Raw genomic sequence first — 72,089 nt, 5'->3', positions numbered from 1 at the left:
TGGTTATGGACTAAATGTTGACCTACTACCATAGTTAAGCCTTTGATTATACATATAAGTCAATCTAGACTCTATTCGATTCGATATTCTGGAACCTAATGTGTCTATTCTCTCAATACCGTTGTCATTTCCTAAATTTCTTAGCCTAACTTCAAATATTTTCTTCCATATCACTGCTTACTCTATAACAATCTCTTTGATATCTGAGGACCTAAGTAGTCATGTGACATCCTACGACCTAGTGGGAAGCAGTATCCAATGCAGAGCAAATAAGACTGTAAATATGTAAGTATAATGTGGAAGTTCATTCATCCCATACAAAATTAATAGCGTAGATTACACTTCTAAGGCAAATAAGTTAGCTAACAAAATAATCACAGACATAGTTTTAGCCACTTTTTAATTACAAAAAAAATAGAAATCTTCCATAGTGATGCATACATTCGCACTCAATAAGATGCGAATCCACAAATGGATCTAAACAAGCATCAAGGGGGTAGGTCAATAGATAGATCCTCTTCTTCTACATTATCTGGGAGGTGAATAGATTGAAATGAGTTCTATAAAACTTAGTATGGAAAAGCAACATTATAATCTTACTCATAATGTTTGAAAAGTTATTAAGACAGATAAGTGAAAATACATTTACCATCTATACGACATACTTGAGTTTTTTAGATTACTGAAAACTTTATAGTAAAAGTACTAATACATTTTTTCTTTAAAATAACATCCGCTGGTCCATCCCTAACTACATAATCAGATGCATGACAATCAATCATTTACAGCAACTTACAACTTATTAATGACTTGACTAATAGACAAACTAAGCTATTCTAACACAAGTGATTCATTTGGATTCCAATGGTTCAAATACTTGCGCGAAACCATTTAGTCTTATATCAATGAAAGGTAAAGAAGGTCCTCAACTACCACTGTGAATGGGAGTAATAGTTCAATTCAGAAAACAGTAACACATAAGTTCTATGATCACTTCATTACTTCGCCACTGTGACCCCTACAGTTGGTCGTGATCCATTCTCATAAGAGAAAATGCCAATATAGTATCTATTCACAATGAGTGGTTCACCAACAGTCCCTTCCATGATGATGGGTAAACGAATTTAGGGTTTCAAGGGTGACATCCATTCTTATTTTAGACCAATAACTATCTTAAATAAAACCCTAATCAAGTTATATCATTACAAATATTCTAAGAATTTCTCATTGTTTTGCCAACTAGACCCACCAATGCACTTTCTGATCATTTTCGGTTGGTGAGACCCATCTATCATGTCCACGGCCCATTGGGCCTACTATAACTTAATCTTAACCGGGTTGAAATCGACAAAAATCATTCTAGCCCATTTAGCTCTTAAAACTCAATTTTGGACCTTATGGGAGTCCATTTCAAATTTTTAGGCTTAGTTATGACTAATGACAAACTTGGGCCTAGCAGAGGCCTATCGGTCATGTTATAGGCTTTTTAAAGCCTTCTAAACAACACATGTCCATTTAAGGCCCATTATCTGTTCCAAAGTCAATAAGGAAAAATCCCTCGCTGCACCTGCGAAATAAGCTAGGCAAGGGGAAGCTGTGAGGCCCTCTCGACACACGGGTGCACCTAACAGGGTCACACAGTCCAGTGAACTGTGCATTTTCGCATGCATGGGCTGATAGGCTGAACACAATGGGCGTGTCGGGGACTGGCCCTTGTGCGCGATAGCATAAGTTGCCTTGTGCGAGGCATCACACCGCACTCGCGCAGCATGGGGTGTCCATATGTGCTCGCGATACAGTGTACGTATTAGTCTCCTTCGCACAGCACAGTGTATTTATACACGCTAGGCACTAGGCGAAGCACACAATCAATCACGTGCGTTGTGAATGCCCGGGGGCTGGCTTCCGCATTAAAGGTGTGCCAAAGTAGTCCCCGGGCAGGCACGCATATGGCATTTGCAAACTCCCTTATCTGGCGCACATGAGCAGCACGGCATGCCTGCACGCACTTGCGATGCAGTATGCGTCTCGGTCTCTTTAGCGCGACACAGTGTGCTTGTGTGCACGATTGCCCTCACGCTGGGTGCTTAATGAAGTGCACAATCGCACGCATGTAATGCATGTTGGGGGTTGGCTTCTGCACTAAGGGTGTGGCAAAGCAGTCCCCGCTCAGGCACGCGAATGGCATCCATGGGTTCCCTCAGTGCACATGTGTACTTGACGAAGCCCGGATAAGAGTGCGCTACTTTGCACGCACATTACATGTGTGGGGTCCTATCCTGGCAACCATATGAGCCTGAACAGTGTCCCTTGCACGTCTGGCATGCCATGGTGCTCGTGCTGTAATTCTTCTCGGCACCTTGGTACCCATTTAAACTCCCACTAAAACCACCCACTAAACAAGCTTACAAAACATGCAAATAATAAACTGAAGCAAAATAAAATTCATTAAACATTTGACAAAAACCATTTCCATTTAAATTAGCTCTTGCATGCATATTTAAGGGTCTCTAAACAAGATAGAAATTTTATTAGAAGTATAAAAACATGACTGTAATCCTTACCAATAGTTAAACAGAGTCTGGTCTCCAAAAAAGGGAATGGGAAGGTGTGGTTTCGAGGAAGAAAGCTTACTGCAGCGGCCAATTTTGCAGAATCTGTCTGTAATAATCACAGAGAAGGAAAATGGAGTTTAGGGGATGTATTGTTTCAAGAAGAAAAGAAGGATAATGTAAGTGAAAGGCTTATCTCTCAAAGAAGGGAGGAGCAGCTCGATGACAAGCTTGTTGCAGTAGAGCGGCTCGCTTTTCTCTTTTTTCGCTCTCGAGTTTCCTCTCTCTATCTCTCTCAAAGTTTTTTTTTTCTTTCAAATGGTAAAATGGAAGAATGAAGAAATAGAAGAGAATGAAGGTTTAAATATGGAGAAGGAGGATAAACGTGATCCATCGGATTACATACAAGCATGCATGACCTGAAGCTACCAAGTGTCTATCAGTTGCAGTAGACATGAAAGCAACCTGGTCCAACAGTGGTTAGTCGGGTGAGTGGATGTTTCTATCTGTGTGTACGCAGGTTCTATCACAGGGGTGGGGATTTTGCTGTCGGGCATGTATATGCCACGAGGCATTCCCGCAGGCTTGTCTGCAAGATGCTTTTCTTTCCATTTTTTTAAAAAAATTGATTTTAATTCCAAATTTAAAATATAAACTTGGGAATGTCACAAGTCATATTTTAAATATTTAACTATTCGCTTTATGAATTCCCTGGACAGTGTTTTGGGATAATTTTGATCACTTTCTTTCTAACGATCTATAGTCTCCCTTGACCGTTAGCCTTCTTCTCTTCTCTTCCTTTTTTTCTTCATAAATTTACTTGGCACTCTTTTTTATTCTTTCTCTTCCATGATTCTCCCTCTATTTTCCCATCCCCTATTTATAGAATTTGGGGAGTTGCCACCCTTTTATCGTTTCACTTCACCCGAAAGGTTCCCACTATTGCATCATGCCTCTTTATCTGAAAAGTTATCACCCTTTCTTCATGTCTCTTCATACTCTTCCAACTGCTTTCTCATCCTTATCCATCCTTTAGTTGCTTGCTAACTAAATTTAGGCTCAAATGGAGCCTATTAGAATCCCTTAGGCCCGCCTAAACCCATGAGGCCCATTATAAGCTTCTCTACAAGCCTTTTGGTTTTTCCTTGGTTCTCTCCCAAATTTTTTTGCTACAAAATTTTTTTTTCACTTCTCAAAAGTACTTTTTATACTCCTAAGACTTTGTTGTCGCCTCGAAACTCATTCCTTGGCCGAAAAACTTGATTTTCCTCATTGAGAGAATATTCTCACTCTTAAGGGGCCTAATATTATTATTTCCTTTCCATTTGTTGTTAAAATGAGTTCTTATCCTTACTACATCTCCTTAAATACACTTACACGCTTAATCAACCATTTAAAATATGAAAGTCATATCGGAGAAAATCTGAATTATTACATAACATCTTAAATAGTTTTGATATTATTTTGTAAACTAATACAAATTAAATTTAATTTATGGAGTTTAAATATTTTAAAGAGACTGACTTATGTCACATTTCTCACCATATTTGTGTTATACTTTTTCACTTAATCTAATCTAATTGGTTTATTATTTTTGTTGGTTTCTTTAATTAAATTTTTATAGGCAGCATTAACATGTAAGTTATATTACTTTATATTTGTAACTTAAATTTTTTATAAAAAAAAACCAAGTCATTCAATGTTACTTATTCTACATCCAATATATGTTAAAGCCTAAAAATAAATGTATGTTTTGTGGTTCTTAAAAATTATTTGTTTATTAGTTTATTTTATATTGTAGTTTAGATGATTCTATTTTCAAATAATTGAGTAATCATATTACAGTTTCTCGCTATAATAATAAATTTTATGAGCGTTTAAAGTAATTGTAACTTGTTATATAAACTTTTAAAATACTATTAAAATAGTTATTAATTAAATATTTTTAGTTAAAAAATTAATTAATATTTAATAAAAAAATTATAGAAATTGCTCTCACTGTACAAAATTTAGAATTAATAATTAACTTTATAGTAGTATTGAGAACAATTAATTAATTTGTTTTAATTGGAGTAGGTGGATCATAATAACAAACATTTACGAGATAGAAGAATATGATTACAATATTTATACTGATTTGCATTAAATCAAAATCTTATATTTTTGAAATCTTTTCTTTTTTGTCATTCAAACAAAGCAAAAGAAAAAAATTCATCAATTTATTCTTATAAATGTATACATATACATATACATATTCATATATATGTACATATATGACACCTTTAGATAGTTGGCACAATAAAGTTATTAAGTTCACCCTTCCTAATTGTATTTATTATATTAATTTAAAAATAAAAATAAAAAAACAGGCCACGTTTGTTAGATGCAGCTGTCTTCTGCCATGTTCTCTCAAAACCTAATTACGATCCAATTAAATTATCTATTTTTGGTATATAAAATGTTTGTTTTATTGTTAATATATTTTTATTTATAGTAAAAAAAAATTATCTATTTCACATCAAAATTCTTAAATCAACTTTTAACACAATTCTTATAAGTCATTTTATGAATATTTTTATGTATTAATTTTATTATTAGTATTTATATTTTTTTAAAAAAAAATCTGTTTTATATCAATAAATTTTAATTATTTTTTTTAACAAACTTCTTATCAGTGTTTTTAAGAACATTCTAACGTATTAATGTATTATAATCAATATATATATATATATATCTATTCATCTAAAACCATCAAACTAATTTCATGGTTATAATCATCTAAGTATCTGAGAATTTACTAAAGTTAAATTTGAGATATTCAAGAATTATAACTTTCTTAAAAAAGTATATACAATTAAAAGTGTAAGTTGGAAATATATACGTACAACAACAAAATGTTAACAAACCCACATGCTTTTTGTTGACTATATAAAACTATACTTACATTCTTTCAATAGAGTTTAGAGATTATAAGCTCCCAAATGGACAAAAAGCCCACGATTTCTGCAGGCCAACTAAATTGTTTTTGTATGCGTTTTGCAGTGGAGTGGGTCTCTCCATCTCCGTTTTTCATCTTCCATTTCCCACCACATTCTTTCATTAGCTTCAATGAAATCAAAATAGGCTTTTTAGGCGTATCATCAAGTACACACACACACACACATATATATATATGTCCACCATGCTTTACCCATAAATTATTCGACATAAGCACACGTGGGTATCTAATTTCCATCTCAACTTTTCAAGACATTGATAACCTAGTAACTTCGAATACCAAAATTATATTTGCCATTACTTTCATACTAACATAATGACTATAGGATGTAGCATTGTGAATAATATATTTTATTACTTTAATTTGAAAAATATAATCAAATACACTTGGTAGTCCATGCTAAAAAAAAAAATAACATTATTTATTTATTTCAATGGAGTTTACTTACAAGTTTATATTCCTCTTTCTTGGTATTGTGGAGCATGATGTCTATAATTTTTACCATTACTTGAAGTTGAGATTACTACTTCACTTAGGCTTAGGCTTGTAGAGATTATGGATTTTAGAATAAGGAAATTATTTGTTTTAAATTAGATTATTTGTTTCAAAATTTTGACTTATGACATCTTCAAAATAATTTTTTTTTTTTCATTTACTTTTAATATTTATCTCATTTTCTTAATATATATAAATAATACACATGAAATAGATAATTAAATAGTATTTAAAGAATTGTGCGACATCCTTTCAATCTTCTATTTCTCTATATTTAATAATTTGATATTTAATTTTGATTATTAAAACAGAAAATTATTTAATAACTAAAAGATAACAAATATGTGTCTCTGTATTGTTTGTTTAATGAAATTATTTATTTTATTCAACAAATTAATATGAAACAAAACGAGTTATATACGAATAATACATAACATAAAGCAAAACAATAGTGAAAAAAATAAAATATCATATTTAATTTTTTATACTTAAGTCAGTTTATTATTGACTCAAATCTCTCGTATCAATATAAATAGTACGTGACAAAAACCAACCTCTTATTAATAAATATTTATTTTTTAATTATTTCTTGTTGTAATTAAGAGAAATGGATTTATTGGAATTTTCATTACAAAAAAATAATAATAATAAATTGTGAAAATATTAACTATGAGAGTAAAAGTGGGTAAATTTTAATTGTTATAATAAAAGCAGCATTTATATCTTATAAAATTTATCAATCAAATTCTAAGTCTTTTAAGATATCTAAAAAATCCTATTTAATATTTTTACTTTGATATTATTTTTGAGGAAAAAGAATTAGTTCCAACCTTCCTAATTAATATAAAAAAAAATGTGACATAATCCTAAATTAATTTAATAATTAAGTAAAAATCAAATCAAATCAAACAAACAATAATTACTAATTAAACTCATTTTTTAGTGTCACCGAAAGATACACACCCTCCAATTTACAACTATTTCGAGTAATTACATTTCTTATCATTCAATATTATTGTATTATTGTGAAATTTTGAATTTGCGTCTAGTGCACGCGCGACGATCATTACAGCCGTTATCTCCATTTCTTAATTCAAATTCAATCCGTATCCCCCTTCTTCCCTTTGACTCTTCTTCTCCATTTGGACTTGGCATGGAGTCTCGTACCTATATACATACTTATCTCTATCTATGTAAATGGTGTCTTTATATACATTTGTAAAATTACCGGGTATGTCTCTCTCAAACTTTTCCCTTCGAATCGCCAACAACGCCATCATGGCTTACTTTCAACTCAAGCAAGCATAACACGGACCCCATTACGATTCTCTCTCTGTCTCTGTGCCACCTAAAACACACGCACAGAGAGGAAGAAGAAGAAGAAAGAGCAGCACGCAAGATACACCCACTTCATCTTAATTGTTTTTCTTTTTTGTCTAAAATAAAAAAGGAAAAAGGAAAGAAATAGTGGAAAAGAGGAAAGTGGAAAAGTAAAAGCATGTCCCATATATTCAGAGACAAACCTAAAGAAGACTCCAAGAGACACAATCAATCCAACCGCGCTATGACGGTTTATCCAGATGAATCCTTGCCTTCTCCCCTTGGTAATCCGGCCCCTGCCCTTTCGGATTCGGAGCTCCGAGAGACTGCCTACGAGATCCTCGTCGCCGCCTGCCGGAGTTCCGGGGCCAGGCCATTGACTTACATCTCGCAGTCCGAGATGTCTCAAAGGAATCCAGGTCAGCCGGTGGCTGCGGTGGCGCCGCCTTCTCTGCAAAGGTCGCTGACGTCCACTGCCACGAGCAAGGTCAAGAAGGCGCTGGGGATGAAGTCCGGAAAGAGGAGAGATAGCGAGTCGGTCAGTCAAGGTGGCCGAGTCAAGAGAGCTGTGACGGCTGGCGAACTGGTTCGCGTACAGATGAGGGTATCCGAGCAGACGGACTCCAGGATTAGGAGAGCGCTGCTCAGAATTGCTGCTGGTCAGGTAAGCTTTCTGTTTGGTTTCTGGGAAAATTGAATTATTGGTCTTTTTTATGTGATTATTGACATTGAGTTACATAACGGCATAGGATTCATCAGAAAAATGACTGAAACTAATTGGTTTTAAAACCGCCATGCCATGTGTTTTGTTGTCGGAGGGTAAACTGTTAAAATTGCAAATAATTTTGTGTAGATAAAGAAGAAGTTTGTATAAACTGATTGGCTGCTGTCTTCATTTGCAATCTTTCCGAGTGATATCATGAATTCATGGTTATTGCGCTCGATAAACATTAATCTAATTAGTATATCATTGCATGAGAATTTGGATACAAGTTTGGTCTTGTGGTTAATGATTTCTGCTGCTTAAAGGGTCATTTAGTGAAGTCTGATTAGTTATCTTCATGTGTTTCATCAGCTTGGAAGGCGCATAGAATCAATTATTCTACCCCTTGAGTTATTGCATCAACTCAAACCTTCAGATTTCCCCAGTCATCAGGAATATGAAGCTTGGCAGAGAAGGAATTTGAAACTTCTTGAAGCTGGTTTGCTTTTGTATCCTCACCTACCACTAGACAAAAATAATACTGCTGCGAGGCAACTTCGACAGATTATTCAGGATGCCCTGGAGACACCTTCCGATACTGGGAGAAGCTTTGAAGCCCTTCGTAGTGCTGTTATGCCTCTTGCTTGCAGAACCTTTGATGGATCAGTTTCTGATATTCGTCATTGGGCAGATGGAATACCACTGAATCTTAGACTCTACCAAGTGCTCTTGGAAGCTTGTTTTGATGTCAATGATGAATGGGATGTTATTGAAGAGGTTGACGAGATTCTAGAACTTATAAAGAAGACGTGGATTATCCTTGGACTAAATCAAATGCTTCATAATGTTTGTTTCCTGTGGATATTATTTCAACGCTATGTTTCAACTGGTCAAGTGGAAACTGACTTACTCTTTGCAGCCAATAATCTGCTATTGGAAGTTGAAAAGGACGCAAAGGAAACGAAGAATCCATCTTATTCAAAGATATTGAGTTCTGTATTGAGTTCGATTTTGGGTTGGTCGGAGAAAAGGCTTGTTTTGTACCATGATACATTCCACAGTGATAATGTTGATTTAATGGAAAGCATCGTTTCTCTTAATGTTTCTACAGCGAAAATATTGGTGGAAGATATTTCTCATGAGTACCAAAAGAAGAGAAAAGAAGTTGACGAGACCTCGGCCTGTGACAGGGTTGACAGTTACATAAGATCTTCACTGCGTGCTGCTTTTGCTCAGGCAAGTTTATGTCATTTCAGCACATTGTCTGTACACATGGATAGCCATTAGAAAATGGAAGACATCTCCCCAACTTTATGATCCTGACGTATGTCCCAACTTATTACACAGGATTTATCACATCCTTTCTGTGTTTGTGTTTGGAATTTTTATTTTTAAAGACACAAAAGTTATAAAAAAAACTAATACATATAAGATATTTTCCGTACAAATTAACTTATTGAAGTCTTTTATCCTCCTTTTCTTAATTTATTACTATTACTTTTCAGAAAACTTCTGTGGCACCTTATTTTCTTTTACTCAATTGATTTTTACTGTTTGTTAGCTCTTAAAAGGTCTCTTTATCCCGGTGTTTGTATTGTCCAATGTTGACATGGTATTTCCTCAAATAATTGCCACTGTTGCTAAAATGCGGACAGAGAAGTAAGCATGTATAACTTTTGCTAGAAGCTTTTTAGTTGGTCACATTGTGATGCACTTAATATATGGTTTATCTTTAACTGATTGATGCGTTGAGTGAGGTCAGAGGCAGGACTTTGAGTGCAGGTTTATCTTTCAGATGTTTGTAGTCGTGAGTCTGTTTGTAGTCGTGACTCTCAACGGTGCTTGCCTGCTAATTTTAAAAAACCATAACTCATGATTATATTTCATTTGTGTCAACAGATACTGAAGAAGGTGGACTCTAGCAAGCGTTCTGACAAAAACCAGCGCAGTCATCCTCTTCTTTCTATCCTTGCAGAAAATACTGGCCAGCTAGCTTTCAATGAGAAGGCGATGTTCAGTCCAATACTAAAGAGATGGCTCCCTCATGCCGCCGGTGTAGCTGTAGCTACCCTTCATTCTTGTTATGGGAATGAGCTGAAGCAATTTATTTCAGGCCTTACTGAATTAACGCCCGATGCCATACAAGTGCTAAAAGCTGCTGATAAATTAGAGAAAGATCTTGTGCAAATTGCTGTTGAAGATTCAGTTGACAGTGAGGACGGTGGGAAGTCAATAATAAGAGAGATGCCTCCTTATGAGGCTGAAGCTGTAATTGCCAATCTTGTGAAGTCATGGATAAAGACAAGAGTAGACAGACTGAAGGAATGGGTCGACAGAAATTTGCAACAAGAGGTAAGCTGTTTTCCAGCTTGGAGATTGAAATGCTTTTGATAATGTAGTTTCTGCTATTTTCTTCATTCTCATGCTCTAGATTTAACTGCACCGTCCTATATGGCCCTAATGTTACTCTTTCGCTTAACCAATAGGGTAGATGTTATGATACTTGTCTTACATACTGTATAAGAGCTGGAGATGCGAGCTGTTCGCATGGACTTCTGGTTGGTTCTAGTTGGAAAAGCATGGAGTTTATTTTCTTACTTTTAATTTTCTGTTCTTGGTATTTGATTGATAGTTTATGTTGATGCTTTTGGTAAAAAGTTAGAAAATATGAAATTCTTATAGCATTTTGTTCATTTAGTTGCTGTATTACAAAGATTAGTTCCTCTCTTGCAACTTCTCATTTGTCATCTGCTGTAGGACTCATTTCTAGGTAAATGTATTTGTTCATTATCTTTCTATAGCCTAAACTAGTGAACTTCTTCCCTCCAGGTATGGAATCCGCGGGCAAATAGAGAGCGGTTTGCTCCTTCTGCCGTTGAGGTTTTACGAATTGTAGATGAAACAGTAGAAGCATTCTTTCTGTTACCAATACCCATGCATCCAGGTTTATTGCCTGAATTGATGTCTGCACTTGATGGATGTCTTCAACACTATGTAGTGAAGGCAAAGTCTGGATGTGGTATGTAATTGATGTCTGCATAATACCAATATACTACTTTCAAAGCTATTAGTCTTGACATAACTAACCTTCCTCTGTCATGATTTGTAGGGTCTCGAAGTACATTTGTTCCTGCCTTGCCCGCTCTTACTAGATGTTCAACTGGGTCAAAATTTCATGGTGTATTCAAAAAAAAAGAGAAGCTACACATAGCACAGAGAAGTAAACCACAGATCGGAAGCACAAATGGGGATCCATTTGGAATACCCCAGCTATGTTGTCGAATTAATACTTTACAGCATGTTCACACAGAGTTAGAGATTATTGGAAAGAGACCAATCAACCATCTTATAAATTCTGAATCTTCTCATGCAGACAACAATGCAAATGGAATAGGTAAGACTTTTGAACTTTCAACAAGTTCTTGCAGGGAAGGGATAAAACAATTATGTGAAGCTACAGCATACCGAATCATCTTCCGAGACCTAAGTCATGTTCTTTGGGATGGCCTTTACATTGGAGAAGTTTCATCTTCCCGGATTGAACCTTTTCTTCAGGAGCTTGAGCATTATTTGGAAATTATTTCATCAACAGTACATGACAGAATCAGGACACGAGTTATTACTGATTTGATGAAAGCCTCTTTTGATGGATTCTTGCTGGTTTTGCTTGCTGGAGGTCCATCTCATGCTTTCACGCGGCAAGACTCAAAAATGATAGAAGAGGATTTTAAGTTCCTCACAGAACTTTTCTGGTCCAATGGTGATGGACTTCCTGCAGATATAATAGAGAAGTACTCGGTTGTAGTTAAAGGTGTCCTTCCCTTGTTTCGTACAGACACCGAGAGCCTTATTGAGCGATTCAGAGCTGCAACTCTTGAGAGCTACACTTCTGCTGCTAAATCTAGGCCTCCACTGCCTCCTACTTCTGGTCAGTGGAGTCCAACTGAGGCAAACACACTCTTGCGTGTTTTGTGCTATCGAAGTGATGAGATGGCTGCAAAATTCCTTAAGAAGACCTACAACTTGCCAAAGAAACTGTAATACTTATGAGAGTGGAAAGGACAAAATGGTGAGTGAAGGACAATTGGAAGGACATTCTTGGTGCTTTGCCAGTATTTATTGCTAATTATTACGTTAAAAGCGCTCATGACATGCTTCCACTAGGCGAGCTTAGGGCCTGTGGCAGAGGTTTGTATCCATTGATGGAAATTCACCTTGTGTACAGTAACTTATTGGTTGGCACAGTTTGTTTGAAGCATTGACATGTTATTTTAAGTAACTTCAAAGGAGATGGATGCCCCCCTCAACTAAGACAGGTGGTTTTTATGGTTCTTGAAGAGTTGGGAAATCAGTTTGTCAAACGTGCTTAGAATCAGCTGCTTCACGATGAGTGGAAACAAACGACCTCAGTCATTAAAGAACCTCAGAAGGAGATAGACATACTCCTTGATGTTGAGACTAGTAAGAATGCAAATTATGGCTCTCAAGCAATAGGAATTTGTTTGTCAGATATCCGGAGAATCTGTTGCTTACTCCCACCAAGCGAAGACACACAAAGCTCAGATGGACATGCTGAGTTTTGTAGGTACCTGCTTTTGCTTTCTTTTTGTAGGTTCTTAATATCTCTGCTGCTAGAGAAAGTGGATATTAGGATCATATACAGATAGTCCAGTAACTTATAATAGATAATTCAAAGGCATTTGTATCTAATTTTTTTGCCAAATGACTTAAGGTTTTCCTGTGTGCAGATTGTTTCAAAGAAATGTAAATCTAAAGTTGTGTTCTTTTCTGCAGTATTTCAGTTTCTTGCCGCCTGTGATTTTTTATTGTAAAAACTTGTTATTTCCAGAATTAGGTTATGCTGTAATTTGGTTATTACAATGTTATCCACTACCCTCTTAAGACTTAAGACTAGAATCAGATCATGGGTTATATGCATTGAGCTGGGGGAAAAAAAAAAAGAACAAAAAAAACTTTTTAGATAAAACTCTCCCTAAAATAGAGGATACATGAAATCATTAGGATATGTAGGAAACAAATTTAAAACTTTTGTTTAATTTATCCGTAAATTCGCATTTATTTTTAACTTAAGATTGATAAAATTCTCTTAGGTTAATGTAGTATTATATGAAATTCTACCTAGAAGGAAAATAATACATCTTAAAGCAGTTTCAATAAAAATTGAAATGCATTATTCAATTTGCACAAAATTTTTTATATAGCTTTCTTTGAGACAAATTCACTTATGTTTAGAGTTTGTTTGGCAATCTATATTTTTTTTAATTGTGAAGAATAAAAATTTTATTAGAAGCAAAAAAATTGAGTTCATGAGTTCACATGAAATTTTATGTGAAACTGAACTAAGCAGGTAAATAGAAGTTTCATTTTCGATATCTTGAGCATTATGATCAAAGGCTACTACTAAGCTGGTAGACTTCACAACACGTATCACGTCCACGACATCAAAGGACTTCAATATTGTCAAAGGTTCGAGATTTCCGTAGCTCAAAGTTTTAACAAAAATTAATGTCAGAATTGAGCTCAACTAAAATGACAAAACTACTTGGCGATCCATGAAGAGCCTGGGTCAAGAAAGTCTGGTTCTCTTACAAGCATGGAACAGAATCATGCAAGAACTTCAATGTATTTGACGAGGAGAAAGAAAAATAGTTGCTAAGGGATTTTATACGAATATTAATCGAAACTACATTGTAGCTCCATGCAAGTTCGCAAAAACTTTCAGTTCACCATGTCTTATCATTGAAGGACCTTTTAAAAGTCACTTTGATCAACTGACTTGGAATATCACCCCAACTTGTGTATTTGTGCACGGATTCTCTCTTCAAAAGAAAGAAAACTTCAATTGATGGTTATCAATGTGCCTACCATGTAAGTAAAATCTATAACAATAATTTCTTGGCCATACCATAATGCTAACTTTTATTTACACATTATTCTATACCACTTTGCAAGTTCATGCATACAAGTACATCAATCCAATTGGAAATGTTAATGGTAAGTGGCTGCTGACACATTTCCTTATGTAAAAGAATGAATATAAAGTAGAGAATATTACTCAATCTGCAAGAATATTATACATAAATTATTACACAATCTAACTGTTGACTATAATATTTTATTGTTTAATTAGTTGAGATGATGTAATTATAATTTTATTAGAATAGTAATAATGCAGAACTTAAGATCAGCTACCGTGATTAAAAAATTCTATATGTAATATTTATATTCAAAATCATAAAATTCTCAACAAACTTTTTTTACCTGACCTATATTTAACCCATGAATATCAACCAAGGTAATTGGGATAAGGATTTGAATTGATTAAATGCCGCAAGATGGAACCGCAATAAATAAAATTAATTTAAGAGGGATTGATAAAATACCAAAAGACCAGGGTTCTATGGTCGGTCCGCGACCCCTGGATACCGAAGGCGTCCTTGGGGTGATCTCGAATACTTTATTGAATTACAAAGGGGTGGTGGCATCCTTATATAAATTTTCATTCACTTATTCTACTAGAAAACAAATTAAATAATTCTAACCAAACTCTTAATTCTACTTAGATTAGAATTACACTTAAATAATAATAAAAGACTTAATTAAAAGAAATCTAATGCAATTAGAAAATCAAGACTTATTTTAAGACTCAATATGATCTAATCTAGGACTTACATTAAAATAATAATTAAAATAAATAGACTTTTATTAAAATAATTACTTTTCTCTCTTGGGTGGCATGATGAATCCCATTTGATCTTGAATTATCTATGTTGTAGTCGGATTGGACTCTTAAATATTTAATTAATTTGTTGTAAGAGTTGGTGTTAAAGATGTTTAAAGAATCCTCCTTCTGTAAATAAAAACCAAAGTCCTTCTCCAAGTATAATCAAATTCCTTCTTTAAATAGAAATCAAAGTCCTTCTTTAAATAGAAGTCGAATTCCTTCTTTAAGTAAAATTCCAATGAGGACTTCGAATAGGAGAAAAAATCCTACTCCCTTGATGTTTCTTTTTTCTCTTGTAATTCTTGTACCATAAAATCCAAAGAAGATTTAGTGTAAAACTCAAATTCTTCTTCTCTTTCTCTTAGCTACACATCCTTCTTGAATCTTGAATCTTGAATCTTGGATCTTGAATCTTAAATCTTGATTTGGTGTTGAACCGGTGGAGGAATGAGTCTTTGGCCAAAATTCTAATCTTTATTGAAGTTGGACTTGCGAGCATCCTTGCGGGAAAAGGAATCCTTATTCTTGTGGGATTGAGACTGCTTGTGGGTGTGAGAATACTCTTCCACATTGTCTTTATGTGTGCGCACTAGGCAGGTGCAAGCTATCTCCGTGCATGTGAACATCTTCTTTTGGGATTCCGTTTGGACTTCAAAGACTACTTTTAGCCTAGCCGTGTTCACATCGTGTAATCTCATGTAATTATAATTCTATTAGAATAGTAATTTTCTTATCTACAAGTTAAGAATTCTATGCATGCTCCTAGGTAACAACATAAAGTATATCATAAATTAAAATTAATATTTTTTTTTGAAATATTCATGGTATCATAGATAAATAAAGTAATTTTAGGGTTTAATTTTAGGATTTTTTTCAAACCTTAAAATAACATAATTAACTGAGTTGGTACCCATGTATCAAAGATTTATTCCCACCACCATTTGTCTGCCTCACCGCCAACTTGTCACACCTACTCATATAGTTTTTTTCGAACATGTGAGTCACATGTGCCATTGAATAGGGAAGCACGTGAGCCACACATACTGTTAGAGATCTTCTCCTTTGGCTCAAATCAGCCTTCTGGTGTGCGCATGGGGACCGAATTTACAAATCCAATGCATATTCCCCTCTATCGCGCAAACACAATCCCACCAGGACAAATTTTGCGATCTAACACAGATCAACTTCCTCCGTGCGTGACTCGTTTCTAGTTTTGTGATCCGGCACTAATCTGGCTCCTCCATGTGCGTCCACCTTCGGTTTTGTGATACCGGCACCTATCCGATTCCTCCATGCACAAGTTGTTTATGGTTTTGTGAATCCATAGCCAATCTAGTTACTCCACGTGCGAGCCATTCCGACTGACTGATGCGAAACCCGGGATAGCAAGGCAATCCAAAATTTCGCATATACATCAATAATCAAAAACTCAAAACCGTAAGTAAACCTTCATTACTTGACCTGCAATCAATAAGAGAGTGAAAACCAATGTAATTATGAAAGAGTCAAAGAACTAGAATTAAGAAGATACCACGAGACTTACCTCGATAAATGATTCTAATTCCTAGCACAAGAAGTCAGTTGAAGACCCACTCACTCACTCTTGAAAAGCTTAGAAATTTAAAACAAAAAATATTTGAATTTCATTAATAAGTTGAAAATTTTTGAATAAATTACAACTCTGAATTTAGGGTCTATTTATAGTATATACAATGTGAATAATAATAAAAATAATCTCTTAATTAATGGTAAAAATTACTTAAGAAATTAAATCTAAACTAAAATAAAAAACTAGCAAAACTTAGAATATTATAACTAAAATATGATAGATATGATTTTCCTATGAAGAAACTTTTTTTAATAGAGAATATCTTAATTAATTATGGCTGATTTAGGAGAAAAAATTCTGACAAAATATTTTCCTAATTCTCAAGAGTTTTCCTTTTCCATAGGATTTGGCAATTAAGGAATTTTTCTCTTTCTTAAGATAGCTTGCAATTTAGGAGCAATTTTGTAACATCCCAGATACTTGGTAAGGTAAAAGTGAGTCTGATAATAGAAACACATATGAGTGCAAATAATAATATATTTATGCAGCGAAAAATAGAATCCCTTAAAACGAAATCAAGGATTAATTTATACACTTGAGGCCAAGAAGTTGGTTACCAAAATATGAATATACAAAAAAGTCATTTCAATCATTACAAAAGGTTTCATCAGAGTGTCAATAAAATAGAACACTCATAATCATCCTAAAGATCCACGAAGGGATCCAAATAAGCTTCAATGGGCAATTCAGCGAGCAAATCATCACTTCCATCATCTGGAGGGGGCATGGATTAAGGTGAGTTCCATATAACCTAGTTTACAAAGGTGATTAACTTTTAATTTAAAACGCATTCTCAAATAAATAACTTACCTTAGAAGTTTGTTGCAGGATTAGCTTATTTCAAATATTTTTTTAAAAAAAACTTTTATCTTTCTTAAGAAAACTATTTGAACACTATTAACATAATAAACAATTACGGCACAAAGGAAAGATAATCAAGTCATAATCAAGTATTGAAATTGAAAAACTAGTTGAATTAACTAAGAGCAAAACAATGTCATAAAATAGAAGAACCATCATACAAAATTACCATACAGTATCAACAATTATCCTAGTCATATTTGTGTTTTAATAATGTCTTTTGGTGACCTCCGTGCGAAGCCGTTCCAACATATATCTACTGAGGGCAGAGGGAATCCTCAACTATCACTATGAATGACCAATCAGTTCCATTTTCATATTGGGTATAATCTAATGATCATGGTCATACTTCACCACTATAGCCTTACATATCAAATAATGGATCCACTCTCGTTAGGGGGAATACTAATCTTATTCACAGAGAGCGGTTTACCAACATTTCAAATATAGAGAAGGAAGAAACAAAAACTCCTAAGAGTTAAATGGATTTTTCATTCTTTTTTCTTTCTTAATCCTGTGTTCATTCATGACGGTCACATGTTTAGAATCCGGTGGTGATCTAATTACACATTTAGCCCAAGGTCCTATTTTAACCATACTTAACCATTAGATCATCCTCTTGAGCCAAGGCCCCTTAGAATGACCATCTTCACCATTACCAAAGGTAAGGCAAAGGGCCAAACCCGCATGTACTTCGGATTATCATGTTTCGTATCCACCATATTTATCACATATATTTATTTTCAAATAAATCAACAATCAACTATAATAGAAATTCATACATCAAAATCATTCAACATTTCAATTTAACTTTTCTAGAAAAACTCACTTAGAAATGTACGAGAAAATACAAAAAATAATCCATTACCGAAACCATAGTTTGATTTGTCTTTTGCAAGGGAAAGTATAAGTTTTTAGTGATCCTTGAGCGAAGCTTGAGAACTCCTACTCCTTTTTCTTCTTGCGATCTTTCTCTCTTTAAATCATTTTTTCTCTCTCTAGACTTCTGTGACATCCCAAATACTAATTAAGGTATATGGGTGTCAGTTATAGAAATAGAATAACGAGTACATGATAAAATTTATATGCAGCGGAACAAATTAATACAAATCTCTTACATATATATATAAGTTCTAATTATATACATGTAACTGAGGTTAGAAGTGGCTGTAAAATAAAAGTCAAAATACAAAAGAGAACCACTTTTTTCACTATGCTATTAGACTCATCAGAGTGCATGAACAATCATGTACTCAAGTTTTATGGATCCACGGGATTCCTCATAAACTTCAACAAGTAGGTCAGCTGGCGGTTCCTCATTTTCTTCCTCATCGTGTGGGGTGGGGGTGGGAAGAGTATGGAAAGAGTGAATTCTATATATTCAGTAAGAAAAATAGTATTTAAATAATATCGTAAGGTTTCAAATGTGAATTATTCAAACGTTAATATTTACTATTTGGCTACTTCTTAGACTTATCTTACATTTTGAAAACAATTTATTTATTAGAGAAAAATGTCACGTTAATATAAATAAAACAAACACACGTCATACTAGATAATAGAGAAAATAAAATAAATCATGAAATGCTCATATTTTTATATCATGCTTCACGAAGTCGTTATGACTTCCGTCTCTAAAGGCATATACAGATTTCTAACTATCCATGTGGAATAACTAAATCAGATATAGATAATGGTAATTTACTCAGGCACATTTTTAGCTTGCCAAACCATGGTACGATCTATGACTATGACTGTACCAACCATAGTGATTCCATCAAATATTCTATAGTCACGACAGTATTTAGCCAAGAGGGACCCCTAACAGATATTCGTGTCACCACTTTCGTCAGAGGCTATACCGTCATCCATAGGGGAGCGATCATCTTACGTCTTTCCAGACCAGATAGGGAGGGAAAAGTAGATATCCCGAATGGGGTTAACGGAACAGATATTCCTCAGAGATAAAAAGTCTAACAAGATACTTGATGCATTATGCATGTCAATACAGATACATACTCGGACTATTCATATTTCATTCCACATTTCTCTCTCTCTTTTTTTGTTTCTTTTATCTTTCAAATAACCTTACCGATTTTATATTATTTTAATTACATGCAAATCATCATGTGTCTATAAATCACATATCATGTTTGAAATTAAGGATAATTTAACCTATTAAACCTATAAACACAAAAGCATGCAAACATGCAAAAATCACAAATTATCAATTTAATTTTATCTAAAAATACCCCTTAAGACGTTTAAAGAAATATTATATTCCTTACCGAAATCTTGATAATTTCTTCTACATCGTTCTGCTTTTTTTCCTTTCATTCTCTCTTTAGATCACTCACACTCTCTCTCTAATTATTAAAAGGTGGAATAATGGAAGTATTGGAAAAATGGGAAGGAAAGGCCCCTATTTATAGAAATTGAGAGTCGTTAGATTTACACCAAGTGACAAAATCTGATGAAGAGAGAGAAAAGATGTTTGGCACGAAAAACGGAGGAGAAAAATCTCCTCCAACATCTATGACATCCTAAAAGCTAATTAAAGCATGTGAGTGTCAGATACAGAAAAAAATAACAAATGCATGATAAAATTTGTATGCAGTGGAACAGATTAATACAAATTCCTTACATATATATATGAGTTCCAATTACATACATGTAACTGAGGCCAGAAGTGGTTGCAAAATACACAGTCAAAATACAAAAGAGGGTCACTTCTTTCACTATGCTATTGGACTCATCAGTGTGCAGGAATGATCATGCACTCAAGTTTTGTGGGTCTACAGAATCCTCATAAACTTTAATAGGTAGGTCAGCTAGCGGTTCCTCATTTTCTTCCTCATTTGCGGGGGGGAGGGGTAAGGAAAGAGTGAGTTCCACATGCCCAGTAAAAAAACATTATTTAAATAACATCGTAAAGTTTTAAAAGTGAATTATTCTGACATAAATACTTATTATTTGACTACTTCTTAAACCTATCTTATATTATAAAAATAATTTATTTATTAGAGAAAAACATCATGTTAATATAAATAAAACAAACACACATTATACCAAATAATAGAGAAAATTAAATCAATCATGAAATGCTCATATTTTTGTGTCATGCTTCGCGAAGTCGTTACAACTTTTATTTATGAAGACAGATACAGATTTTTAACTACCCAAATGGAATGACCATATCAGATACAGATAACGATAATTTGCTCAGGCACATTTCTAGCTTACTAAACTATGATACGATTTATGACCACGGTCGTACCAATGATAGTGGTCCTATCAGATATTCTATAGTCACGACAATACTTAGCTAAAGGTAACCCCTAACAGATATTCGCGTCACCACTCTCTTTAAAGGGTACACCGTCTTCCACAGATAGCGGTCTTCTTACGTATTTCCAGAACATATGGGGGAGGGGGAAGTAGATAACTCAAATGGGGTTAAGGGAACAGATACCCCTAAGAGATAAAAAGTATAACGAGACACTTAATACATTATGCATGTCAATACAGATACATACTCAGACCATTTATGCTTCATTCCACATTTCTCTCTTTTTTTTGTTTTTTTTATCTTTCGGATAACCTTACTAGTTTCATATTATTTTAATTACATGGAAATGATTAAGTGTCTATAAATTATATAGCATGCTTGAAATTAAGAACAATTCAACTTATTAAAACTATAAACACAAAAATATGCAAAACAGCCAAAAATCACAAATTATCAATTTAATCCCTTTTTTTATCTAAAAATACCCCTTAAGACGTTTAAAGAAATACAAGATTCCTTATCGAAACCTTGATAATTTCTTCAACACCATTCTGCTTTTCTTGGGAGCCATTGGATTCGCGTCAAGTCATGAAATCCGATAAAGAGAGAGAAAAGATGATGACATGAAAAACGGAGGAGAAAAATCTCCTCCTACATTTGTGACATCCCATATGCTAATTAAAGCATGTGGGTGTTAGATACAGAAAAAAAATAACGAATGTATGATAAAATTTATATGTAACGGAATAAATTAATATAAATCTCTTACATATATATATGAGTTCCAATTACATACATGTAACTGAGACCAGAAGTAGTTGCAAAATATAAAGTCAAAATATAAAATGGGGTCACTTCTTTTACTATGCTATTGGACTCATCAGAATGCGGGAATGATCATGCACTCAAGTTTTTTGAATCCACGGGATCCTAATAAACTTCAATAGGTAGGTCAACTGGTGGTTCCTCATTTTCTTCTTCATCAGCGGTGGGAGGGTGGGGGAGGGGTAAGAAAAGAGTGAGTTCCATATACTCAGTAAAAAAAATAGTATTTAAAAAATATTATAAAGTTTTAAAGGTGAATTATTCTAACATAAATACTTACTATTTTACTACTTAAATCTATCTAACATTATGAAAATAATTTATTTATTAGAGAAAAATGTCACGTTAATATAAATAAAACAAACACACATCATATCAGATAATAGAGAAAATCAAATAAATCATGAAATGCTTATATCTTTGTGTCATGCTTTGCGAAGTCGTTACAACTTTCATCTCTGAAGGCAAATACAGATTTCCAACTACCCATGTGGAATGACCAGATCAGATACAAATAACGGCAATTTGCTCAAGTACATTTCCAGCTTGCCAAACTAAGGTACGATCTATGACAACGGTTGTACCAATTATAGGGGTCCTGTCATATATTCTATAGTCATGATAGTACTTAGCTAAGGGTGACCCCTAACAGAAATTTGCGTCACCACTCTCGTTAGAGGGTAGACTGTTATCCACAGGGAACGGTTCTCTTACGTCTTTCCAGACCAGATGAGGAAGGAAAGCAGATACCCCGAATGGAGTTAGGGGAACCAACACCCCTAAGAAATAAAAAGTATAACGAGACACTTGATGCATTATGCATGTCAATACAGATACATACTCGGACTATTCATGCTTCATTCCACATTTCTCTCTTTTTTTATTTTTTTTATCTTCTAGATAACCTTATCAGTACCATATTATTTTAATTACATACAAATCATCAAGTGTCTATAAATCATATAGCATGCTTGGAATCAAGAACAGTTCAACTTATTAAACCTATAAACACAAAAGTATGCAAAACAAGCAAAAATCACAAATTATCAATTTAATCAATTTTTTATCTAAAAATACTCCTTAAGATGTTTAAAGAAATACTAAATTTCTTACCGAACCATTGATAATTTTTTCTACACCATTCTGATTTTCTTCCTTTCCTTCTCTCTCTAAATCACTCACTCTCTCTCTCTCTCTTGAAAGGTGGAAGAATGGAAGTGTGAGAAAAATGGGAAGGAAGGGCCTCTATTTAAAGAAATTGGGACTCGTTGGATTTGCACCAAGTGAAAAAATTTGATGAAGAGAGAGAAAAGATGCTTGGCATGAAAAACAGAGGAGAAAAATCTCCTCCACCAGTGGTGGCTGCGCGTCGCCCGAGGTGGGCGACGATACGCTGCCTGAGGCGATAATGGCCCACCCGGCACACTAAAAGCTCCCTGCCACGCACGCAGGGGCTAGCCTTCGTGCGCGCAGGCCTACTACGTGCACAATGTATGGCATTTCTCCACGCTCAAGGTGACGTGCAGACTACTGTCAACGCGCGACAGGTGCACACAGGGTTGACCCAGCATTGTGCACATGGACGGGTCGTGCACGTTGTGCGCACGTGTGGGCGCACAGTGTGCAGGTGCCCGCACGAGTAGCTACCCTTCCCTACAAGATTTTTTCGCGGGATTTATCCCTTTTTTTTTCAAAATTTATTTTTGATTAGAATGAAATAAAATAAAATAAAATAAATTCAACTAAAATAAAATTAAATAGAATCAATTAAAATAAATAAAAATTGGTATAATTCACGAATTATGATAATAATTTATAGGTAAATTAGATGAGTTCAATGCGGTCTAAAAATCTGAATAAATAGGATTTTTCAAATTAATTAAGTACAGTGATGGGGGTGTTACAACTTTTCTTTCTCTCTTTAAGTTTTCTAAAAAAAGAAGAAAAGAGAAAAAATGAAAGTGGGGAAGAAATGAAGAAAAATGGCTCATTAAATAGCCTTGGGAGGTCTCCCCGATGCTTGCCACGTGATAACCATCCACAGGGATATATGGCGAGCAGGTGGGGCTAGTTGTCACTGAACGTCAACCAAAGCGGCAAGTCGTGCGGTAGGTGACTGACCGTGACGTGGCCGTGAGGCAGGGGGCTGTCTAGGCGCTGACAGAGCGCATGTAGGCACTGGCATGCATGCCAGAACGTATAGTGCACGCATAGTTCATGCACAACGCACACGTAAGCGCATTGACACATGCAAGGCCTATGCAATGTGACTGCACGAAGGCTGCGTGCATGCTAGGGTGCACAGGGACATACGCACAAAAGTGGGCTCGCAAGCTTTTTTCCCACAGGTCTGGGGGATTTTTCCCCCGTTTTTTCGTTTTTTGATTTTTTTTATTTCTCATTCATTTTTTCTAAAAATACATTTTTAAAAATAAAAATAAAATTAGATAAAATAAGGATATTCAAAATAATGAAAATTAGTGTAAAGCAAAATACCGAAAAATATAAATACGGACAAAAATTAACTGGCCATGATGCCCAAAATAATAGAGCTTTAACATCACATTTAAGCGCAAAGGTTTCGGTGTATTACATTCTCCCCACCTTATAAAAATTTGGTTCTCCAAATTGAAAAAGCTTTTAAAATAGCTTAGGAAACTTGTCCCACATTTCTTCTTCTACTCCCCACGTGGCCACCTCCAGAGTGTGATACTGTTGTAACACCTTGACCTTAGGAATTCTCTTGTTGTGCAGAACCTTCTCCGTCATATTGATGATCTCAGTAGAATACTCTGTATAAGCCATATCCGATCGAACAAAAGCTTTCAGACGAGGGATAATGTGAGAAGGATCAAGATGATACTTTTTAAGCATGGATACATGGAATACATCATGCAAGCTAGCAAATTATGGGCTCAATACAAGGTGATATGCCACAAGACCTACACATTCCATGATCTTAAAAGGTCCAACAAAGCGAGAGCTCAACTTTTCTTTCTTTTTAAACTGTCGTCCTTCCCTTGTATGGAAAAACCTTAAGAAAAATATGATCACCAACAGCAAACTCCAAAGGTCTCTTTTCGTTATCGACATAACTTTTTTGACGACTCTGGGTACTGATGAGGTACCTTCGGATGACAGCAACCTTGTCAATAGTTTCCTAGACATAATCCGATACAGGGAGGCGTTTGTTCCCAACCTTATCCTAGCAAGTTGGAGATCAGCAAGACCTACCATAGAGAGCTTTAAATGGAGTCATAGTAATAATGGAGTGATAGTTGTTATTATAAGCAAATTTGCAAAGGGGAAGGTGTTGATACCAACTGCTACCAAAATCTAGTACGTAAATGTGCAATATGTCCTCCAGCGTCTTAATGGTCCATTCTGACTGTCCATTAGTTTGGGGGTGATAAGTAATGCTGAACTACAAACTGGAGCCAAGAGTTTCTTCAAAACTTTCCCAAAAATGAGAGGTGAAATGAAGATCCCTGTCTGAAACACAGAAGCATGAACACCAGGAGTCGAACAATCTTCTTAACATATAATTGGGCTAACTTACTGATTAAATATGTAGTCTTAATTGTAAAAAAATGGGCAGACTTGGTCAGTCTATCCACAATGTCCCAAATAGTGTCACAATATGGAGTCTTTGGTAAACTAGTGATAAAGTGTACGGTCACGTGCTATCATTTCCATTCAGGGATGGGGAGACCTTGCAAAAGACCACCAGGTCTTTGATGTTCTGCCTTGATCCTTTGCCAAGTGAGACACCGAGAGACATATTCAATAATATCCTTCTTCATACCCGGCCACCAGTAACAATGCCTTTGATCTCAAAATATTTTGGTACTTTTAGGGTGGATAGACAACTTGGATGCATGAGGCTCCTTCAGAACATTCATTCTAAGATCGGGATCATTAACTATCTATATTCGATCTTAGAATTTGTACAATCCATCATCAGTTATTATACAGTCGTAGACTTCCTCGAAGGTAAACTTGTCTATATGCATCAAAATCTTCTAATCTATTGATTAGACTTCCCAAATTCTCATGAAGATATTGGGTTGGATCCCTATCTGAGCAAGGTATGCACTATTACTGTAATGGTTCAATCAATCGGAGACCTTAAATTGTCTCGAGAATCCTCCAAATAGAAGTCATCAATAGGCCCAACATGATCGATTCTTTCTGACCAAGGGCATGTGCAACGATATTACCCTTACTTGCGTGGTACAGGATCTTGTAGTTATAATCTTTCAAGAGATCAATTCAACGTCTCTGTTTCATGTTCAACTCCTTTTGGGAAAATAAATACTTTAGATTTTTGTGATCGGTGTCGACTTTAAAAGTCTGGTAATACAGATAATGGCATCATATCGTCAAGACAAAGATAATAACGACAAGCTCGAGATCATGTGTGGGGTAGTTATGTTCACATGACTTCAGTTGCCTGCAACCATATGCCACTACCCGACCATGCTGCATGAGTACACATCTCAGACCAACATGAGACGCATCGTAATAAACTTAAAATCATCCAATATTATTAACAAGAATCAACACCGGAGCAGTGGTAAGTCCACGCTTAAACTCAATAAAACTTTCTTTAAATTCAAAGTCCCAACTGAAGAAAAATCTCTTTATGGTGAGACGAGTTTAGAGAGTGGCAATGTAGGAAAAGTTTTTGATGAAACACTAATAATATTCTGTCAATCCCAAAAAGCTACGAACTTCTATGATATTGGTTAGTTGACTCCAATTAATGATAGTCTTGGCCTTAAAAGAGTCAACATAAATTTTCTCTCTAGAAACCATATGACTAAGAAAAGAAATCTAATCCAACCAAAAGGAGCATTTACTTAACTTGGCATAGAGTCAGTGCTGACAGAGGGTCTCTAATACTAGAGCAAGATGAACTGCATTGGCCTGAGGGCTCTTATATACTAGGATGTTATCAATGAAAATGATAACATATTGATCCAACGCAGGCTTGAATACTTTGTTCATAAGATCCATGAAAACTACAGGGGCATTAGTCAACCCGAAAGGTATGACCCTAAATTTAAATTGACCATATCTACAGTGGAATGCCGTTTTAGAAATATCTTCGACCCTAACCCTTAATTGGTGGTAGCTCGACCTCAGATCAATCTTAGAAAAGATAGATACTCATTGTAATTGGTCAAAAAGGTCATCAATATAAGGCAAATAGTACTTACTCTTGATGCTTATGTGATTTAGCTCCCGATAGTCAACACAAAGCCTAAAGGTCCTATTCTTCTTCTTCACAAATAGTAATGGAGCACCCTAAGAGGAATGACTTCGTTTGATGAACTTCATTGCTCTCAGTATTGTAATATGATGTCCTAATCCAAGAGCTCCATTCGGCCCATCTAGTTGGTGGGTTTTGAGATAGGTTGTGCTATACGGACTAAGTTGATAAAGAATTCGACTTTCCCTCGGGGAGACACACCTGATAGCTCTACTGGAAAAACATCCGAGAAGTCACAGCAATGGGAATTGTCTAAACTGATGGCTCAGGATCCATTCATCTATGCATCACAGATGTTAGAAAAAGACAAGCAAAACTTTTGAAATAAACCATTTCATACTATTATAATTTATGAGAAATTTTATAAATATATTCAACGAACTATTCACTTAGAAAAATCCCATTATGGTCTTAAGATTCTTTTTAAGTGAGCATAGTGTTACAATTTTGTTATCATAATCAATGAGAGCTTGATAATTTTCTAACCAATCTATTCATATAATTATGTTAAATCCAAAAAAGTTTAGAAGTACTAAATCTACAGCTAACTCCTAACCAAAAACACTCACTATATAATTTTTATAGACAACATGAGCTTCTAAAAATTATCTAGAGGGTGTTTCTACTACTAAAACTGGCCCTAAAAATTCTTGTAGTTATGGCATGAGTGGTAGAATTGTAATAAAAAACGTACCCTAAATGATGATCGATATAGTTATGGCATTGGGCTTGTCAAGATGGAAGACTCTTACTTATGCAACATACCTCACAATATCTCGGGGCTTTTAGGGGTAGTCATTTACGAAGTGTTGTGTGCTCCCGCACTTGTAGCATGAATTGTTTAGACGGCAGCAGGGTCGGTCACCATGATTTCGCCTACAATGTCAACACAACTGGGCAGATTGAATAGGATTCTTAAGAGGTAGGGGCAAAGCAATAGAAGGTACTACACAGGATCTCTTATCAGCACAGTTAGGGCCGAGGTCGGTTATCTTCCTCTTCTGTTGCTTTTGAGCATGAATATGGGTGATATGCTAATGTCAGGTTGAGATAAGTTATTTAGCCAACTTGGCATGCTCAGGGTCTTCAATATAGGTGTTGGGCTTCAGTATGGCAATACGGCCAAAGATACCCACTCTCAAGAATTTCTAAGCCTTTCGGCTCTCAGTGGCTACCATTATAGGAGTAAAATGGGGCAACTGAACAAATTGGACAACATACTGGTTAACAATCATATTTTCTTGACACAAGTCTTGGAATCCTTCATCCTTTTTTCTCCCAAACATAAACCGAGAAGAAGTTCTTGAGAAAATCATCCATGAAAACATCTTAGTTGTTCGAAGTTGGCAAAAAAATTTTCTTAAGCCACCACCAATGCTCGACTTCACCAGTAAACGTAAAAGCTGCCAATGGGACATTATGTTGCTCAGTTAGGTTAAGAAAAACTTTTTTATTTGTAAAATCCAGGCTTTTGCGGCTAAAGGGTCGGCTCCACCATTAAAGGAATGAGGGTTTAGTCTCCTAAACTCAGAAATATTCTGAAAAATAATTTGGTCTATAGGACGACAATCATTGGCAAGGGGTGGTTGGTCTCAGTTATGACCTACAGTAGTGGTCAAACCCAGAATGGCTCGGAATGACTTTGTAAACTCGGCCTGGGTTAGAGCGTCCTAGACCTCAATTCCTTCTACATAAGGTCTTCCTTAAGTCATTAATCCTGCAAAAATAAGACAACATGTTTGATGAAAAAAAAAATGGTTTTCTAATTCTAAAAATCCCTAAGGTTTTTCTATGGTTAAACTATTGACCTCAATGTAAGGGATTTTTCTAAGAATCATGCTCTAATACCATTTATAACATTCCAAATACCTAATAGGATAAAGAGAACCTGATAATAAAAACAAATATTAATGCAAGTAATAATATATTTATGCAGTGGAAAATAAAATTCCTTATAACAAAATCAAGGTTTAATATATACACTTAAGGCCAAGAAGTTGGCTATCAAAATATAAATATACAAAAAGTCACTTCAATCATTACAAAAGGTTTCATCAGCGTACAGAAAAAATAAAACACTTGTAATCATCTTAAGGATCCATGAAGGGATTTAAACAAGTTTCAATGAGCAACTAAATGAGCAAATCATCAGTTCCATTATCTGGAGGGGGCATAGATTAAGGTAAGTTCCATATAACTCAATAAAAAAAAATAGTATTTGAACTACACAATTAAGGTTTATAAAGGTGATTAAATTTTAATTTAAAATGTCATACTTCAAAAAAAATAACTTACCTCAAAAGTTCATTGCAGAATGAACTTATTTCAAATTTTTAGAAAAGACTTTTATCTTTCTTAAAAAAACTATTTGAATATTATTAACATAATAAACAGGTAAGGAAAAAAGGAAAGATAACCAAGTCATAATCAAGCATTGAAATTAAAAAACTAGTTGAACCAACTAAGAGTACAACAAGGTCATAAAATAGAATAACCATCATACAAAATCACCATAGTGCATCAATAACTATCTTAGTCATGTTTTTATTTTATTTATATTTTTTATCGATCTCAACTTGAAGCTGTTCGAACATATATCTACTGAGGGCAGAGAGGATCCCCAACTACCATTGTGGATGACCAATCAATTCCATTTCCATAGGAGGTATAATCTAATGACCACAGTCGTACTTCATCACTATGGCCCTATATATTACGTTGCGAATCCACTCTCGTTAGAGGGAATGCTAATCTCATTGACAAGGAGCAGTTCACCAACATTTCAGATATGGAGAAGGAAGAAATAGAAATCCCTCAAAGATAAAAATTAAACAGATTTTTCATTATTTTCTCTTTCTTAATCCTATGTTTATTCATGATGGTCACATGTTTAGAATCTGATGGGGGTCTAATAACACATTCGGTACAAGGCCCCAATTTACCTGGACTTGACCATTGGGTCATCTTCTTGAGGTAAGGCCCCTTAGAATGACCCTCTTACCATTACCAAATGTAAGACAAAAGGCCAAACTCGCATGTACTTCAAATCATAATGTTTCATACCCATCATGTCTAACATCCCATATTTTTATTTTTAAATAAATCAATAATCAACTACAATAGAAATGCATATATCAAAATCATTCAATATTCTAATTTAATTTTCTAGAAAAATTCACATAGAAATGTATGAGAAAATACCAAAAACATCCCTTACCAAAACCATAATTTGATTTGTCTTTTGGGAGGGGAAAAAAAGGCTTTTAGTGATCCTTGAGTGAAGTTTGAGAACTCCTACTCTTTTCTCTTTTTGCTTTCTTTCTCTCCCTAGACTTCTCTTTCTCTCTCTAGACTTCTCTTTCTCTCTCTAAGTTTTTTAAAAATAAAATAAAGAGGACAAAATGAAAGTGGGGGAGAAATAAGGAAAAATGGCTCATTAAATAGCTTTGAGAGATGTCTCTTATGCTTTCCACGTGGTAACCATCAACGGGGACATGTGGTGGATTGGTGGGGCCAACTTTCGGCCAATGTTAATCGAGACAACAAGTCACACGATAGGTGGCTGACCGCGCAGTAGGAGGTTGTCCGTACACTAACAGCGAACAGGACATGCGCGCATAGCGTGCACATATACATTGACATATGCAAAGAATACGCTATATGACCATGCGCATGCTCGCACGCACAGGCACGTGAGTGCATAAAAGTGTGGGTCGCGAGCTCATGGGCTACTTTCCTGCGAATCTCCGGGAATTTTTTCCTGTTTTCTATTTTTCAATTTTTCTTCTGATTTCTCTCCTTTTTTCCTGAAAATACTTTTAAACAAAATAAATTTGAAATTAAATAAAATAAAGATAATTTAAAATAATGAAAATTAGTGTAAAATAAAATACCGACAAATCTAAATACAAATTGGAATTAAATGGCCATGAGTCCCAAGATAATATAGTTTGAATACCATGTTTAATTGTAAAGGTTATGGGGTGTTACAAATTTTCCATTGGTTGATCTTCAATTTCGAAGATTTCCCACATGATTGGGAAATAAAATTGCATGAGAATTTTTCTTTTTAATGTCTTGTAGAATTTTTCTCTTTTTTTGTTTATTTCTCTCTTGTAATTAGAATGAATTGTATATATTATTATATCCTTGGGTGGTTAATGGCCTTATCATTCTCTTTCCTTGGGCTTCTTTAGTGGGTCCAATCCTATCTTCCTCATAAATCCATGCTTGGACAAAGAGTTGAAAGACTTGTTGTGATCTTTTAACTCTTTCCCTTAGAATGGGCCCACTTAACATTGAGATATCTTTTCCACTAACTTGATCCATTTCTATGCTCACACCATCCCCTCCATCTTCAAAAAGATTCGTTCTCGAATATGGACTTGCATAAAAAAGAGTAAGATTAGAAACATTAAATGTAGCAGACACATCGTACTTACCTGGGAGATCAATTTTGTAGGCATTGTCATTGATACACTCTAGGACTTGAAAAGGCCCGTTTCATTGGGGGTTCAACTTAGACTTTTATTGATTGAAAAATCTTTCTTTTCGTATATGAATCCATACCTAATCGCCAAGTTGGAAAACTACTAGTTTCCTTCCTTTATTGGTGTGTCTTGCATAGGATTCATTTTTCTTCTAGATATGCTATCTGGCTTTTCATATATGGCTTTAACAAGTTTTGTTCTCTAATGACCATCGGTGTCCTCAATTTTCTGAAAGGGTGAAGGTGTGAGGTCTAATGGAGTTAAAATATTAAAACCATAAACAATCTCAAAAGATGAGAACCTTGTAGATGTGTGAATGCTCTTATTATATGCACATTCAACCATAGGCAAACAATCCTCCCATGTTGTCAAACTTCGGCCAATTACAGCTCTAAATAAGGATCCTAAGGTTCTATTAATGATCTCAGTCTGACCATCAGTCTGGGGGTGACATGTAGTAGAGAATAATAGTTTAGATCCCAATTTATCTCATAACACTCTCCAAAAATGACTAAAGAATTTTACATCCTTATCACTTACAATAGTTTTATGAATTCCACGAAGTCTCACAACATCCCTGAAAATAAATTCATAGTATTTGTCACATCATCAGTCTTATGATGTAAATGAAGTATGTCATCTTACTAAATCTATCTAGGATAAAAAAAATATGTTATCATTACTTTTCTTGGTCCTAGGTAATCTTAATATAAAATCCATAAATATGTTTATACAATGTGTTATAGTTACAAGCAAAGTTGTATATAATCCAGGAGGTAAAACCCTATATTTGACTTGCTCACATGCAATACACATACTACAAAGGTGCTCAATATCTTTCCTTATGTTAAGCCAATAAAAATGCTCATACTATCTAGAGTTTTAACCACCCCAAAATGCCCCATCAATCTGGACTATGAGCCTCACGCAGCAATAATTCCTTAAGTGAACAGTTAGACACACATAATTTACCATCCCTAAGGAGAAAACTGTCATGCCTATAAAATTTTCGGAATGCAGAATGCTCACATGCATGATAAATAGTTGAAAAATCATTATCATTAGCATATATCTCCTTAATATATCCAAATCCTAATAACTTAGGGCTAAGTGTAGAAATTAAAACATATCTACAAGATAATAAATCAGCAATAATATTATCCTTACCTTTTTCATACCTAATTCCATAGGGGAAAGACTCAATATACTCGATCCACTTTCCATGACGACAATTGAGTTTACTTTGACCCTTTAAATATTTTAGGGATTCGTGGTCGATGTGGATCATGAACTCCTTCAGCAATAAGTAGTGTTATCATACCTCTAAGACTCTCACCAAGGCGTATAACTCCATGTCATAAGTTGAGTAATTCAATGGTGCACCACTAAGTTTCTCACTAAAATAAGCCATGGGATGGTCTTCTTGCATCAGAATTGCTCCTATGCCGATACTTGAAGCATCACATTCAAGCTCAAAAGTTTTGTTAAAGTCAGATAAAGCTAAAATAGGTGCAGAACATAATTTATTTTTTAATAAAGTAAAAACATGCTCTTGTTTTGAATCCATACAAACTTTACATTTTTTTTTACCAGTTCATTTAATGGTGCTGCAATGGAGCTAAAATACCTAACAAAACTATGGTAAAAGCTCGCCAAACCATGAAAACTCTTACCTCACTGGTTGATGTCAGGTGTTGGTCATTCTCTGATTGCCTTCACCTTATCCTCATCTACCTCAATTCCCTATGTACTAACTGAAAACCCTAAAAATATCAAATTTTCACTGTAGAAGGTACACTTCTTGGTATTGTTATACAACCGTTCTTTTCTAAGGATTTCAAGGATAGACTTGGTATGCTAAAGGTGATCCTCTAAAGACTTATTATAAATTAGAATATCAGCAAAGTGAATTACCACAAATTTACTTAAAAAAAATCGTTGAATATGGTTCATAAGTCTCATGAAGGTGTTAAGGGCATTTGATAACCCAAAAAACATTGTTAACCACTCATAAAACCCATACTTGATTTTAAAGATAGTTTTCTATTCATATCTAGGTTTCATCCTAATCTGCTAGTATCTACTCTTAAGATCTATCTTAGTAAAAATAATAGATCCACTCAATTCATCCAACATATCATCTAACCTAGGGATACAATCATAATCTTGTTGAAGACTTGGCAATCCACACACATCCTCTAAGGGCCATCCTTCTTAGGTACAATTGACACTGGAAGGGCATAAAGGCTTAAACTCTCTCTCATATGTCCCTTACCTAACAACTCCTCTATTTGCCACGGAAGTTCCTTTAGTTCATTAGGATTACTTCGGTAAGCTGCGTAGATAGGAGTTAAAGCTCCAAAGATAAAGTCAATTCTGATGTTTAATCCCTCGTAATGGTGGTAGGCTATCTGATATCTTCTCCGAGAACACATCCTCATATTCCTACAAAAGAAAAATATATATAACTAGGCAAAGAAGTGTCAAGGTTAGAAAAATTCATATAGATTTCTTTTTATCAAAGTAAAATTAAGCTTTTCTTCTCACTTCTTTCTCCCTCATATATAAGTACTCTTTTCTTTTCTCTCCCTCATTCTCTCTCACAGGGCCTCCTTTATTTTTCTTTTGGGCCTCTTTTACACTCAGTGGGTTTTCTTTGTTTTTTCAATATCTTTTTCTCTCAATGGGTCATCCTTTTTCTTTTTAGTCTTTTTTTTTATTTTTTTTTTATTTTTCTTCTTTTAAATATTTTTTAAAAGATTTCTTGATTTTGATTTGATTAGCATAAAGCTCTTTTGGGGATAAAGGTGTGAAAATGTGTTTTAGGTTATTTAGACGTAAATAGAATTGATTCTTAAATTCATCATGATATACCTGTCTATCATTCTACGATGGTCATCAAGCAGATGACTGGCGTGCATGAGAATGACATCACAACATATTTCATCTTTATACTTGCTTCTGGAGAAGGGAATCTTAACTTATTTATGTACCGTGACTTCGACATGCTCATTGAGCCAATGCAATCTATAAGCGCTAAGATGTTTATTATAAGACAACCCTAACTTTTTAACTAGCAAAGTTTTGGCGACATTGGCACAACTGCCCATGTCTATGATCAGACTACATGTTTTCTCATTCACATGACATCTGGTGTGGAAGATATTCTCTCTTTGATCATTTTTTATCTCTTTAGATTGCATATTCAGGGCTCTCCGGACAACCAATATCTCACCCTGCACTAGGGATACTAAATTATTTTTACAATCATCTAATGATGTTCTATTATTATCATTATTATTGTACTCACTAGTAGTCTCTATTTTACCATTGTCTCGTAATAACATGATTTTTTTATTGGGGTATTGCCAAGTGATGTATCCAATTCTAAGGTACCTAAAATACTAAATAGAACATGATCTATGAGTAATAGGTGGTAGTTTAGGGTTACCTTTACCCTCTGTTTGGATCATGGTAAATGGTAGAATTTTAATGTATGGTATTTTACGAGCATGAGAAAACCGTGTTTGTTTCAACTTCCAATAGTAACAAATGGTATTTGACTGGCAAATTTTATGGTGAATTTTTAAACCACCAAATTGGTGGTTTTTGGTGGGCATTCTATTTATTTTCCATTATACTCCCATCTAATTTAATTAATTCCATATATATCCTGACAATTAAAAATTTATTAAATTAATATAATAATATAAATAATTGTTATTTATTTTATTAAATATAAAATTTTAATTTGATTATGTACAAATAATTATTTATTTAAATATAAATATAATTATATTGATAAATAATTTTTTTTCCTTACATACTTCTTTTATACCATTTAATATTACATATAATATGTATGGGTAAATTAGTAATTTAGCTAAAAATACAACCATACCATCCTATCATCCAAATAAAAATATGTTATTAATATACATTAATATACCATCATCTAAACGTAAAAAAATTTTGCCATTACAATCCTGTGTTATTATCATTCAATTACTGTCATTACTATATATTAATTAACTATCACTGAAATTTTTCCAAATAAAGTCTTAGATTCAGTAGAGTTGGGCTTGTTCGTTATTTCTTTAAATCTCTTTCTCTTTTCTTTTTTGGGTAATCTGGAACTAAACTGAGGAGTAGACTAAGAATTACTTATGCAAGAACCTCTATACATCATATGTCTCTCAATCTTCATAGTCATGTGTACCATCTTATCAAGATCTATGTAGATGCAGTTCCACAGCATTGGTAATCTTCCTATTCAAGTCACTTAGAAATCTAGTCATAATGGCTTCTAGACTCTCATAAACTATGCCCTAATCATTGCCATCTCCATTTCCTTGTGGTAATCTTCCACCGACAAGGATAATTTAGTCAATCCTTGGAGCTTTTGTTGCAATTTTCTGTCATAATAAGTTAGGACAAACTTCTTTCTCATGATAGACTTCATCTCTCTCTAGATGGGTACAGGTTGGTCTCTATCTCTTCTCTTGAGGCAGTCACTTGATCCCACCAAATAAGTGTATAATATGTGAACTTGATTATTGCTAGCTTTACTTTCTTGGCTTCATTATGGTTGTGGTAGTCAAAGATCAACTCTACCTTCTGTTCCCACTCAAGGTAGGTCTCTATATCATTCTTTCTTCTGAACGGAGGTATCTGCATCTTGATGGCTATGATGTCATCATTTTCCCTCCGAACTTATCTTCTATCAACTTCACTATTATCACCATGGGACTCTTCATCATCCTGGCGGTGTTGGCGTCTAGGATGGGTACGGTTCCTTCCTCCATATCTCTCATCCATCCTTGTTGCAATACCTTCAATGACTAAGCTCAATCTGTTATACATGTCATCCATCCTAGCCTCTATGCATTTTTCTAAGGTCATAGGTTGGTTGGTTGGTTTCACTATACTATGACATATATACAAAAAGATGTTAATGAAAAAAGAAAAAAAATCACTCTCTTACAATCACTTGTGTTTACTTCTCATGTCTTCTTTCATCAAGTTGGGTATTAGATTTGGATCTCTTGAATCAAAATAAGCAAAGTTGTCTTTAATAATGCAAAAAATCCAAAAAAGGATCTTGTTCTCTAAAAGTTAAGAAGTAAGCACACAGAAGGAGAATATGTGATGTTCTTATGCTTATAGCTAAGTGGTTAGGATACAATTAACCTCTTGGATATGTAATAGAACTAGAGCACTTAAGAAAGAATGAAACTAGGAGTAGAAAAAGACTATCATGGACTTAAAGCGTCAAGGATCCAATTAATCTCTATTGATATAATTGGAATACAATACCTAATTATTCTACCCCAATGAAGGCTGAACTTTATGATTCATTTGAGTTTTTTTTATGCATACGCTAATGCAGAATAAGGAACACAATGTTGTAAAAAGAAAACAAGGGAATCACACACCTTTTTAAATTTTGATATAGTGGTTGATTGGCCTTGCTTAGATTGATACTTGATCAAGGAATTTGCTACGTTTGGAATTTGCTATGTTAGTATTTTTTTTTTGCTCTCTTTTTTTTTTTTTTGCTCTCCTTTTTTGGCTCTTTTTTTAACCATAACAATAATAAGGAAATTCTTTTAAAATAGACTAGATAAATTAATATCTTATATAATGACTGTTAATTTTTATGCAAAAAATGAAAACAAGTCAATAAATCGTAAGATAATAGATTTACCAAAGCCTAAGCTCTTATACCAACTGATGTGAAAGCAGGGATCAACAATGCAATCTAAAACCCCTTATATACATCAGCAACCAGAAACTCAAACTCTAAGTAAACCCTCCCTACTTGACCTGCACTCAATAACGGAGAGAAAACGAAGATAATTGGGAAAGAGTCAAAGAACTATAATTGAAAAGACGCCACAAGACTTACCTTAATAAGTGATTCTAATTTCTAACATAATAAGTCGGTCGAAAACCCACTCAATCACTTTTAAAAAGATTGGAAGGTTAAAACAAGAATACTTAAATTTTATTAATAAGCTAAAAAATTTTGAATGAATTACAACTTTAAATTGAAGGCCTATTTAGTATAGATCATGTGAATTATAAAAAAATAATCTCCTAATTAATGGTATAAATTATATATGAAATTAAATCTAGACTAGAATAGAAAACTATCAAAAATTAAAAAATTACAAACAAAATAGGATATATATGATTTTCCTATGAAGAAACATTTTTTAATAGAGAATATCTTAATTAATTATGACTAATTTAAGGGGAAAAAAATTAACAAGATATTTTTCTCTTTCTCAAATGTTTTCGTTTTTCTCAATTTTAAACATTTAAGAAGTTTTCTTCTTTCTCAAGATAGGTTGTAATTTATGAGCAATTTTTCTCTTGGTTGATCTTCAATTGTGAAGATTTTCCAGGATTAGGAAATAAAATCCCATAGGAATTTTCCTTTTTCATGTCTTGCAGATTTTTTTTCTTTTTCTTGTTTATTTTCCTCTTATACTTGGGGTGAATTGTATATATTATTATATCCTTGGGCAAGTGACCTTACTGTCTTCTTTCTTTGGGCTTCTTTAGTGGGTCCAAGCCATCTTCCTCAGTGATTGATGCTTGGACAAAGAGTTGAAAGGCTTGTTGTAATATTTTAGCTCTCTCACTTATAATAGGCCCATTTGGCATTGAAATATCCTTTTTGGCAACTTTATCCATGTCCATGCTCACACCATTGGCCTTCTCTTGTCCTTTTTCCAAGCACAGCCACCATTGCCGCCATGTCTACTACCGTTTACCAAAATAGTTTGTTTCTGGTCACAGTCTTCAATCTTGCAACATATTTCCCTTTTTTTGGTGTTGGTTAGAAGGTTTGTTCTTCCCCTGTGTGATTACCTATATATATTGTTTTTTTTTCCTATTTCTAATACTTTAAAATGACAGAAGTGAAGCTTGATGGAAATATTTATATTGATTGTTCCTAATTCGAATAACCTCTCATTATAAATTAGTCTCGTAAAGTTTGATAGAAATATTTATCTTACATAGTTAAGATCTTATTTTTTATTTATCAAAGTTAGAGGATTGTATGGTTATATTACTGGCGATATGAAGAAACCAAATGTTGCTAATTTTTAATATAACATATTGGATTTTAAAAACTCATTGGTAATGTCTTGTCTCATCACTTCCATGCAACCTCATATTGCCTGAACATATCTTTTGTTTAATACTGCAACAAAAATATAGAATACAACTTCTTTTACATACTCACAAGTGAATAATGATGCCCAAATTTATGAACTCTAGAATAAGATTCATGGCACAAAGGAAGAAGAGATTATTACTTTTTAATATTTTTTTAAACTTAGTGGACTATGGCAAGAGCTAGATTATTATCAAAATTCCCAAGCAAATTGCCCTGGAAATGCAGTCAAATTTCAGAAACTGATAGACAATGAGCAGATTTTTTAGTTGGTCTGAACATCAAATATGATCAGCTAGGGGTCCAAATGCTTGGTAAGAATCTTCTTCACTCATTATAACAAACTTATTCTTATGTTCAGAAAGAATAAAGTAGAAGAAATATCATACTTCACATATAACTAATTGAGAAAATTGGATTGGTTGTTTAGTCTGACTAATCCAATGACCTACAAAATTGTGATTATTGTGGTCAGTCGAGACAAACTAAGGAAACTTGTTGGAAATTACATGGACGACCAATTAGAGGTCTTGGAGGAAGGAAATGTGGACCACGAGAGCTCACATAAATTTGGTAGAGACAAATGAAACACCTGACGCACCAATAGCTGGAGCCTTTTTAATAGAATAGATTCAAAACATGAAGTATAATATGTCTCAACTTAACTCTTCATTAACTATTAGTGCATTAAATATGGTAAAATCAAGTATTGTTCGAGTCCCTCATATTTCTACTCCTGATACTTGAATTATAAACTTGGAGTTAATAGACACATGATAAGTTCTTCTAAAAAATTCATGAACTATTTTTCTTATATTAAAGGGAAAAATATTTGTATAGTAAATGGTTCATATACTCTTGTGTCTGAAAGATGTTCCATTAATCATACTCCGACTATTACATTGTCTTTAGTTTTACATATATTTAGATTTTTTGACAATCTTTTATTTATTAGTGTCATGACTAGATATCTTAATTGCAAAATTAATTTTTTTCCTAATTATTACTTTTTTTAGCATCTTCGAACAAGGAAGACAATTGACACTGGTAAACTACAGGATGACTTATAAGTCTTGGATTAAATATATAACTTAATTGGGAATCAAGCCACCATTAGGAATAAGGAAGTCAATCTGGAAATACTACAATGGCACCGGCGGTTGGGACATCCGTCCTTTTTTGTCTTAGAAAAATCATATCTTAATTTATTTAAAAGAACTTTTATAGATTCTTTGTTTTGTGAAGTATGTGAACTTGCTAAACATAAAAAAAAAGTTCTTATTATTTAAATTCTAACAAAAGTCCTACTTCTTTTATGACTATTTATTCTAATATATGGGAACTTACTCAGAATACCTCTATATCTGGTCATAGATTGTTTGTTACTTTTATTGATTGTTGTACTAGATTAACATAGATTTACTTGTTGAAAGCAAAAAGTAATTTATTTTTATACTTCTAATCATTTCATAAAATAATATGTACACAGTTTAATGTTAAAGTTAAGGCTTTAAGAACTAACAATGACATACAATATATAGATAGTGGGTTTCGTGCCTATTCAGAATCAAATGGGATGATTCATTAGACAAGTTGTCCCTAGAGACTTAGAGGAAGAGATATACATGGAAATTCTCCCTGAACTTGAAGATGACAAAATACAATGGAAGGTTTGCAAATTAAAAAATACTTTATATGGATTGAAGTAGTCTCCAAGAATGTGGTTTAAAAGATTTAGAAGAGTTATAATCTCTTTTAGATATCAAAAAAGCAATGTTGATCATACCCTAGTCATCAAGTATTGTGAGAGTAAGCTCATACTTTTCATTATTTATGTAAATGATATTCTAGTAACTAGAGATAACTCGATTAAAAGAACTTCTTCCTCAAAATTTTGAAATAAAGGATATAAAAAAACTGCAATACTTTCTGAAAATTAAAGTTGTCAGATGTAATAAAAAGATCTTTATTTCTTAAAAAAAATATATGTTATACTTATTAGAAGAGATAGGTATGGTGGGTTACAAGTCAATTGAATCGCACATTGAAAGCAATCACAAACTACAAACGGGTAGTGATACATCAATCGACTTGGAAAGATATCATATTTTAGTTAGAAGATCCATCTATCTCTCAAATACTATATCTGATATAGTACATATAGTCAGCCTAGTGAGTTAGTATATGCATGATTCTCGCGAAACTCATTTACATGTCGTCTTTTGCATTTTACGATATCTTAAATCTACATAAAAAAATGTATGTTCTTCTCCAAAAATGATCATCTTAAGATTGAAACATTTATAGATGTTGATTGGGCTAGATCTTCGAATGATAGAAAATTCACTATTGGTTACTGCACACTCGTAGGAGAAAACTTGGTTACATAGAAAAGTAAAAAGCAAAATATAGTTGTCCACTCTAGTACTAAAACATAATATAGAGCAATGGTTTAAGGAGTGTGTGAATTATTATAGTTACATAAGCTAATGAGAGAATTAAAATTTTTTAAATAAGAGAGTCTATCTTTGTTTTATGACAATAAATCAGTCATTAGCATTGTTCATGATTCAGTTCAACATGATCAGACAAAGCACATTAAGATTGATCGACGTTTCACGAAAGAGAAAGTGGTTGATGGCTTCTTATGGTTATATCATATGTTTTTTAGCGATCAAGTGACAAGTATCTCCACTAAAGGACCTTGCAACAAATCTCTTCATAACTTGGTCTGTAAATTTGGTATGTATGATATATTTATACTAATTTGATAGAAAGTGTTGACTAAAATACTTTATTATTTAATTAGTTAAAATGATGTAATTAAAATTCTACTAGAATAGTAATTTTCATATCTGTAGGTTAAGAATTCTATATATACCACAAGCGTAACAACATAAAGTATATCAAAAAATAAAGTTAATATTTTCTTTAAAATCTCCACTAATAAATATTATGGCATTTTGTGTACTTTATATTCGGATAATATAAGATCTACGTGGAAAAGAAGTTTCAAATTATATTCGTGGAACAAAAATTATAAATGGACAAAACGATTTTGCTTAAATATCTAGGTAGCCATGTATAGTACTTGTCATAATGAGTCTTGAAACAAGTTTATAGGGACATACAAGTTATAAGTTCCAATTCACCATTCATATAACATGTTTGGTGGACCTCTCGAAAGGTTTTAAATATTTAAGGCATTATTTAGAACATGAGAGGAATTCTATATAAACAAGTCATGGAGAATAACCTACAAAGTATAGTTTAAGAGGCAACACATTTTACTATCAAAGAGGAATATAATTGGAAACTCCTAGACAATGGACATTAGAGTCTTATCCCCATTTATTACCACTCAAATCAAACTTCTATCAAGCAGTATATACTTGCTAGCAATAGATAAAGATGATGAAATTGTTCAAATCCTTCACCTCCTCAAGCTCCAATATGAAGGGCTTTTATTAGATCTATTCTTCAGTTATTTAGAAAATAATCAAATTGACAAGTATTTATAATCAAACTATTTAAATATGCTTTTTTTTTAGTATTGCTTAAAATGATAGTAGTCATGTTAATAATTTTAGAAGGAATCTATTATATTACCCTATGTAGATTGACAAATGCACGAAAGATGGTTAGAGATGATCTTTTAGACCACACCCATCTAATATGACTCATCTAGACCTAATTAAATGCAGTTTTGTAATATTCTAGAGGGGTCGAGTTTAAGCTAACAGGAAAACATGGAAGGAATGGGGCAAGTTCAGGTTTGACTTTACAAAATTTACTTGAATACGACATAGAATAAATATTTTAAAATATATAAGTATAAATATATATATATAATTATTATATAAATATATATACATCTATATGTATGAGATAAATATGTACATAAGTATATGTTTATGTATTTTTATTTATATAATATAATGATCAAGTTGAATACGGAATAGATAATCCACAAATAAGACATATTTAAAAAATTAAAAAAAAATTTGAACCCATGCCAGGTTTAGGTTGGTAGTTTATAAGGAGTGGTTGGATTATAATAAAACTCAATCTAAACATATCTTATAATCAATCCTTAGAGATGGTGGAAAAACTTAGAATATGGTCTCAATATTTTAATGTCATTAGAGCTATTGTAATTTTTCACTAATAATATTTTTGGGACGACACATCTTTTTTTTCCTAAGCCTTTTAATGAAGAGCTTGAGGCGGTTGAAGAAGAGAAAAACAACCAAGAAGATGATGGTGGGAGTGATTGGAGTGAGGACGAGAAAGAGAATGAGAAATGGGGGAAGGATGGTAATAAGGAGATGAGAGGAGGACAAAGACAATAACAACAATGTGGCCACGGATAATGATAAATCAAAACCATGGAGGAAAAATTCAGGCTAATGGTTTATTTGATCGCTTCACTAGTTGCCAACAAGACCATTATCTTTTGTTCTATTAAAATTGTATCAATTTTTTAAGTTTAAACATTTGGTTTGTCTAATAAATTTTTTTTTGTAAAATATTTTTAATTACTTGAGAAATTATATGACTATTTTACAAACAAGATTGAGACAGAATATATCATTGGATTCATAAAGTCAATCAGGTACATAATGAATTCAAACCGCATGATAATTATTTTAACTTATTTCTTCAATTGTACTTAATTAATTACTTCTCGTTTAGACCATAATTATTACACAGAATATATTGTATTAAATTTATGATTGCATACATATAAAACCGTAATATTTACACAAAATGATATTTTGTGTTACATATGGTAACAAATTAGTAGATTTTTAAGTATTAATTTATAATATCAATTATTATGAGTAAAAAATAATAGTGATATATATAATATCAATAATGATACGTTATACAAATTTGGCAACATTTCATGTCATAAGAGAGGTTACCAGCGTTATCAACTTATGGTCAACCAAGTTATCCTTTGTTGGAAAAATAACTATATATACCACCGAATACTCTACTCTATAAATTTTTGAACTCTGCTAACCACAATCACCAGATAATGAAAGTTTCATATCCAACAGTTTAGGTAAGAATTATATTTAAAATGACAAATTTCAAATCCCATAAATGTCATGGAAGTTAATATTTTCAAATACATCATCTCAAACCCATTTGATCATTTCATCTTATCTTTTTATCTTCTAATAAAGTTTATATCTCTTTTAATAAAATTTAAGCGTACTTTTCAAAAAAAAATTATAAATTCTGAATTTATTAAGCATTGCGCTACCATCAGATCTACCTAAGCCACTGGCTACTCGCAGATGAAACAAGTTATAATTAACAGAAAAGAAACTCAAAAAGAGACAAACCAAATTAATCGTCTTGTCTAACTAGGCCAGCAGCCTAGCAGTCTGCCTCTTGACATTACTTTTGCCATAATGCCGAGTCAGAATGAAATGATCTAAAATTGATTAGCAGCTTCTTTCCTTCAAATGAAATGTGCCTAAAATAATAATTCAGGGAGAACTATAAAGGTTAGAGAAAAAAGCTACAAAATCTTTGGGGTGTCATTTGTGTTCCTGTGAATGATGGACCAGCAATGCCTGTTCTATCCTTATAGTTCGATTACAAATTACTGACCTGAAACATCAACCTACAAAAATTAGATTGTTCTAGTGCCACGGGTTCTTTTTCACTACACTTCTTTTTGAACTAGCTGCTGAACTCGCTTTCTGCCAAAAAACCAGGAACCACAAAAGTTGCACGTCTCAGTGGTAAAGGAAGCAAATAACTAAATATATAAGGAAATATGTAATTAATATCCATGTATTAGCATACTGATTTTGACTTCTTTGCCCTCCCACGTATCCTGTTTTTCTGAGGCTTTAGCTTATATATCCGTACCATCCAATGGTGAGTTGTGAAAACCTAGATTCATATGCAACCAGAAAAAACAAATCAGAATAAGCATAGTCATTAACATACTAAAAGGGAAAATTATTCATCCAACAATCTTTCCCTCAAAGTAAACATGAGGACAGATGCTAATATGTAAAGAAAAGGGCAAAACTACACTTCTCCCCTTGAAATTTCATGTATTATGCAAAAAAGCCATCTTTCAAAATTGAATATAAAACATTCTATCTTAGAACATGTTACATATTTTCTCTCCCATCAAGGATACTGTTAACAATTCTATCTTTTTAATATTGCCACATCACCAAATCAGTTTGAATCTTAAAATACTGTCCTTTTCCTCAGAACCTCGAAAACACCCTTCTCTTTTTGTTAAGAGATTTAGATGAATGGGTGATATAATGAGACAGATTGATAAGAATCAAAAAGAAAAAACAACATGCGGCTTGCAGCAACCAGAGAACACAATGAGACAGCCTCATCTCCTCACTGTTTTTCATTCTCCTGGTTAATTCTAGTTAACCCCGTGTATATTCACTGTGACTACTCAATTTCACCCAGAACCACATAATAACATTCCTATCGTCTCTTCAACTTAACGTAATAACCCCCCCATTACTCCAATGTCAAAATCCAAAGTCCAGATCCGTGAATGGATACATATCTAGACAAGATTCTCCGGCCCAAACAACAAATTGCCACATAAATAGACACAAACAAGTGTATTTCCTTGTATTAAAATTGATAATCTATACTATTCTTTTTCTTGTAGTTGAGGCTCGGTGGGGAACTGTTGATTTTGCTGGATTGTATAGGGATGTGACTAGACCGCATGGAATGGGGCTTTGGAAGAAAATAGATATGGAAAAACAAAAATTTCAGGAATGCATCAATTGGAAGTCGGGAAAGGGGGACAAAAACCGTTTCTGGATGGATGAATGGATTGGAAGGGTAAGGCTCAAAGATCAATTCCCAAGGGTTTTCATCAATGCAAAATCTAAAAATATGGTAATTGAGGAAGCCTATATTGAGGGAAGTGGGAATAGGGAGTGGAATGTAAACACGACAAGAAGCCTCAATGATTGGGAGATAGACGAGTATGAGGCCTTGTTACATCTCTTACCCAATGTCAAGGTTTGTGACAACAGGGACCAGATTGTGTGAATATTGAAGAAACAAGGGGAGTTCACTGTCAAGTCATTCTACAATCATTTGACTAAAAGAGAAGAGGTAAAAATGGCACACTTCCCAGCCAACCAGATCTGGATGGCATAGACTCCCCCAAGAATAGTTTTTTTGGCTTGGGAAGAAGGAAGAGAATGCATCTTGACTATAGATAAATTGATGAGAAGGGGTAAAACTATGGTAAATGGTTGCTATTTATGCAAAAAAACTGCTGAATTTTGCAACCACATTCTTTTCTAGTGTTTAATGGTGTACGGTACTTAGATTATGGTGTATGGCCTCCTAGGAATCAATTGGGTGATTGCCGGATCTAAGGGATGAGCTTTGGGTTTGGGAGGAGATATATAGAAAGAAAAAGCAACTAAAACTTATTCTTTTAACTATTTTCTGAGTTGTGTGGAAGAAGAGGGATACTACAGCTTTTGAGAGGATAGAGTGTGAAATGTTAAAAGTTAAGGACAGATGGTTACACAATTTTTGTTCTTTGATATTGGGTCATGACATTTATAGAGTGGAAGATTCTTGGAATGTCATTGATTTACCAATGGACTTGTAAATATCTTACAAATAGGTGGCACATCCTTAGTGCCAATGATCTATTCATTCTACATTCTTTTTTATCTAAAAAAATACTATTCTTTTTCTTGTAAAAAGGAAACGAGATACTTTTCATGTTTCATGACATGGAAATATTAAGATCATCTGACCTCCTCAAAATGAGTAAGCTTGAAATATTTCTTGCCAATTTCTGTCCGCCTAACTCTATCAAAACCTTTGCCATCAGTCTCAACAAACCTGTAATAAATACATGAAATCCCCATTCAATATTGGCCACATCAAAAGCGTATAAAATATATGTTAGTTCACAGCAGAACTAACCTGTAGTATGAGAGCTTATACATAAGACAGTTCAGCATTGTAGGAGTTGCCTGAGAATCAATCCGATACTGACCATCTCTCTTCAAAACGTGAGCATCCAAAACAGAGAAATAATTTTAGTCCAGTATATTTCAAATGAAACATGAATGTAAACATTTTCTTACCTCTCAACAGGAAAGCAAACAATTTTGACCTTGAACAATTTTCAGATACCTATGCTTATCCAATGTTTCTATAATTTTTATTTAAAAAAGAAAAGAAGAAACTTACCAGGTAATCTGGTTCCTTGATATGAGGGAAGACACCCCCTCCTATGCGGACCATCCACAGGAACTTGTTAATATCATCACTTGGGTAGCCAACAAGACCTAAGGAACAAGGTAACACATCAGAACAAAATATTTTTAGGCCAATGTGTGATCTCACTTCTAAGCATGTAGTTGAAGGAAGCAAACCTCCAAAGACAACAAGAACATATTTCACATCCAAGGAGTTGAAAATTTCCCAGGCTGCCCTTTCTGGAGAAGACATGGCGGTACCCACAGTTGCAATATGAGTGTTATTCCAGGTATTATTGTCAACAATTACTGTGCGGTTGGCCATAGCAGTGGTCTGATAACCATAATCCCACCACGATGCAACCTGAAAGAAATGCATTTTAAAAAATAAAAAGTTGAAAATAAAAAATTTATTATTTAAAATTTTGTTTTGAAAAATTAAATTTTCATACAGCACGACAAGTTGAAGTAAATGTTTGAATTAAAGTTATTTGTTACTCTTGTTTGTATTTGTAATTTATAAGTTTTACTTTTTTCATATATTTTTATCTTGAATGTTTAAACACAATTTATGTTGTTAGATATTTTTTTGCAAAAAATACTTTATTTAATATGCTACTCTTGTTTGTATTTGTGATTTATAATTTATAAGTTCTACTTATTTCATATATTTTTTTCTTGAATGTTTAGACATGATTTATACTGTTGGATGTTTTTTCGCGAATAATACCTTATTTAATATTTGATACAAGTTTTCAAGTAAATTATAGTCTCCTTCTTTATTATAAATTAGAAATAAACTTTAATTTTTATAGAAAAAGAAATATATTAGAAGAATAAGCAGGAGGATAAGCTATCCTCCAAAAAATAAAAAGCATGAAGAAAATGAAGAGAAAATAAACAAAAGTTTCAATATAAGATCATCTATAAAGCCCTCTATAATGCAGAAAGAGGAACCCTGATAAAGAAACTGTGCTCTTTTGCCCAAAGAGAAGCTATGCACACAATCCTATCCGGGATATAATTAACAGAATAAGAATGATGATTAGAAATATAATCAAACTTTAATTGATCAAGAGATCAGAAGGGTGACAAATTAAAGATAGGCAGTACTAAGAAGCAAGCAGTCTAAAGCAGACTTCGACCTTTCAACTACCATCTTATTCTACCTTAAGGTGCTTGTAGTCCATCCTAGTATTGGTTCAGGGTCATGTCCTAGAGCTACATTAAGACAACAAAATGAAGAGCCAAAACTGCAAAAAGACAGAAAAGCTCCAACTCTGTCGGCTTGGCACCATGCAATATATTCTCACATCACTGGCAAATCATCTTATGTGGTCGTCTTTGGCTACTCGCATTTGCTTAGACAAGCAAATCCTAACCCCTTGGCACTTCCAGTAAGACTCAGCCCCTTGGTATATAATAGACAGTACACGAATTCATGCTAAAATCAACTACATTTTACTGTACTCTTCAATGCTTGTACCAGACATAAAGAGAAGTACAATTGAAGTGCGCTTCTGAGATATTGGGACAGAGAAGGAACTAAAGCAAAAAAGAAATGCAGGATTCAAAACAGAGATAATGCTTCAATAAATGCAGGAAAACAGAGATAATGCTGCAGGAAAACAGAGATAATGCTAAGTGATATACTTACTTTATCATCCACCTCAGTGTTATGGCGTAACCATGCATAAGCCTCTCTGAAATCATCAAAAACATGCAGACCATCATGTGAGTGAGATGTTAAAACTATGGATGGGGCTGAATATGCTTCTGCTGCTGCCCATACACAATGAACCTACACCAAGAAAGATGAGTTATAGAGAGAATTTTACATCACTGAAAGAAAAAGAGGGGATCATCAAATAAGAAAAAGAGAATATTGAAATATCCTTAAGACGTTTGAGACAACTAGAACAATTAGGATAATAACTAAGTCCCTAGTCGTCTGCTGTATATGAAAATTCTCATTCATATATAAATGAAAAAGAAAATTCTTGAACCAGAAGATTAGGCCTTTGGTTTGAACCATATCATCTTGGTGTAACATTGTCTACTTAACATTACTCAGCAATCAACTTGAGGCATTAATAGAACAGTTTGTCTCCTTCACGGAAGCGTGTAATCAACTTGATGGTATTAATAAATACAATTTAGATAACCATTTGACCACACAGACCATATGGATGAAGACAAATCATTGTGTCTGTAAAGAAACAAAAATTAACTCATAGAACGAGGGTAACAGCCAAAATTAACTGTTCTGCACAGGAAGACAGAAATCTACATACCACATAGAAGGAACCCAATATTATAAGAAGAAGAAGAGAAATCACTGATGCGTCTAAAGGCAAAACTAGAAGTCTCTTTTCTATTCTGGACTTGGTAGAAGGTTTTTCTACAGGCTCCTTCTCCTTCTTCTTGCCCTTCCTTGATGGACGGTCCTTCAATGTTTCTTCACTTCTATCAGTCTTCACATCATTTTCTGCTATAACAGTAGCAGGAGTCTTATCCCCTGCCTTGATAGGGAATGTAGAAGAAAACAATTTCAGTCCAGAAGCTGCTAATCTTATTATCAGACAGGAAAAGCAAAAAAATTCAGTGAGAGTAAGGAAATAATCCTTACATCAACTTCAGAATTCCCAGAAACTCCAGGTAGCTGAAATTTGATCGATCCTGTAAATACTTCAAATGCTTGAGAGAGAGCTATCCCAGACATTATGCATGCTGCCGGAGCAAGCACAAGCATAAGGCGCACCTGTATTGGCCCAAAAATTTTCATCACAGAATTACAATTAACTCAATAACACAGGGGGATTGGCCTGTGCAGTTATTCGTCTTACCATGACTCCGGAGAAATAAACAGATGTAACAATATAGAGCACCATAAAGGAACTTGCATCAGATAGGGGCAAAAAGCAAGCCTGCCAAAATGAAGAACATGGTGACACCATGAGAGCTGAAGTTAAAACTGAAAAGCCAATTTTTGGTGAAATTTGTTACTTACAATTATGCCAGCTGGAACCAAGAATGCCAAAGCATTGATGTCCATAAAGTAGGAAGGCCAAGTAGGGGGTTGATGTTCACTGACACTAGCAATAATTGGTATGTATTTGCTTGCATATGTCCTGTCATGATGCAGTATAATCAAAATATAAATATCAGGAAGGAAATCCAGAAAAACTATGACCAAATTTCTTCTAGTCTAGAACTATTGTAGAAAAAACACTGAAAGAAGCTTTGTTGCCAAGAAAATTGACCTATTTAGTTCTCAGCTTAAGTCCCATTATCGACATTAGCAACACGACAATGCCTCTGAAAAATAGATGAACTGCTCGTGCTTAGACTTTTCAGTTAAACAGAGACCCTTCTTAAGTGAAGAAGAGATTATGATGTCCTGGAAATACTACCTTGTAATGAAAGTTTGGACAATCTATATAAGGTTGTTGATGTTTAGGTATAATTTCTTTTTATTTGACAGTCAAAAGTATTTCTAAGCTTTACGCCCAATGGAAGGCCCAAATATCTAATTACAAGGTTCAACTTCTTCAACCCCAAGATGATATCAAGTTGATCATCCTCTCCATGTTCATCCAACTGCACCAGTTCTGACTTGATCTTAAGACCAAAAACCACTTGGAAGCTCACCAATTCACGCCTAAGATTAAGGAGGTCGCTTGGATTTGGCTAACAAAACAGTAGTGTATCGTCAGCAAAAAATAAGCAATCACTTCAACCTCTTTCCCATTCCTCCTCATCTTCACTCTCTTATAAATGTTCAATTCCCTACTTTGATAAGTAGTTTGTTTAGTACTTCCATGATCATCAAGTAGAGCAAAAGACACAATGGATCACCCTATCTTAAGCCTCTAGAAGTCCGAAAAAATTCAGATGGTTCACCATTCACTAGAACTGAAAAGGAAGAAGTGATAATGCAAATCTTAATCCAGATTCGTCATTTATGCCTGAAATTCATTCTCTTCATTATGTAGAACAGAAAACTCCAAACCACGTGGTCGTAAGCCTTCTCCATATCCAGCTTGCAAAAAACACCCCATCCACCCTTTCTCAACAAGTTGTCCGCTACCTTATTAGCTATTAATACCACATCAAGGATTTGTGTTCTCCACCCCCTCCCCCCCACCCCACCCCAACTCAAAAGCATGTTGGTTTTCCCCAATAGCATTCCCAATCACTTTAGTCGATCTTCTTGCCAGGGCTTTTGTCACTATTTTATACACACCGTCCACTATGTTAGAGATAAAACTATATATATAAAGAAGATACAAAGACAGCAATTTCTCTAATCTGATTTGTTTTCTAAACCAGTTTTATTTCAAATTTAAAATGTCCAGCTATGCCAGTTGTTCACTGTTTTGTGGGAACAATTTACTTCCGTCTTTCATGTTTTCTAACCTTTATGAGAGAAATAAAAGGGAGGCAAAAAAACTTCGATACAAGTTTTGAGTAATTTTCTTCCTCAAGAGAATGAACGCTTCCCCCTTGAAGAACAAAGGTTCTCTCTTAATGAGCACTTATTATGAAACTCATCACATGATTTCAATCTAGGGACCTAACATATTGGTGTCAAAACAATTTTTATGGGTGTCTCTATATCCCTATATTAGTAATTTTTTGGAATGATTCCACGTCAGCCAGAACTCTCATCTTCGGAGTAGAATCTGAGATTGCAATTATGGAAAGTCACTCGTCCTAAACTTTGCACTATGGTATGCTATTATAATTTCGAGCTTGCATTAAACAGGGGATGTGATGTAAGTGTCCAACATAGTCAAATTATAGAGTAAGTCAGCAATTTAGAGATTAAGTTTCAGGTAAAAGTAGTATTGATCAGGATGTTTATAAGCTAAGTTCCTCAATTCTTATATGTTTCAGTTTTATTCAAATTTTAAATGTTCAATTATGTCATCTATAGCTGTTTTCTAAGAGCATTTAATTTCTATGTTCATGTTCTGCGACTTATATAAGGTGTAAATAGAGGAGTAAGTGAGAAGTAGAAAATTAAGAGTTTCTTGAGTATTTTCTTATTCAAAAGATCAAAAGGTTCTCTTAACAGCAATTATCATTCAGAAATGAAGGGATCTCATTTTTTTTGGATAAATGAAGAAATGTTATCAAGAGAGTAAACAAAGCAAATACAAAAAGTGGAGGGTAAAGTATCCTCCTCAAGAGCTACGTTAGGAAAGCAAAAACAAGAAATATAAACAATCACACAACTGCAACATCAACAGAACTATGGATAACAGATTCCAATTCTGGTGGCATGCTGTAATACAACTATGTTGGAAATATCCATGTGCTTTTGCCTACAAAGTTGCCATAAGAGTAAGTCCTATCCCATATCTCTTCTAAGGAAGTCATGTGCTAGTGGAAAATTTGTCAGTTCCTTGATAACTAAAGACACCATAATCAGGCAAACATCGCCTCTTGCCAAAGGGGCCTTGCTTCTTTCCTCACCCCTTCTATAAATGCTTTCACAAATAAAGCTTTCTAAGTTGGAGGCATTACCCAATTCAGCCCAACAAACTCACCAATTTCACCCACATCCTCCATACTATATTACAATGTAAGAAGAGGTGGGAATTGGCAGGGCCTACCATAGAGAGTTTCAAATGGAGTCATTCCGATACTGGAGTGATAGTTGTTGTTGCAGGCAAACTCAACAAGGGGGAGATGCTGATCCCAATTGCCTCCAAAGTCCAGTACACAGGCACGCAACTTGTCCTCCAATGTCTAAATGGTCCGTTCAGACTGTCCATGAGTTTGTGGATAATAAGCAGTACTGAAGTACAAACTTCAGGTAAGAGATTTTTGGAAACTTTTTCAAAAATGAGAGGTGAAACGAGGATCCCTATCTGAAACCACGAAAACAAGAGTACCATGGAGCCAGACAATCTCCTCAACATACATCCGGACCAACTTGTTAGTTGAGCCAATAGTCTTGACTGCAAGGAAATGGGCGGATTTGATCAATCTATCCACAATGACCCAAATAACATTACGATATGAACTCATCCTCGGCAAACTCGTGATGAAGTTCATAGTCACATGCTCTCATTTCCATTCTGGAATGGGAAGAGCTTGCAAAAGGCCATCATGTCTTTGATGTGCTGCCTTTATTCTTTGGCATGTGAGATATTGAGAGACAAACTCAACAATATTTTTTTTCATAACAAGCCACCAGAAACGACGCCTCAAATTTCACTACATCTTAATACTTCCATGATGGATAGACAACTTGGATGCATAGGCTTCCTTCAGAACATCCAATCTGAAGTCGAGGTCGCTAGGTACCCATACTCGATCTTGGAATCTGTACAGTCCATAATTGGTTACTCTGAAGTTGCGGACTTTCTCGGATGCAAACTTATCTATATGCTTCAAAATTTCAGTATTCGTTGCTTGAGCTTCCCAAATTCTCGTGAAGAGGGCAGGCTAGATCTGAATTTGGGCAAGGTATGCATCTTTTCCGTAATGTTTTAATCAGACACCTTGAATTGTCTCGAGCATCCTCCAGCTAGAAACCATCAACTAGGCCAATATGCCTGAGTCCTTTCGACTACAGGCATCAGCGACTACATTACTCTTATCTGGGTGGTGCAGGATCTTACAGTCGTAGTCCTTCAAGAGACCAATCCAATATCTCTGTCTCATGTTCAACTCCTTTTGGAAAACTGGAATCAATCATACTGTCTTGCATTGCCCTTGGAATTTGCCAACCTACATGATCTTTTCCATGTCTCCATGATCAAAATGTATCACCATGAACCTTCTCACATCATTCCGCATCAGCAAACTTTCGCCCAATCAGACATGACTTATGCCGAGTACCTTATCAAGATCATTGATTGGACGGAGAAGGTTTTGCGCAACAGTAGAATTCCTACGGCAAGGTGTTATGGCAACATCACACTCTAAGCGAAGCAACGTGAGAATTGGAAGATGAAATGCGGGACAAGTATACCTAGTTGTTTTAAACTTTTTCAAATTTGGAAGAACAAATTTTTGTAAGGTGGGGAAGATGTAACACCCCAAAACCTGTGTTCGAATGCGATATTTTAAACTCTATATTTTCAAACATTACGGCCTTTAACGATTAATTTAAAAATCTATTTGAAATTTAAAATTTACTTCGCTTATGAGTGTTTTTAATTTTAAATATTTTGTTTTATCAAATTATAGAATTTATTTTATTTATTTTTATTTATAGTGATTTTTGTCAAAAATTATTATAATTCTTTAAAAGAATGGAAAAAAAATTGGAAAAACGAAAAACGGCAGGGAAAAATCCCGCGATCCACGGAAACGACCCGCAAGGCAGCAAGCCCACGCACCCGTGAGCCCGCGCGCACACAGGAACGTCCTATGTTGTGCGCAATGTCACATTACACGTGCCTACGCGCGGTCACGTCGCGCAGTCCATCTCGCGCCTGCGCGCCTATGTGCACATGCACCTGTGCATGCACGTATGCGCACGCCTACGTGCTGACAGCACGCATCCCCTCAGCCTGCATGCAGTCAGTCGTTGCGTCACCGCAGCCGCCCGTCGCATCGTCTCCCATCAGTCGCGGTCGCCGACTGCTCCCCCTCCACATGCTGCCACGTGGTAGGCATGCACACCGCCACGTGGCAAACATGCATTTTCCTCCCAAGGCTATTTAAAGTCCCTCCACTTCCTCTTTTCTCCCATTCCTTCCATTTTCTTTTCTCCTTCACTTAACCAACGGTTTATAGAGAGAGAAAGAGAGAATCTTGGGAAGAAACCAGAAAGCCTTCGATCTTCACACGGTAAATCTCTTTTTCCTCCTTGGTTTTCTTCTCACATTTCAACTTAAAAATGGCTCACCCTTAAGCTCTTTATTCACTTAAATTTCAGAAAACTACTTAACGCCATGACTCTACCAAACAATCTTCCTTTCTCCTCCCAAAAAGGCAAATCGATTTCGAAAAGTTTAACGTTTCAATAAGAAATTTTTTGAGCACTTTCTCATACATTTTTAAGTGATTTTCTAGATAATTTAGCTATGTGGAAAGAAGGTACTGATGCTTCCGAAATATTTTAGCAATGTGAAAAGAAGAGAAAGTGGGATTTTTAAGGTAGTCGAATAATGATTTATATGTATATATGTCCTTAATAGTTCAAGATCCCAGGATCGGTTGCCTGGCTGGGGTAAAATTTGAACGGATTCCAAATTGGACAATAAAGATGACATGTCGAAAGACTCCCTATTAGATTGGTATTAGTGTTTAAAGTAGAAGTTCCAAGCCATTCTCCCCTCAGTGTCATCGGTAAAAAAGGATACTTGAGCTTTGTGTTTGGTAGAAAAATTGTATAATGCAAGAGAAATGAAAGGATCTCTTTTGAGGAGTCCTGGCGTAAATACAGGAGTTAGTGAAGTAGAAAATTTAGCAAGAGCTTTTTGAGTATTTTTCTCACTCAAAAGGTGACAAGGTTCTCTTAACAGCTATTATCGTTCAGAAACGAAGGGATCACTTGTAAGGAGTCCTTGCCTTCATTCAAACCCATTCCAAGATTCCAATCTAGGGTTCTAATACATGCTCTATGCTCTTGTTGCACACTCACGGTTACTTTATTATTAAAACTGAAACCTATGTTCTTCTCTTTTGTGTATTTTCGAGGAGAATCACCCATTACCTTTTTTTCTTTTTGTTATTTCAAAATCATAGACTTGATATGTAACACATTTGATTATCAAATGTCTGTTAGGAAGCTGTACTAAGTTGACAGATATATTTGTTATACAAGATCTGAGTTGATATTTTTGAAAATTAATGAACTCAAGTAGTAATTACATCCAAACATCAAGTAGCCTACGGAATTTACCCTTAAATTTTGTTAACACACTTTTTTTGCATGCGGATGGTACCCTTTTGGTCCCTTGTCAATAGTAATTTCTTTTTTCATTTTAAGAAAAGAAAAAAGGGATAACAATCGATTAAAGATTAAGGTAACTTCTATATGTTTCAATCTCAAGAAACATAGAACCAACTTGTACCCTACACCAAAAATTTATTACACATTGTCCTCCATTATTCAAGGTATTACAGCAATTTTTTTAAGTGAAGTTCAAATCTACAACCATTTTGAATTACAATTTGTCAAAAGGTTATAACTAGATTACAAGGTGATTACAGCAAATTAACATAAAAGAGAAAAATAAGAATCATTAGACTTGGCACTTACGGATCAAGAAGACTCAAACTCCGTCCACTCCATCCCTTTGTAGGACTTGAAGCCACCAGTGCTATAAGAACTGCTATTACAGCAAGACACACTATCCTGAAGAACAAAATAGTAGAAGAGAATCAGTTTCATTTTAACCTCCATTACATAGTACAAAGTGAAATTTTTTGAAAATTACCTACTTAGTCTACAATAATTCTAGGTTTATTGTTAAAGAACCTGATTACTTAGAAACTTTTGTTCATACATACTTACTATATTCTTCCCTTTGTTACTAAAGTAATATAAATTAGTAATATCCTGAAGATGTTAAAAGAAACAAACAAGGAAGCTTACAGGCCAACAGATAGAACAAGCGTTCCAGCTACTTTAAACATTCTGGGAGAGAGAATCCCTTTGATATAATATACAAGAGCCACAACATGGATAACAATGAAAACCTGCAGAGTCAAAGTTAGAAAGAAGAAAACCGCATGTGAATATTAATGATCAAGGATGATCACTGTCCGAAGTCCTATATTATGATTTTAATATCTTTCTTAAGCATTGCAGGATAGAAGCTCAGACATTTTCGATGCCCAAGTTGAAAAATGAGATATCTTACTAAGCTAAATTTGCAGGTGCATTCCTACATCTATAACTAGTAGAAACGCTATTATGAATTGCATGGAGGATAAATTTTAAAAAGGACATACATAGGTGAATTAGTAACTAAATAAGGGGAGAGTGAGAGCGAGAGAGAGAAAGAGAGAACTAACCAAAAATGACGCAAAATGTTCAGATGTCATGACTGCATTAAATCCAACCACAGGCACCAATGCAGCCAACAAAGTTCCCAGGACGACCTACACCAGGAAGTTATAATTTCAGCAAAAATAAAGAAATCTTAAGGAAATTGACAGAGTGAAACTTGTAAAATTGCAACATCAACTTGAGAGGCAGAAAGAAAAGTAGACTATTTAAACTTTCAAAGCTTTAGATGGATGGAGGGTGATGCCAATATGGGCCAGTTTCATAAGATTTGCTAATGAGATTTCAAAAAAAAAAAATGATTTGCTAATGAGAGGTGGATGAAAAGTTATACTAAGGAGTTGGAGTTAGATGATGGCACTGTTGAGAATGGATACCAACTCTACAGGGAGAGAGATCACTAAATTTTATAGAAATTGGAATAAAGAGGATCAAAGTGAGCCAGGGTTCCAACGGTCCCCTACTTTTAGCAAGAGGTCTCATTAATTGGAGAGATCTTCTAGTGAGGAAGAGATGAAGAAAATACTGCGAGCCTTTAGTGAGGAGGATGTAAAAAAACCGCTATGGGCTTTTGGTGCCGATAAGGCTCCTGGCCCTAATAGCTTTTCTATGCTTTTTTCCAAAACTGCTGGGATTGTATTAGAAGCAACTTGATGAAAGTCTTTGATAAGATTTTTCTTAAAAGGAAAATTGGCTTTAACACGAATGCCACCTGTATCACTTTGGTTCCTGAAAAAGACAGATCTATTAGAATCTTTTATTTTCACATGAATTCCACCTTTATCACTTTGGATCCTAAAAAAGACAGATCTATTTTGAATCTCTTATTTTCAACTCATTAGTCTTGTTACCGATGTCTATAAAATTATTATGAATATGCTCACTATAGGGTTAAGTGAATTGTTGAATGAACACTACTACTGATCAGAGTGCTCCTTTTTTTCCCTTGGGGAAAGGGGGGGGCGGAAGAGGGGAAGACAAATTGTAGACGCGTTCCTCAATGTTAATGACCTTGTGGAGGATGTTAGGAAGTCTAAGGGAAGCGGCTTGTCATGAAATTGGATTTTGAGAAGGCTTATCATAGTGTCAATAGTATTATTTAAAAAAAATGATAGGGTCAATAGCAGTTTCTTGGATAAATTCATCTAAGAGAAGGGGTTTGGTGTTAGATGCAGCACTGGATCGGTGTCTTATATGGTGATTATTAAATCTTAGTTTCTTTGCAAAGTGGGTGAGAAAGGAGGATCCCCTCTTTCTTTTCTTTCCACTATTGTGGTGGATATTCTGATCTACTTTATTTTTCTGATAAAAGAAAAAGATTTACTACAAAGAAAGAGAAATAATACAATGCAAAACCAGAGGATAAGGGATCCTCCTCAAACAATCATGAAAAACAAAAGAAAATAATTACAAACTGATTCTACCCTATGAACTATTTATAATACCTTCCCAATTTTAGAGAGACTGGTGTTATGATAGTGTCCCTATGCTTTAGCCCATGGGGTTGCCAAGAATAGTATCCCTCCTACGACTTACAAAATGAGGTGTGGTAGTTGTTTGAAATCTGGCAGTTCCAGATAACCAAAAACACCATCGCCCAACAAATAATGCCCCTTGCCAGAGAGCTTTGCATCATTGTGCACACCATCACCCTTAATAGAAGAACAAAGAAGACTCTCCACATTTGGTGGAGTAAACCATTTCAAACCAAATAAGTTAACCCATTTTGTTCAAAAACCTCCATGCTGTTGCACAATGTAGGGATATCTTATTTACATATTGAAAATGGCACGATTCCCTTTCTCTTAGATAATGACAAAGGGGTCAATGATCTTCTATTCCTTCTGTAGCTTTTAGATAGTATTTTGATGCCACATATCAGCCTTGTTAAAAGTGGTCCTGCAGGGATTAACATCGAGGAGGATGTCATTACTATTAGAAGGTATCACTGGTTATGGTGTATTATCTTTAGCCTTTCACCTACCTTGGTGTCCTCTAGGTGGTAACCCCTAGATTGAGTCCTTTTGGGGCCCAGTGGTAAAAAGAATTTCTAAGAGGCTTGAGTGTTGAAAAGGATGTTTTTTCTCTCTTGGTGGTAAAGTTACCTTTATCAAGGATTATTCATCTTGTATCCCTTTACATTATCTTTCTCTATTTACAAACCCTAAGGGGGTTCCTCTCAGAAAAGAAAAAATTGAGAAGATCATGAAGGATTTCCTTTAGGCTAGGGTGGGAGAGTCTTCGAGAGATAATCTAGTAAGGAGATGTTTATGGATGGGCTTAGGCATTTGAATTTCATATCTAAAATATGTCTCCACAAACTAAATGATTTGGCATTTTGTTTTGAAAAAATTTAGTTCCTTATGACACATGGTGATACAAAGCAAGTACGGATATCATAGAAATCGCCGGGATTCTGTAGCTAGAAGCACCTCCACTTACAAGAGCCCCTGGAAGACATATGGCAGCTTTATGATGTTTTCCATCCCTTATCCAGTTAAAGATGAGTGATTGCTCTTGTTCTTTGTTTTTGGAAAAGCTTTGGCTTGGGGATCTCCCCCTTGCTAATCTTTTCCCTCGTCTGTACATTACAGCCTTTCTTAGCACCATCGCATCTCCATTTTTAATTTCTTTAGCCAAACAGACAAGCAAACCTCTTCATTTTTCTTCTGAAACCTTAAGGATTATGGATCTGAAGAGGGAATTTTGAGAAGAGCTTTGGAATGGGGATCTCCCACTTGTTAATGCATTCCTCATCTTTATATTATAACCTTTCTTTGCATCCTCATGCCTCCAATTTGTTATTTCTTTAACCAAATGGACAGGCAGGCCTCTCCTTTTCTCTTTTGAAACTTTAATGATTATAGATTTGAAGAGATAATTTCCTAGCTCAAAACCCTTAAAGCATTTTTTAATCTCTCTACAGCCTGACAATAGAGTTTGGTTACTGGAGTCATTGAATTTGCTTTCTTGTTCGTCTTTTTTTTCTCACCCTACACATTCTATATCCACCTTTAGTGAGACTTTCACTACTGTTTTTTTGGAAAGCTAAAGCTTCTTATAATGCTAAGATTTTCATTTTGACAGTTGTTCTGAACAGGTTAAATACTAGTGATTCGTTACAAATCTATAGACCCAAATGTGGCTTCGAACATGTCTCATGTTCTAACGCAGCAGAATCTCATAATCATTAATTGTTTACGTTGTGAAGTGGCTTGAAGGCTTTGGTTATCTATTTAATACATCTGGTTATTACTGGGTTATTTCTCCACCCATTAAGATTTGTTTCTCCAATTATCTAAAGGTTGGTGATAGAGAGAAGGAGGCTCGAGATTTCTTTTCTTCTTTTGAGATGAAAGAGGTTAAAAAAGGAAGCTTGGCTGTTACGCAGAGGAGCTATCTTCACAAGGTTATGGGTGTTCTCATTGGAGTAGAATGCTAAGATTTTCAAGGACAAAATTAGCCAAGTCTTTTATTTAGGAAGTATGGCCTTCTTTTGCTGCTCTTTGGCTAAGGCTCATGATTATCTTATGGATGTCTCTTTGACTATTTTCCATAGGGATTGGCATGCTTTACTATTTTAATGTATTTCTTTCTATTAGAATTTTGCTAGGAGAATTTCTCGTCTTTTTCCTCAGTAATTTTCTTCCCTATCTCTAATAAAATTTATTTGCTCATCCAAAAAAAAATTAAAAATTTTAATTAGAAAATTAAAAACTTTGGCTAATGAGACCGATAACCCATTGATTCAGAAAAATCGTTTCAGTTGACATCCATCACATATTGCTAAAATGTAGTAATTAAAAAAATTAAAAAAAAAAAAGACTTCATGCTTATGCAATAATCCACATAAACAGGTGGAAAGACCTCTTTGGAAGTGATGACTTTGTACCTTCCAATACTGTAAAGTGAAAAACTCCAGCAAATGCAGTTCTATTCTTGTCTATAGAAGTTCTACATTAGCTCTTAGCAAAAGGACTTCAAGGAGAAATCTATTTGCTCTCTTCACACCATTAACACCAAATGACCTAAATCATTATTACCCCAAACCCCTTCTCCCACTTGAGTGACTTTAACCCCAAGCCATGCTATTCAATGGTATTGGAAAAATGGCAGCATTAAATAACAATTAGTATTGAAAGTTGGTTGCCCTTTGGGGGAGGGAAAGCGTTTCAATAGGGGGCCCTACTTCCACCTAATCACTTCAATTTAAGCAAACCAATTTCTTCTTTCAGCGCCAGGTTCTAGTATTGTAAGTGCTTCCTCATAGGAACGTTCACGAATGTGATCAATTACTTTCCATGCTTTGTAGGCAGACATATGTATATGTTGACATAAAGCATATTCTTTTTTATGATTTCTTCTTTCTCTTCCATATCATAAGGTTCACCTATGACTAATGAATCCATATAAATTTAAGTAAATTTTACTAACAGCAAGACCACTTATAATTTTTTTCTTCACAAAAAACCAGGACCCTTGTTAAAAAAGAGCTAGCCTCCTTGATTCCTATTATTTTCTAGGTACTGAAAGCAAATAGCCTACATTTGTAAATCCTACTTAATCATATGTTCTGTCTTTTAGATATAGCCAGAATTTCATAAGTAGCACAGGTACTTACAAGAGGCGCATAAGCAATGTAGAGGCGACTTGAATAGCGACCAGTCACAATACACAAAAGCACATGCATTGGAATCAGATTGATAATAAAGGTGTACCCTCCCCAAGAACAAACCTGAGACAAATAATAAATCATCAACATAGAAACAACAAAGATTTTTTCCTTTTTTCAAAAAGAAATTAACATGAAACCCACCATGTAAAAGTATGCCAAGGAATTTAAAGTGGCATAAAACAGGGATCCAGTATTTAGCGTCTGCATATAATACACAGTCAAGTCAGAGAACAATCAAATATTCCTTATGAGAAATAAAATACATAGAATGTACATAATCTATATGCAACATGCTTGATGCAGAGTTCATTAAGTTTAGATTATCCAAATAGATTTGAAGTTAAATATAAAACTACTATATTATTTAGTTTAGGAGCCTATTATTATAATTTAGAAATTTCTGGATTTTATGCTTTTTAGTATTTTGTTTTTTCTATCCTTATTAGTATTAGAATTTCTTAATTCAATTCTATTCCGAAAGGTTAATTTAAATATCACCTTTTTATACAAAATTTAGTTATTCAATAAAAATACTCTGAGAATTATCATTTTTCCAGTTGTTTGATGCTATCAAACCCTTAAATGTGATTCTTAATACCTTTTACATATGTTGTCTCAGAAATCTTAAGTTTAATATATAAGAAACCGCTAAGACTTTACTGCAGAAGAAATGGTAAAAAGGGAAAAGACTTTATAGGGGCAAAAGGGACAAAATGTACAGGGGTAGACAGGCCTTTTTTTATTGTAATAGCATGCAACTAGAGTTAGGATTTTGGAACAGCGACACAGAAAATATTTGTGATAGAGACCCTTATCCACCGGCTATTAGAGCCATTGCAACCTCCAGGCGAGGTTACACGCTCCCTTTCCCATCCTTTGTATCCTATAAATATGCATTGCTCTCTATGAATAAAATCATTGAGAATCAATTACCTTAACTGAATCTAATCTCTCTCTCTGCCGACTCTTTTCCTTTCTCCCTCTCTATTTTTCTCATACTAGAGCCATGAGTCAGGCTTCTGACAAGGTGGTAGCAGAGTTATTGGAGCCGGCTGAAACATACGCAACAGGCACCATACATACCCGATCCAAAGGGAAGGTGGCGGTGGTGGATCCGGTGAAAACAGCGGCTGCCAAACCTACCGTGAAGGAAGTAGATCAGTACCTGACCAAGTTTACGGCGGAGTTTTACGAAATGCAGCGGCAATCCAGTCAATAACTCGACCTAATGTGGAGATGCTTCACGGGGGAACTTCGTTGGGTGACGTGCCGAAACCTTCAACATCAGAGGCCTGCAACATTCTGCCTTCTTCTCCCTTAAATGAGATGGTTGAGGTAAATACTTTCAAAACCAAACAAGATGGCAGGAGAAAAAACAAATGAGGTCCGGTTCATATGATAAGATGCGGACTGGTTCATTGGAGCCGAACCAGTCCAGTGGAGATTTTGAACCAAACCGCCTACTGGAAACTCTGAACCAAACTTGTTCAACTGCTACACTAAACCGAACCAGTTCACCCCATGCCACTATTCTTCCAAAGGTGGAAATTCCTTTATTTGAAGGAGTAAATCCTCCTAGATGGGTAAGGAGGTGCAATAAATATTTTTTGGCGCACAACACCTCATATCAGCAAAAAGTGGAAGTTGCATATCTCTTCTTGAAAGAAATTGCCGGTGTCTAGTACCAAGAATGGCAGGCAAAAATGAGGAGTTAGAGTGGGAACATTTCCTATAGAAGTTTTGTCGAAGATTTGGAGGTTCTTCGATGAAAGATTTTATAGAAGAATTTAACAAATTGATGTAAACTATAACTATTCTAGATTACCAAGAATGTTTTGAACATTTGTGCACCCTAATGAACGTGGACAATCTAACTTTTCCAGAGAAATTTTGTATATTTAGTTTCATCAGCAGTCTCAAACCAGAACCACAGCCAATAATAAGATTGCTCAAGCCACGCGCACTTAATCAATCATTTAAGCACGCTCTACTTTAGGAGCAATCCGTAACTGAAATGTCCAAAAGTACATACTTCACGGAGAGAACTTCTTACTAATCTGGTGGTACAAGAAGAATGTCAGTCCAAAACTTTGAGTGTGTTTCCAAAGCTACAGGGAGAGAAACGAAAATTAGGAAATCAACAGCATCATGCGACAAATGTGGTGACCATTATTTCTAAGGTTACTGCTGCCAAAATAAAACTATGATGGCAGTAGAGGAAGTATTTCTCAGGTTACTGCTACCAAAATAAAACTATGATGGCAGTAGAGGAAGTTTCCAACCAAAAAGACATAATGAAAAAATTGCTTGAAGAGGAGCTCACTGATGAAGAAAATCCAATAGGCATCTCGTTCGTACAAGTGACGGAAGGAGTCTCAGCAGGCAGTATCCTTAAATCACAGGTACACTGATCGGGAGTGATGTGCTAGCCTTGTTGACAATGGAAGTTCTCGCTATTTTCTAGATGAAGGTGTTGCTAGAGGAATTAAGAACCCTGTTGCCAGCAACAAACCACTGATGGTGATGGTAGCAAATGGGCAGCGAATTACTAGCAATGTTGAATGCCGAGAGGTTACCTGGATAGTGCAAGATTACAAGTTCGAGTACAATTTCCGTGTAATTCAATTCAGTAGATATGACATGATACTGTGAGTGGATTGGATGAAGCATTTTAGTCACATGATATTCTATTTTGTTGCCGTCAAATTCCAGTATGGCGACTCCTCATAGTACTAAAAGCAGTTTAGTCCCATTCAAAGCTGTCAAATTCCACATTCTGCTCTCTTATGGATTTCATACTTCCTTGCTTATTTTTATTTTGATGCAACCGGTTCACAACACACTAGTGGCTAAAAGGTTGTCGATGAACTGCTATTTCGGAGTAGAAATAAGGTCCTTTATAAACTAGATTTGGAGAAAGTCTATGATCATGTTAATTGGGTATTTACTGAATATATATTTAGGAGAATGAGTATTGGAGATAAATAGTGCAAGTGGATTAACTCCTGCGTTACTACAACATCTTTTGCAGTCATGATGAACGGGCATCCATCTTCTTTTTTCAAAGCCTCCATAGGTTTTAAATAAGGAGATCCGTTTTCTTCACTATTTTTTATTATTGTCATAGAAACTTTGTCGTTGTTAAGTGGCAGGAGATGGAATTATTTAGAAGACTAAAAGAGGGAGTGGATAAACATATGAACAAAGTTACTAACTTATTTTTTGTTGATAACACCTTAGTGCTTTGCAAACAAAATGAAGGGACTTTCTTCAATCTTAAATGTGTTCTGGTATGTTTTCACGCGATTTTTTGTCTCAATATCAACTTAACTAAGTCTGAATTGGTGAGATAGGGTGGCAGGGCTAATGCTATTGAATTGGCAAATGTTTTGGGTTGTAAAAGGGTGAAGTTGCCGATTAAATATATGAGAGAAACCATGAATCAGAATAGAAGAACTTGCTCCACCCATGAGTAAATATTTCATAGTAGGCTCATTAAACCGTACATCTTTCTTGGTATATCCAGATAATAGGTAGGAGTATAAACTGAAACACTCTGGAGCTGCAAAAATAGTTATTTAATCGTTAGACCGCATAAAAACATTCCTCCTAAAGTAGCTATTAATATGAGTAACAGAAACTTTGTTATAACCATTTTTGTACATTCAATGTACTTTATGGATAGAGAAATATAGAGAGTTGAACATAATAAAATAAGAAATTGAAATATTTACTTGAAATTGTTCGTTTGGAAATTTTCGGAAAAGCTAATCATAGGTTCTTCTCTCCATCAACGCGGAGAATAACAAGTTACAAATTTTGTTTCGGTAGGACATGTATTTCTATTACTATGAAATTCATAAATGAAGTAGTTAATCGTGAGATTACCATTATCATTTTTATCGTGACAGATCTTGCATGTGTTCCTAAGAAAGGGAATTTATCAATTTTTCTGGGAGGAAGTCGGAATAGGAGAGCACTCATCTTATGGTGGACTTACTACTTAGATGTTTTTAGCAGTTATCCACTCCGCACGTGGCAACCGTGGATACAATAACTGGTACACCAGAAGTGCGTCCTTCCTGGTCCTCTCATACTAGGGAATGATCCTCTCAATACTCTAATGTCCACACCGAATATAGACTGAACTGTCTCACGACGTTCTGAACCCAGCTCACGTACCACTTTAATGGGCAAAGAGCCCAACCCTTGGAACATACTACATCCCCAGGTGGCGAAGAGCCAATATTGAGGTACCAAACCTTCTCGTCGATGTGAGCTCTTGGGAAAAATCAGCCCGTTATCCCTATTGGGGGCTAATTACAAAGATGTGAGGACATAAGAACTTCTCGTCGCAAGGTCTAAGAGAAGATTGGTTAGCAATCACTACAAGTACATCCTTAATTTCGCTTTTTGAGATATAGTTTCACATTTCCAATAAAGTATTTCGATAATTTTCTCATTTTTCTAGTTGTGTGATGCAATAAAACCATTAAATGTGAATGCTTAAGACTTCTTGAATCTCATATCTAAAAGCTCCTAGATATGATATATAGCTTTTTATCCCAAAATCCTTAGAAGAAAAATTAATACTAATCTATCCTACAATAAAGTTTTTGTACATAAATTCAAACTAAGGTCAGTAATCTCTGAATGAGATAAGCTCAATAAAAACCATTAAAATTCATTTGATTAGCTTATTTAAAATAAAATATTACCTTAATATAGAGATAAAATGTGAAGATCAAGGCAAATATAGCTACAGCTTCATTGTCATAGCTTCCAGCTACAGACCGGGATATATAGGATGGAACCTGTAAAGAAGAAAATATACGAAGTATCTATTGAGTTAAGCCTGTTAAAGCCATGGCCAACAAATTACTTGGAAATACTTTAGGCATTAGACATTCTGTTAACTTACATCCACACAGAAACAGCAATATCAGATTAAGACTTGCCTCATTCGGACAGATTTCACACAACTATTGAGATTAGACGCTTTGATTTAATCAAAAGATTTTGCCAGAAAAACTTCAACCAAAGGCTGTTATCAGACATGTAAAGCAGCATAACATAGTACAACCCTATCAGGAAAGATGTCTGTTCCAGTTCTGGATACAGTACTGATACTGAATGTTTCCAAAGTTCTCAGACTTATACAATGAGCTGACAAACTGTGCAACTTCCACCAATGCTCCTAACAATGCAGACATCCTTAATATAATAATTAAAGGACTCCTTTATGTCCAATACAGTTCTACTTCAAGGCCACCAACTTCTACCTTCTCAGCAACCATGACAAAGCACCATGCATATGAGAACACTTCACCCTCACTCTATTTTCAACTTCCCAGAACAGAACAAATTTCAATAAGACCATATGTTTTCCATGCTTTACTGATACCAATCACGCCCTTTCATACTACCAAGCATGAATGAGCATTTCCACATGTGCTTTTGATGAATCTATCCCAACCAAACACAATTAACAAAAAAATATAATAAAAAAATTTTTGGAAAGGAAAAAACAACCAACAAATAAAAAAACTTCATTCCTAGAAAGTTTAGGATGAAATGAGCCATCTCATAAATAAGCTGAACATAGTTTTGGATGAAAGGATTCTACTCAAGTAAGCCAAGTTGTAAAAAAAAGCCTAAACTTTATAATCTTGCATATATAACTCAAGTACTAGCAGAAAATTTTAGATAAACAACAAACTAAGGTGCCAACTATAACATGAAATCTCAAATAAGAATACTCAAATGAACATGAATAAAGTACTTTCTGATAAAGAAGCTATAAGAAATCTTTTTGCTATCATAAGTTGAACCAAAACCCCAGCGGAAGGCACTACTAAGTTGAACAAAACCTCTGTTAAAAAAAGTACACAAATGCCACCCTGTTGCATGATTTACCATGGCCAAAAGAGCTGCTGCAGTCAGTCCAGCACCAACACCCTTAACTTCCTATTGAGATGCCATAGAACACTGTCATCAAATCTGACGTCAATCACTTTATAAGACAAATGAATAATTGGATGCCACAACACATACCTTAGTTAGAAGGTAAGTTGCCCAAGAAGCAAAAGCAGAAAATATAGGTGCTGTGAATACACACACAGTCTCCACAGACAGCGGAATATTCAAAGAATTCAGTATCCTGGCATCAGAAGTAATCTACTCAATATATTAGCCAAAACAGAGTTTCCACTGATACCAAACATATGAAATGTCATAAGTGAAGGAAGCCACAAGACAAGCAAGCTCATGGAAAATACCAGAAGATAGAAACCTAAAATATTAACGAAAGATGAAAAATTGGCTACTGCAAATCTACAACTCTCAAATACTTACCACCATATGGTGCCTGCTGTCAAAGTCAAACCAGGGTAAACAGTTCCACCAATCACACGGCCAAGAGGATACCTTATGCAGTGTTAAACAAAGAAAAAAAGCAAGATTAAGACTTGTAAGGCAGAGAAAGAACAGAAAACAATAACTGCAATGAGAATTTAAGAGCCAGCTAAAGGACAGTGTAGCAATTACCAGGTCCGATCATCAAACCAGTTCCAAAAACCATATATTCCATTCTTTGTCAGAAACTGAAACCAAGCAAAAACAGAAAATCATCTGTATTTTAGAGATACTTCAACAGAATAAAATGAATTAGAATCATGATGCAATTAAATATGAATCTCTATTCTCAGCATAGCAACAAAGACTTAAAATGTACAAGTAAATAGAATAGAAAGAAGTCAAACCTGAGTGACTCTATAGTTGAAGTAAGGATCAAACTCGTGAATAACACTTTCATACTTTATAACCTGAAAATTAATCCACAAGAACCCAAAGTAATAAACTGCATAAGAAATAAATGCATTTCGAACTGATATATTAACTTTTTTCAAAAAGAAAGGTTTTACAGAAATTCATAAAACTGCTATTCTCTCTCTCGTCTCTTTTCTGATGGATTATTAGCTGCATTGCTTTCATTATTGGAGCAAAATAACAAAAGAAAAACTATCCGCTTCAAATATTTTAATAAGTGAGGGAGAGGAAAGAGAGAAAAAAATTTAACAAGCTCAGTCGAGGTTCTTAAACTGCATTACTTGTCTCATCCAGCTTTAAGTTCGACAATTTGGCTCAGTCAAGCTTAAAATATATTTACTGAAAAAAAAAAAAAGGTTTCCAAAGCATATTTTCCATTTTCTTATCGTCCGCTACCTCATCATCCATGCAGAAATCATATAACACACAGATGCATCGATCATCCAGATAATTAGGAAATCAAATTTTCAGTCCTTAACAGCCAAACAAGAAACGGCGAAATCCTAACGATAAGTCAACAGATCGGATCTACAGAATCAGACTAGCAATGGTAATCAGGGATCTTACAGAGAATAGACGAATCGAGAAAGCGAGAACTCCAACAAGGAGGAGAATGAAAACGGACAGAACATTGCCGAAAGCGTGTCTCAACGTCGTTCCTGACGATTGCTGGCTCTCTTGAGCTGCCATTGGAGGTCTATTACAGCTCTGAAATTTAGGATTTTAATAAAAAACCCGCCCGGAGAAAGGAAGGGAGATTGTGTTGGGAGGGTTTTGTAGGAATAGAGCGGACTGAGAGAAACAGAAGACTTTGCACCAGAGGCTGAGCGGAAGGAATTTGAGTGCAGGGACTTGCAAACTGTCCCCGGATTGTGATGAAATGACCATTTTGGGCCTATTTGGTTCCTTTGAAATGACGATACTGCCCTTCATTCCTTATACGTGGCGGGTCGTTGCTGTTCGCGATGCCGAGACATTTCCATTGGGCATCATCTGCTGTGTTACCACGTGGCAAATTTTAACTAGCTGACGCTGTAAACGTTGACAAGCATTTTCTATTTTTATTTTCCTCTCTTCTTGAACGTGTTTTAGCATTTTATATTGTCCAAAATTTTAACTTCATTTCCAACTTATTTTATTTTTATTTAATTCTTAAATTTAAAATTAAATTAAAATATTTATCACATTATAATTTAATTTTAAAATATTTTTTATTTATCAAAATTTAAACAAATAAAATAAAAAATATAAAAAAATAAATATATTATACAAAAGACACTCAAATCAAAAATATTAAAAGATGTATCTCTAACATTCTCCTAAAGTATCATAAGCTTAGTTGTGAGTTTATATGGTCTGAATAACACATGTAAAAATATTTTTCAAAATTTCGAGCTCAAGTATGCAATATGAATGATTTTTAAATATTATATCATTTTAAACTACTATTACAATAAATTAGTTAAGTTAAGTTTAAAAATTTCAAGAGAGCAATAAATATATAAACAAATAATTATAAATGTAAATATTGAATGCTTCATATATTACCTATAAATTTGGTTCATAGTTGATTATACTATAAAAATAGTAGTCTTACTAATTTTTTATAACAAATGAGATAAAGTCTGTGTAAGATAATTGACTAAGTTTATAATTTTTTTCAACTAACTTAATGTGATATAATATTTAAATTATGTGGCTTAGCACCATAGATTTTTTGTGTATTATATGAAAGTTCATTTAGTTAGGTACCTAATTGTCCAAAATTAGATCATAAATTGAATAATGTAAAAATTATTAGATACTTTTTGAATATAATAAATCATTTGAATATATCTACAAATTCATCTTTATTACTTAATGAGTGATTTATAGCTGAGTGTTTGATTATATGTAACGAAATATAAGTTGTTTTATGTTGATCTTATGAAGAATATGATGGAGTAGATGAACAAGAACAAATTCACAGGATAATTTGAAGTAGAGAAAGTGCAAATGATAGGCAAGAAATGAAAATTAAGAAATCTTGAGAGAATTCTTCATTCTTTATTTTTTAAACAAGATAGATATATAATTTATTTATGAGAATACAGATGTCCTTACTAACTCTAACAACGTGTTTAATAGAAAAGTAATTAAGTATTAACTAACTAACTAACTTGACCAATGTCACCCCCTCAAGTTCTTTGGTGGACAACTGTGAAAGGCAACTTGGAGCCAATACTCTAAAAAGCTGGAAATGAGAGTGGTTTGGTGAATATGTCAGCCACTTGAGTTGTCGAGCTAACATATGTTGGTGCAATGATGTCCTCATTTATCTTTGTTCGAACCAGATAGCAATCAATATCCAATTGTTTCGTTCTTTCATAAAACATTAGATTTGCAGTTATATGCATTGTTGTCTTATTATCACACTTGAGATCTATTGGTAAAAAATAAGACACTTTCAATTTTTGAAGAATGTATAAAATCTATTGTAGGTCAACGATAATCATGGCCATGGATCTATATTCTATTTCTGTTGAACTACAACTAATGATGGTATGCTTCTTTACCTTTTTAGAAATTAGTGAAGATCTCAAGTACACACAATTCTCAATAAGATATTTTCGAATCTCTAGGTATACTTCATAATCTGAATAATAATAATATATGATTGTAAAAGTATTTGTAGCTAGAAAAAATAAGCATAAAGATGATTCTTGCTTCAAATACTTGAAAACATGATATGTTGTCTTCAAATGCACTTGTCTAGGAGTTTGGATGACGTGTTAGATTTTTATTATATTTTATACAATTTTTACCTAAATTTGATAAAATTTTTGAATAAATTTTTGAGTTAAAAAACCAATTCATGAATTAAATTTTTATGCAAGTTGTTATGTTGAAGAAAAGAAGAAAAATGAGTTGAAAAAAAGTCAAAAACCTAAACCAGTGATGCTCAAACCCATATTTGTAGTAGTCTAGCACCAAGGCTTAAAACGACACCGTTTTGCGAGCTAGAAACCAAAGGCCAGCAATGATCAAAATGGTGTCGTTTTAAAAAAGTTCAAAAAAAAAGCCGGAGGCATGCGACAGGAAAGGGGACCTAATTCTCACCACCTATAAACAGGGAAAACCAACAAAATGGGAGGAGATGGAGGGACAGAGTGCAAGCTTCGTCGGAGATCTGTAGAGAGAGAGAGAGAGAGAGATGGGAGCTAGAGAGAAAAAGCTGAACTCGAAACAAGCAGCTTGCGACGAAAACCAGAAACTTGCAGAAGCGAGAGCAGAGCTGGGTGATGGACTGATGGAGAACCCGAGTGCGAGCAGAAGGTGGACGTGCTGATTGGAGAGCAGAAGGATTAGCAAGGTAGAGAGTTTGAAAGGGAGAGAAACTAATCAAGTAATCTATATATATATTTGCATATATTTTTGGGGATGGAATATTTTAAGAATTTTTGGAACTTGAATGCTAGTTTTTGAAATTTTTTATAAATTTATTATTGATTATTACATAATTAAATTTCTCTTAAATACAATTATTGTTGCTTAATCTAATATGTCTAGTTAATTTTTGTTCGTTAGAGTAATTAACATACTCTGAATCGAAAATACATTTATGATTTAATTTTTAACTTTTTTCTTATTATAAAATAGCAGTATTGAACTTAATTAAGTTGTGAGAATTAGTCAACTCATAGTTTTATTTGTTATTGATAGTTTTAGAATAACGAGAGTAAAATTTCATCAATTAAACATATATTGTTAAACATTAATAAATACTTGGATGAAAGTAATATAATTAAATTAAAATAGATCAAATAAATTATTATAAATTTAATTAAATCAAATTAATAATTATTATAAAATGCTAGCAATTGTTAATTGATCTATGGAATACTGGGAAGAAAATCGAAAGTATATTAAAATAGTTTGACTATTGCAGAGTAAATTAAATTGATTGTGAAATTAAAACATGAATATACCCAATATTCAGGTGAACTCAATTATTGTGGTGCATTTTTATT

The 72,089-nt window shown here is 34.4% G+C and overlaps 2 protein-coding genes across 3 annotated transcripts; one reads left to right on the top strand and one right to left on the bottom strand.

Moving 5' to 3' along the window:
* Positions 1–7,187: 7,187 nt before the first annotated feature.
* LOC110816281 (Gls protein (DUF810)) lies at positions 7,188–12,864 on the top strand. The gene is made up of 5 exons (XM_088207800.1): positions 7,188–8,029; positions 8,441–9,304; positions 9,968–10,420; positions 10,898–11,087; positions 11,178–12,864. The coding sequence occupies exons 1-5, from the start codon at positions 7,544–7,546 to the stop codon at positions 12,107–12,109; spliced, it is 2,925 nt and encodes a 974-aa protein (XP_088063926.1). The 5' UTR covers positions 7,188–7,543; the 3' UTR covers positions 12,110–12,864.
* Positions 12,865–43,796: 30,932 nt separating this feature from the next.
* STT3A (staurosporin and temperature sensitive 3-like A) lies at positions 43,797–68,913 on the bottom strand. Of its 2 annotated transcripts, XM_088206985.1 has the most exons (23): positions 68,647–68,913; positions 68,013–68,075; positions 67,798–67,853; positions 67,606–67,677; positions 67,306–67,411; positions 67,168–67,218; positions 65,970–66,065; positions 61,393–61,452; positions 61,198–61,311; positions 56,585–56,671; positions 56,163–56,266; positions 55,827–55,922; positions 49,608–49,728; positions 49,444–49,524; positions 49,227–49,358; positions 48,892–49,119; positions 48,255–48,398; positions 46,775–46,961; positions 46,590–46,687; positions 46,320–46,399; positions 46,148–46,235; positions 44,178–44,267; positions 43,797–44,071 (listed from the first exon to the last, which is right to left on the bottom strand). In XM_088206985.1, exons 1-23 carry the CDS (start codon positions 68,767–68,769, stop codon positions 44,012–44,014), a joined length of 2,337 nt encoding a protein of 778 aa, XP_088063111.1. In that variant the 5' UTR covers positions 68,770–68,913; the 3' UTR covers positions 43,797–44,011. The 2 variants fall into 2 exon arrangements, with proteins under 2 accessions (XP_088063111.1, XP_088063112.1); XM_088206986.1 differs by lacking the exon at positions 68,647–68,913 and having other exon boundaries at positions 67,306–67,428; positions 68,013–68,033.
* Between the last annotated feature and the right edge of the window lie 3,176 nt (positions 68,914–72,089).

The sequence above is a fragment of the Carica papaya genome, chromosome 7, assembly GCF_054855325.1.
Source record: "Carica papaya isolate Zhongbai chromosome 7, ASM5485532v1, whole genome shotgun sequence".
NCBI classification, from domain to species: Eukaryota; Viridiplantae; Streptophyta; class Magnoliopsida; order Brassicales; family Caricaceae; genus Carica; species Carica papaya.
Note: the sequence above shows the minus strand (reverse complement) of the source record. Positions and strands in the feature narration are given on the sequence as shown.

Excerpts from the sequence above, each read along its gene's own strand:
- STT3A (XM_088206985.1), bottom strand. The coding sequence starts at position 68,769 with ATGGCAGCTCAAGAGAGCCAGCAATCGTCAGGAACGACGTTGAGACAC. Across the intron at positions 66,066-67,167 it reads CAGCAGCTCTTTTGGCCATG|GTTCCATCCTATATATCCCG; the intron begins GTAAATCATGCA and ends TCTTCTTTACAG. Across the intron at positions 61,312-61,392 it reads CCTTGGCATACTTTTACATG|GTTTGTTCTTGGGGAGGGTA; the intron begins GTGGGTTTCATG and ends TATTTGTCTCAG.
- LOC110816281 (XM_088207800.1), top strand. The coding sequence starts at position 7,544 with ATGTCCCATATATTCAGAGACAAACCTAAAGAAGACTCCAAGAGACAC. Across the intron at positions 8,030-8,440 it reads TCAGAATTGCTGCTGGTCAG|CTTGGAAGGCGCATAGAATC; the intron begins GTAAGCTTTCTG and ends GTGTTTCATCAG. Across the intron at positions 9,305-9,967 it reads TGCGTGCTGCTTTTGCTCAG|ATACTGAAGAAGGTGGACTC; the intron begins GCAAGTTTATGT and ends TTGTGTCAACAG.